The 63,562-nt window shown below is 40.1% G+C and overlaps 4 protein-coding genes and 1 pseudogene across 5 annotated transcripts; 1 reads left to right on the forward strand and 4 right to left on the reverse strand.

Annotated features, from left to right (window-relative positions):
- Nucleotides 1-11,304: 11,304 nt before the first annotated feature.
- Nucleotides 11,305-14,581, reverse strand: LOC137713678 (UDP-URONIC ACID TRANSPORTER 1-like). Its single transcript, XM_068453009.1, has 4 exons — nt 14,014-14,581; nt 13,221-13,324; nt 12,522-12,750; nt 11,305-11,822 (listed from the first exon to the last, which is right to left on the reverse strand). Exons 1-4 carry the CDS (start codon nt 14,455-14,457, stop codon nt 11,676-11,678), a joined length of 924 nt encoding a protein of 307 aa, XP_068309110.1. The 5' UTR covers nt 14,458-14,581; the 3' UTR covers nt 11,305-11,675.
- A 7,296-nt stretch (nt 14,582-21,877) lies between these two features.
- Nucleotides 21,878-23,896, reverse strand: LOC137713874 (B3 domain-containing protein At2g24670-like). Its single transcript, XM_068453227.1, has one exon. The coding sequence runs from the start codon at nt 23,840-23,842 to the stop codon at nt 22,697-22,699; it is 1,146 nt and encodes a 381-aa protein (XP_068309328.1). The 5' UTR covers nt 23,843-23,896; the 3' UTR covers nt 21,878-22,696.
- Nucleotides 23,897-25,327: 1,431 nt separating this feature from the next.
- LOC137712153 (increased DNA methylation 2-like) lies at nt 25,328-26,569 on the reverse strand (annotated as a pseudogene).
- A 7,042-nt stretch (nt 26,570-33,611) lies between these two features.
- Nucleotides 33,612-37,336, reverse strand: LOC137713186 (glycerol-3-phosphate dehydrogenase [NAD(+)] GPDHC1, cytosolic). Of its 2 annotated transcripts, none has more exons than XM_068452454.1 (6): nt 36,722-36,836; nt 35,923-36,580; nt 35,534-35,755; nt 34,609-34,856; nt 34,069-34,208; nt 33,612-33,944 (listed from the first exon to the last, which is right to left on the reverse strand). In XM_068452454.1, exons 2-6 carry the CDS (start codon nt 36,578-36,580, stop codon nt 33,785-33,787), a joined length of 1,428 nt encoding a protein of 475 aa, XP_068308555.1. In that variant the 5' UTR covers nt 36,722-36,836; the 3' UTR covers nt 33,612-33,784. The 2 variants fall into 2 exon arrangements, with proteins under 2 accessions (XP_068308555.1, XP_068308554.1); XM_068452453.1 differs by lacking the exon at nt 36,722-36,836 and adding an exon at nt 37,061-37,336 and having other exon boundaries at nt 33,613-33,944.
- A 9,775-nt stretch (nt 37,337-47,111) lies between these two features.
- Nucleotides 47,112-51,443, forward strand: LOC137712628 (S-formylglutathione hydrolase-like). The gene is made up of 7 exons (XM_068451740.1): nt 47,112-47,327; nt 48,065-48,182; nt 48,972-49,019; nt 49,921-50,117; nt 50,314-50,412; nt 50,497-50,565; nt 51,104-51,443. Exons 1-7 carry the CDS (start codon nt 47,181-47,183, stop codon nt 51,284-51,286), a joined length of 861 nt encoding a protein of 286 aa, XP_068307841.1. The 5' UTR covers nt 47,112-47,180; the 3' UTR covers nt 51,287-51,443.
- The last annotated feature ends 12,119 nt before the right edge of the window (nt 51,444-63,562 follow it).

A 63,562-nucleotide genomic window follows, 5' to 3' on the forward strand; every position in this document is an offset into this window, starting at 1 on the left:
TTAGTTCATACAATCTTTTTGTCCTTCGGGTCTTCAGTAAACCAATCCATCCATTCTGAGGTAAGTTATGCAAATTGTAAAAATGTTAATTCTTTATTAGGGACGGAAGAACACCTTAATATCGTTTTGGCCAATTCCAAATATTGGCATGCCTGATATTGATGGAGCTAAAGAAATTGGAGTTGAAGAGATTCTTGTGGAATCGCTATTGGCCAAAAAACAATCTAGGAGGCCAAAGCCTAAGAGGATGAAATCATTTGGCCAACAATCAAGGCTGATAACATTTGGAAGGTGTCATCGACTTGGTTGGCATAATTCCGTCACGTGTGAAATTCAAATTTGAAAGTTTATCTTTTCAATTCATCTTGACGCTAGCAATTTTTTTTTCTTTTTATTTTTTGTAATCTTAGGACTGGTTTGAGATTGCTTAAATTTTTCTAAAAGCAGCTTTTTAAAAAGTTGGACCATAAATTGTGTTCAATAAATAAAATAAAAAGCTTTTTTTTTTTCAAAATTATGGGTCAAAATAGCAAAAAGCAAAAGTGACACCCCGATCTAGATCAGGGCATGCTGGCCGTCACGTGGAAATGACGTAACCATGTGCACAGTGCGGAAGCTAATAAAATAATAATATAAGTAGTACGAATAAATAAAAACTAGTTTTACACAAAGTAATAACGAACAAGTGCAAGCGTAAGTGTGAACACTAAGTTCAGAGCATGAAAGCCTAATACAGTCCAAGAGAAAACGACGCAACAAAAGCACACCCGAAGGTGGTCCTACACTGGTGGTGGTCTGTCAGATATGCCAGGGAAATCCTCGGGGAAGCCACCAAACGTGCTAGCCAACTAGAACCTGGAGGGGCCAAAACAAAAGCGTGAGTGGACAAAAACAAAGCTTTTCGAAAACCATTTAATAAATAAGTTTTAACCCCTCACCGTAAAACCTGTATACTTCCCAGAAAATATAATATGAATATATATCAATCATGCTCGGAAAATATGATATGTCAAAACCTCAAAGTAAAATGCAAGTGCTCAGGTAATATCGCATCAATGTCATATAATCTGTCAGCTGGAGTCACCTAACGTGACCTGTACGGCTGAATCTAGAGCTCAAATCTCCATCTCACTAGCTAGACCTGCACACGAGTCGGAACCACCTAAAGTGGTCTGTACGACAAGCCTGGGTGTAATATATAAATACGCTCAAGTGCTATGATCACGTGAAGGCTAGACGAATAATCGCGGGTCACCTACAAGTCGAAACCACCTAAGTGGTCTGTACGACAGGACTGTGCACCTAACTTGGATCCAAGATGAGCGTGTGGTGCGGGAGGTGAACATCATGTGAAGGACTGTGCCCAACTCTGGGCGGGAGCACTAACACCGGGGGTGCAGGTTATGAGCTCTCTATGTATCTCAAATCACTACTGAATGTAAACATAAATCACAACTCACCTGGCACTTACCTGTGCGTTCGCAGCACCAAACATACATATATATATGCAACTAACAATGCATAAACAAACGGCAAACTATAGGCATGGCATATAAACGTATAATGTTTCAAATCAATTTCTGGGAAAAACATAAGTATATAGGTATATACGGAAAACCAAAAGCCCACTCACTGGTACGTGGAAGGGTCGTAACCCCCTTGCCTCGAGTGACCACGCTCGTCCTCGGGATAGGTATCACCTATATGCGAAACAACTATAAAAACGTTAATTCTAAAGCACATAACTAACCTTAAGAAATAACTTCTCATACAATGCTCAAATGGGGTGTATGAATACACCAACGTGATCTACTCAACCTCAGGAACATCCCCATATTTTTAAAAAAAAATTTCACCACCGCACGCGCCCCCACGCGCCGGCCATGCGCAGGCACGTGCCAGGTACGCTGACGGCGTCAGTAACGCCGTCAGGAATATTCCGTTAACTTTAACGGATTCTGTCAACGGCGTTAGGCATATTCCGTCCAAACTGACGGAATATTCTATCGTCTTCTCAGGCGAGGCTCCGGCGCCATTGCTGGCGCTGGAAAATCGGGAAAATTTCAAATCGTGATATCTTCTTCGTTTTTCAACCAAATTTCACAAAATTGGTACCAAATTGAAGCTTACAACGAGAGGAACAAAATCATACCACTTTCAAGTGCTAGAATCCACGAAATCTCACCGGGAAAATACCCCCAACTCCGGCCAACCTTGAAACTCGCGATCCCGACGTCCAAAACCTTCCAATGAACCACCCCGAGCCTCCTAAGGACCTCACCAAGCTTCCTACAAGCTTGAAATTCCCAAAAACATAAGAATTTATGTGTGCATGAACAGTGCCAAAAATCGGGTATCCCGAGTTCGACGTGAAAACGAAGGTATCCTTACCTGAAATGGGTATGGTTGAACTCCTACGGACCTCACGAGCATGGATATGTACTTTGTTTCTTCGATCTGTGAAGATTACAAGGGTTTTGGAGTGTGTCCGTACACATAGATATGAAAATGGGAAGGGAAATGGCACAGGCCAGGTGCAGGGATAGGGGGAAAGGGTGAGGGAAAATATGGGAAAGTGTGTGTGTGGTCCACAACCAGCCACACCAACTCAAAACAACCACACAACGTAAAAATCACACTAGGGGCTAAATCGTCTTTTCACGCGTACATTTTAAAATTTTCGGAACGGGTTGTCACAACCTACCCACCTTATTAGAATTTTGTTCCGAAATTCAAAACAACCATACAACAAATCCCTAGTGATCAAAGAACAACCGAGGATACAAATCTCTCATCTGATCTTCTGTTTCCCACGTAGCTTCCTTCACAGAATGATTTCTCCACAAAACTTTCACTAAGTTCACCGTCTTGTTCCTCAGAACCTTTTCCTTCCAATCTAGTATCGTCACTGGTTCTTCATCATAAGTCAAATCCGGATTGATTTCCAAGGGTTGATGAGGTATCACATGAGACGGATCAGCAACATAATATCGAAGCATAGACACGTGAAAAATGTTATGTACTCTAGCCAACTCCGGAGGCAACTCCAACCTGTAAGCTACCTCGCCAACTCGCTCAGTGACCATGTATGGTCCAATGTACCTGGGACTCAACTTACCTTTCTTTCCAAACCGTACAACGCCTCTCCATGGTGAAAGCTTCAGAAATACCCAATCGCCAACCTCACACACTCTGTCAGTAGCATGCCGATCTTCTAAACTCTTCTGCCTATCCTGGGCCGCCTTCAAGTTAGACTTAATCGCCTAAACATTTTCAGTAGTCTCCTCAACAATCTCCGGACCCACCAAAACTCTTTCTCCGACTTCCGACCAACACAACGGTGCGCGACAAGATCTGCCATACAATGCCTCAAATGGTGCCATGCCGATACTCGAGTAAAAGCTGTTGTTGTAGGCAAAGTCCATTAAATCCAACCGCTTGTGCCAAGCATCACCAAACTGTAGTACCGAAGCTTGCAACATATCCTCCCAAGTCTGAATGGTTCTCTCTGACTGTCCGTCATTCTGAGGATGATACGCCATACTATAAAGTAGTCTCGTACCCAAAGCTTCCTGAAACGCCACCCAAAATTTAGACGTAAATCGTGGATCACGATCCGAGACAATACTCACAGGGACACCATGGTACTTCACAATCTTCGAGATGAACAACTCAGCTAATCAGCCCAAAGAATACTTCTCCATCACTGGAATGAAATGTGCTGACTTAGTAAGCCGATCAACAATCACCCAAATATCATCAAAGCCATTATGTGTACGCGGAAGCTTGTACACAAAATCCATAGTAATATTTTCCCATTTCCACTCTGGGACGGGAAGCGGCTGCAATAACCCAAACGACTTCTTCCTTTCCGCCTTGACTTGCTGATAAACAGCACACCTACTCATATACTCAACTATCTCCCTCTTTATACCCGGTCAATAATAGAACGGTCGAATGGTATGATACATTTTAGTAGCTCCTGGATGCATGGCATAAGCCGAGATATGTGCTTCATCCAGAATTGCTTTCTTTAAATCCAAATTATTAGGCACAAACATCCTACCCTCCTGCATCAGCATGCCATCTGAATCACGAACTCTGAGGTCTCTCCTCCTTCCCCGATCTCAAGCTTGGATCAATTCTTAAGTTTCTCTATCAGCCACCTGAGCTTCAAGCACCCGATCAACAAAAATTGGCCTAACTTGAAAATTAGCAAGTAAAGCCACATCTCGATCTTCTGCTTCCAACCTCACTCCCGTAGAACGCAAGTCTGCCAAAAGAGGAATACGACTAGCGTACAACGCATTGATACGGCTCTGAGACTTCCTGCTAAGTGCATCAGCCACTACATTGGCACGACCAAGGTGATAATCAATCGTGCAATCATAATCACTGAGCAACTCCATCCACCTCCGCTGATGAAGATTCAGATCTTTCTGCGTAAAGAGATACTGAAGACTCTTGTGATTTGTAAAGATCTTACATTTCTCTCCATAAAGGTAGTGTCTCCACAACTTCAATGCAAAAATAATGGCGGCTAACTCCAAATCATGTGTAGGGTAATTCAACTCATGGGGTTTCAACTGTCGTGAAGCATAAGCAATCACCCTACCATGCTGCATCAACACACATCCCAGACCATTCAAATAAGCATCACTATAAACCTCGAAATCACCATTATCGTCTGGGAATGCCAAAACAGGTGCATGAGTGAGACAATACTTCAACTGCTGGAAACTCTGCTCACACTTATCATCCCACTCAAATTTAACGTCTTTCCTCGTTAATCTCGTCAGTGGTAAAGCAATCACAAAAAAATCCTTAACAAACCGTCAATAGTACCCTGCTAAACCAAGGAAACTCCTCACCTCAGTGACGGTTCGCGGTTGTTCCCATTTCTCCACAGCTGCCACCTTTTGAAGATCCACCAAAATACCCTGAGCTGAAATGATGTGTCCCAAAAACGCAACTTGGTCTAACCAAAACTGGCACTTGCGAAACTTAGCATACAATTGGTGTTCCCTCAACCTTTTCAACACCAAAGTAAGATGTCGAACATGCTCCGCTTTCGATTTAGAATTCACCAGAATGTCGTCAATGAAAACAATAACAAACTTATCCAAATATGGCTGGAACACTCGGTTCATCAAATCCATAAAAGCAGCTGGTGCATTCGTTAAACCAAATGGCATAACCAGAAACTCGTAATGACCATAACGAGTCCTGAAAGCCGTCTTAGGAACATTATCCCTACTGATCTTCAGCTGATAATATCCAGACCTCAAGTCGATCTTGGAGAATACACAAGCACCTCAAAGCTAATCAAACAAATCATCAATACGCGGCAACGGATAACGATTTTTAATCGTCACCCCATTCAATTGCCGGTAATCAATACATAGCCTCAAAGTTCCGTCTTTCTTCCTCACAAACAATATTGAAGCTCCCCAAGGTGAAGTACTAGGCTGAATAAAACCCTTATCCACTAATTCCTGTAACTGAACTTTCAATTCCCTTAACTCAGCGGGAGCCATACGATAAGGAGTCAAGGAAATAGGATTAGTACCTAGAAGCAACTCAATAGTGAACTCCATGTCTCGGTCTGGCGGTAACCCAAGTAAATCCTCAGGGAAAATATCGGGAAAATGTCTGACTACCCTCACATCCTCTACTCTACTAGGAGCAGCCTTATCCAACACCACATGAGCTAAGTACCCCTGGCAACCTTTAGATAACAATCTCTTCGCTCGCACGACTGAAATAACGCCATGTCTCACCCCACTCTGCTCGCCCACAAAAGTAACCACAAGTAGTCCAGGACGATGGAACGTAACTATTTTCTCGTAACAATCAATATTGGCACGATTGAAATGCAACCAATCCGTGCCCAGAATCACATCAAAGTCAACAATGTCTAACGGGATAAGATCAGCTGGCATAACAACATCCTCCACTATCACTGGACATCCTGGGTACACACGATCTACAATACATCTCTCCCCTCTAGGCATAGCGAACTCTAAATCATACCCTAGAGGTGTGGGGCGAGGTCGCGTCACTTGAGCAAATGTATGAGAAATCACAGAATGTGTAGCACCACAATTAATTAATACTCTAGCAAAATAACCAAGGATATTTAACGTACCCATGATCAAATCTGGATTGTTCTGAGCGTCTTGCAGAGAAATATTATGAATACGCCCATGGGTCTGCTATCGTCCACCTCGACCTCTGCTCGTCTGGCCACCACGACTCTGAGTGCCACACCCCTGACTGGGCTGACCAGACTGCCTCGAAGACCTCGCACTACTCATAGCAATCTCCCCCTGCTAAATCTGTCCTTCCTGAAACCACTGAGACCCATCTCCTGGAACTGGAGGATACGGTGTATAGTCGCCAGAATACGGAGGATAACCGCCCTGGGAATATGGGTCCTGAGGATACTGATACTGTCTCGGGGCATAAGGAACAACATCTCCCTGATAGTAGTAGGCACCACCTCGGCCTGTCTGCCCATAACTACCCGGACCCGGAATCTGCTGAATCGGTACAGGTGGTGACAAGAAAGTGTGCTGTGGCTTCTGCTGTTGACTCTGGGGACAATTTGCAGCCCGATGTCCCATCTGCCCACAAGTAAAGCAACCACCGCTGCCTCGCCTACACTCACCAAAATGCCGATTATTACACCTGCGACAAACTGGGGCCCTACCTCTACCAGCATCACCCTGTCTCTGGCCTCTAGCACCACCAGCAAACCTACCTCCACGTCCCTGACCAGTGGCGCTAAAACCACCGCTAGAAGAGCTAGAACTAGTGCCACCCCTCTTGAAGTTCTGTGTCTTACGAGGTCCAAACGACGTCTGACCTTTACCCTTATCATCCTTCCTCTGATTACCATCTTTCTCTTTTTCCTCACTCTCGCTCGGCATATTTTCTGAATCCTCAATTCTCAGCAGAATCTCATAAAACTCCTGGTAGGTATCACAATGGGTAATGGTCGCCATCGAACGCCACTTCTTCTTAGTGCCTAAACGGAAACGACGAACCATCTTCGCCGGATTGCTAGCAACCTCCGGATGATAGCGAGACAGATCAGTGAACCTCCGGTAGTACTCATTCGCTGTCAACTTCCCCTGTCTCAACTCAATGAATTCCTGCTTCTTGCGGTCGATATACTCGGGAGGCACAAACCTTCTCCTGAACAACTCTCGAAATATATCCCAATCAGTCTTCTCAGTTGGAGTCAAACGATGAAGTTCCTACTCTCACCAGGATGCAGAATCCTTACCCAAAAACCACGATGTCGTCTCTACCCACTTCTCGACAGGGAGATTCCCATGACTATGCAAAACACGAAAAGTCTTCTCAATATGCTCTAACCATCGCTCCGCACCCTCATGACCCTCGTTGCCTTCAAATTTATCCAACTTCAAATTATACATAGTCTCCAGAGGAGTCCTCTGGGGAGGGCGGATCGCCGAATAAATAGCTGTAGCAATAGCTTCTCCTAGCTGAGCAATATCGGGGAAACTAGGCTCAGCAGAGCGACGTGGTTCCCGACGAGGCCGCATAATTTTGACAGAGGACACCAAAACCATTAGAATACTTACAAAAGCACATGACTGCCAAACCTAGGCTCTGATAGCAAACTGACACACCCCGATCTAGATCAGGGCATGCTGGCCGTCACATGGAAGTGACGTAACCATGTGCACAGTGCGGAAGCTAATAAAATAATAATATAAGTAGTACGAATAAATAAAAACTAGCTTTACACAAAGTAATAACGAACAAGTGCAAGCGTAAGTGTGAACACTAAGTTCAGAGCATGAAAGCTTAATGCAGTCCAAGAGAAAACGAAGCAACAAAAGCACACCCGAAGGTGGTCCTACACTGATGGTGGTCTGTCAGATATGCCAGGGAAATCCTCGGGGAAGCCACCAAACGTGCTAGCCAACTAGAACTTGGAGGGGCGCAAAACAAAAGCGTGAGTGGGCAAAAACAAAGCTTTTCGAAAACCATTTAATAAATAAGTTCTAACCCCTCGCCGTAAAACCTGTATACTTCCCAAAAAATATAATATGAATATATATCAATCATGCTCGGAAAATATGTTATCCCAAAACCTCAAAGTAAAATGCAAGTGCTCAGGTAATATCGCATCAATATCATATAATCTGTCAGCCGAAGTCACCTAACGTGACCTGTACGGCTAAATCTAGAGCTCAAATCTCCATCTCACTAGCTAGACCTGCACACGAGTCAGAACCACCTAAAGTGGTCTGTACGACAAGCCTGGGTGTAATATATAAATACGCTCAAGTGCTACGATCACGTGAAGGCTGGGCGAATAATCGCGGGTCACCTACGAGTCGGAACCACCTAAGTGGTCTATACGACATGACTGTGCACCTAACTTGGATCCAAGATGAGCGTGTGGTGCGGGAGGTGAACATCACGTGAAGGACTGTGCCCAACTCTGGGCGGGAGCACTAACACCGGGGGTGCAGGTTATGAGCTCTCTATGTATCTCAAATCACTACTGAATGTAAACATAAATCACAACTCACCTGGCACTTACCTGTGCGTTCGCAGCACCAAACATACATATATATATATGCAACTAACAATGCATAAACAAACGGCAAACTATAGGCATGGCATATAAACGTATAATGTTTCAAATCAATTTCTGGGAAAAATATAAGTATATAGGTATATACAGAAAACCAAAAGCCCACTCACTGGTACGTGGAAGGGTCGTAACCCCCGTGCCTCGAGTGACCATGCTCGTCCTCGGGATAGGTATCACCTATATGCGAAACAACTATAAAAACGTTAATTCTAAAGCACATAACCAACCTTAAGAAATAACTTCTCATACAATGCTCAAATGGGGTGTATGAATACACCAACGTGATCTACTCAACCTCAGGAACATCCCCATATTTTTAGAAAAAAATTTCACCGCCGTACGCGCAGGCACGTGCTTGGCACGCTGACGGCGTCAGTTAACGCCGTCAGGAATATTTCGTTAACTTTAACAGATTCCATCAACGGCGTTAGGAATATTCTGTCCAAACTGACGGAATATTCCGTCGTCTTCTCCGGCGAGGCTCCGGCACCGTCGTCGGCGCCGGAAAATCGAGAAAATTTCAAATCGTGATATCTTATTCGTTTTTCAACCAAATTTCACAAAATTGGTACCAAATTGAAGCTTACAACGAGAGGAACAAAATCATACCACTTTCAAGTGCTAGAATCCATGAAATCTAGCCGGGAAAATACCCCCAACTCCGGCCAACCTCGAAACTCGCGATCCCGACGTCCAAAACCTTCAAACGAACCACCCCGAGCCTCCTAAAGACCTCACCAAGCTTCCTACAAGCTTGAAATTCCCAAAAACATAAGAATTTACGTGTGCATGAACAGTGCCAAAAATCGGGTATCCTGAGTTCGACGTGAAAACGAAGGTATCCTTACCTGAAATGGGTATGGTTGAACTCCTACGGACCTCACGAGCATGGATATATACTTTGTTTCTTCGATCTGTGAAGATTACAAGGGTTTTGGAGTGTGTCCGTACACATAAATATGAAAATGGGAAGGGAAATGGCACGGGACAGGTGTAGGGATAGGGGGAAAGGGTGAGGGAAAATATGGGAAAGTGTGTGTGTGGTCCACAACCAGCCACACAAACTCAAAACAACCACACAACGTAAAAGTCACACTAGGGGCTAAATCGTCTTTTCACGCGTACGTTTTAAAATTTTCAGAACGGGCTGTCACAAAAAGCAAGTTTACTACTCCTAGAACTATGTTTTCCTTTGGTTATATAAAAGAGTTTTGAATAAAGATTTAGTTTTCAATGAAATGGTGTTTCATTTTGGTCATCTAAACCTATTGAATTGTACCTACAAAAGTATAATATCAACTCATACCGAATTTATCGACCTAAACTATATAACGTATCTAATAGAAATCACAATCTAATTGATCGTACGAAACTAACATACCTAATTGAATACATACTTAATTGAAATTAGAGCCTAATTGAACGTACAAAACTAACATACTTAATTGAAGCCTAATTTACCGTATTAAAATTGACGGACATAAACTAATACAGGATACCTAATTGTTATTTACAACACATAACCAAACGTATTGAATCAACCGAGGCTAACTGACCGTACCTAAAAGTCAAAAGTGGTTCACCAACATATATTATGATGCAGAAAGTGAAAGGTGCCTAGAGATCTCAAGAATGATTATTATTATTTAGAGGTGTGCTATTTACACATTTTTTTTATTTTAGACACACCTTCTTAATTTGTAATCGTCGGATCAACTTAATTAAAGAATATCAAAATATAAAATTAACAAATGACGAGTGAGAAGTAAAAATAAATGTATAAAAAGCACACCCTATTATTTAATAAGAGGATTACTCAAGGAACGAAAATATGAAAATTATTTTTAGGAATTAATCAACTGAAAAGAAAAAAAAAAAGAATTTTCCAGAAACTGCGAAAATTTGAAAAAGAAAAAAGGGAAAGTTGATTAAGGTACAATCACATAATTGAATTCCCACTTTTACGTTCGCATGTTTTGAATTATGGGTGATAATAAATTTATCTTTACGTTTTTTTAATTTTGATGATAGAGGTTACATTGTAGAAAATAAAGATGACGTTTCTTATAAATAGTGATAAAATATGTGGTATTGTTACAAATGAAATGTCATAGTATATTAAAATAAAGAATTTTTCTAGATATGGAAAATCTTTCAGGTTATATTCTAAACATAATCTTATTTACATCATGATATCTAAAAGCCCCTTATTAATATTACATCAAGGGGTGTCCTATCCACACCCCTTGATAATTTCTGTTCGTTGATATTCTTCAATTCATCTGATCTGATGGTCGAAAATTAAAAAGGTGTGTGAAAAGTAAAATGGGATGGGTAGATATCACACCCCTACACCTAAAAGCATAAATTCGACGCCAACTGATATTGTAACGCATGAATTAGTAACGCTAAAATAAACACGTGAATTAGCAACGTCGTACCAAAATTTGTATCAACCTTTTAAAGCTCTCGTCCATGATCCTTCAAGCAAAATATAAACGTGAAAATAAAAATCGTTTAATCATCTAATTATAACAAAAACGTAAGGTAAAAAAATAAGTAAAGGGGGAAGGTAGACATTTCTCATTTATCAAATTTCACATTGGCTGTCACGGAGAAGTTTGTATAAAAATGCAAATCTTGCAAAGCACTTTCCACAGTACGGTTAACCTGATTTCATCAAACCTCAAATGAACTTCACTTTCAATCGACAATATCTGGACTAAACCGGTAATAACCACCGCGGTTCGAAGAGTTTTACTTCGAACGAACCGGATAGACCGGAAATACATTGGTTCTATGAATAATTACGATAGATTCTGGTACAAAGAAGTTGCTTGTATACATAATAATACACCACCACAATGGATTCTCTTTCTTTCTCTAATACAACACCACAATGAATTCTCTTTCTCTCTCTCCCTCTCTCTCTCCCCCCTAAAACAATAACAATATTCACTAAGAATCTATGCGCACATAATCTCACTAACTACTTGAGCCTTCAAAGACAAAGAATTTGGTAAATGCCAAGGATCACTTATCGGAACCTCCGTTTTGCTTCTCCATAAGCGACGACCCCCATAACAGTTACCATGTAACCGGCAATGCCGACAACAGTCACAGGGTTCTTGAACAAAAGAATTGAGATAACAACAGCCACAGCGCCTTTTGCATTGCCTAATACCTGGTTGTAACATAATTTCCATCAAAGAAATTATATGAAAGTCCAAGAACAAGAGCTAAAAATAAATAAACATGTTCACCTACAAAAAATTGATTCAACTGCATTTGGAGTGTGTTTGGACAGCATTTAAGGCTTGAATAGTTCAATGATTATGTGCAGACACAATTGCCATTCGACAGGCCCTTTATACTTTAGGCTTAAGAGTCATAACTAGCTTCGACCGACAGCAGTTTAATCAATGTTTTGATACTATTTCCAATAGAGTTGATACTTTAGCGGTGTACAATCACACTACGAGTTGGATTTGGGGTTCTGATTACTGGGGTTTGGGGTAGACAGTGTTTTCCTATAAGATGAAATATATAATTTCTAAATTAGCGGATTTTTGTGAAGATGTCCCTTGAAGGACCTATGATATAGACCGTTCTGGATTGTGGAGTAGCTTCTAGGGTGAATGTTTGCATTCTTTTCTAAAACGAGTAATCCGGTCACAATTCATATATCAAGCAACGTTCTTATGCTGCAAGATTGTCAATCTGGACCACACATTTTAAAGAAACGAAAAACCAACCTGATCAATGGGGTGTGTGTGTGTGTTGGGTTTTTATCCACTAAATTAGAACAATCAACACAGTAATTCGAGAAAGAATTAGCTAAGGCAATATGAATTAGGAAAATCAAGGTGAAAGAAGTCCAAACCTGAAGCGTTAACGCACTTGTATGTTTGGTAACCAAAAAATTTGACAAATTAGCAGAATATGCCATTACTGAATTAACCAAAAGAAGTAACCACATGAATTTATGCTCCCGTCCAAGTGACAGAGTGACATCTACGACATTGGGTTCCATTATAAGTGCAGCAGGCAACAACACTAGAATAGCAATCGGAGACATGTACAGCAGCAAATTCATTGAGTTCAACTTCTCCCTGTTAAGCAGCAGACAGAGAAACAGAAGTAGTAAGAAAACACCAGAGCCAGAACAGAGTAATTTAATTTGGCTTGAGATAAAATGGCATTGAGATGGAGAGACATACAAATTGAACATATATCACAACTATTTCAAAAATTATAGGTTTGACTGCAGAATGTCCATTGTTTTCCAATCAAATAAAGCAAGGGGAGCATATCTAAATGCATATCAAAGAAAAAGTTAAGAAACAAGAACAAGAAGAGCTGCCTTCAAACTTAAAGAGAATGTATGTAACACGTGTGTGTAGGCTCTAGTAACGAAACTAAATAAGCAATTAGGAATACAACACTTAATGGTCGATATTCAAACACCCATTGCTTTCTCTACCTAAGAAGAAAAATCCATGCTTGAAGTGGTTAGTCCCCAGTCCTAATTTTAAAAGCGTTCAGATGACAGACTATACAGTGAAAAGCTTTAAAATTTTACCCTTCGGAAGAAAGTAGAATGCCCTGAAGAACAGACTTAAAGGCCCTTGCAGCAGTTGCACTAATGCACATAACAAATCCAAAGAAGTGAAAACTTGGCTCGCCCTGCCACCAACCGAGAAATTTCCGTCATTCCACTAAGATTGGAATGAAAGCAAATTGCTTATAATAAAAATGAAAGCACAGAATACAATGTAGGCCATAGCAGTAAACTAGAAAAACAGGCTGTTGCATTCTTAAAATTCTTCAGAAACATATATCATATGCCAACACGAACTCAAACACCAGCTTCGCACATAACTACATTATATATCCATACGTGGTATTGATTTGTTGTTTCTCAAACTGTTTACTTCAGCCATGAAAGAGGTAGCATTATCCATTACCAATTACAAGTTACACTGTTTTAAACGAACGATGCTTCTCCGGTAATTGTAATCGTCTATATCAAATCTCGAGCCAAATGCATTTCTGATTTCAAGTATAAACCAGATAGAATATCTAGAACAAGCCATCACCGGTTAACCCTTGTAGCTGATTAAAGATCTGGATCAGTAAGTACCATATCTTAAATATATTTTCGACCGAAAACTATTGAAACCAGGTAAATCAATAAATCACATACCAAATTCAGCAAATTCACAGCAATATAAACCCGGAAATTAACAGCATTGTACAGATACCAAATCAAAATTATCCGAAAAACTAAACTCCTCAGAAGCAGATAAAAAACAATTTTAAACAATTAAATTGCGATTAAAATCCATGATCCAATGAACAAAAACAAGCATTACCCCACTAGCAATCACCACCCCAGCAACAACAGGCACAAGAGCAGCATAGGTAACCCAGGCCTCCCTCTTCAAGGTCGCCAGATACGCAAACAGGGCGGTGAAAAACGGCGTCGTCGCACCCACAGCCTGATTGAAAGACACAGCAAGGTACCTGAGAGAAATGTTGCCCCCCACAACCGACCCACAAAAGACAACGCTCAAAGTGGCAATCTTGACGAACTGGGACTTAGATTTGATGGTCTGGAGAGGCACAATCTTGAGGAAGACGATGGAGAAGTAGCTGAGAATTGCGCAGGCGGCCATGTGGCACATTGTGAGGAAGATTGGGAAACGGAAGCCATAGTTGGAGAGTAAGAACTTGTTGAGTAGGAGGACCCCGATGTTGGATGAGTACCAGAGGATTATGAGGGATGATATGAAAATGGCTTGCTTCTTTGACGACATTGTTCAAATGGGTTGGTGGAGGAGGACTGATTTTTGGTGGAACAGGTGCTTGGATTTGTTTGGAGAAGCTCTCGTCTGAGCTTCAATGGAAAATTATTATTATTTCTGCAACTCTTGCTCCTTGGGTTTTTGTTTTTTTTTAATTTTTTTATTTCTTTATAATTTGTGTACGTGGGTTTGTGTAGGGAACAATTATTGTGTCGACGCGTAGGTGGAAGGAACATGCAATCGTGGCAAGAAACAAAATCCACACCCAGTGTTTTGTTTTTTTTTTTTTTTTGGTATTTTGTTTGAGAATAATTTTGATCTCCACCTTAGTGATGCTTATCATTTTATTAAATATAGTTGAATATTTAAATTTCAAGATTTTTATAGTGAATAGACATAAATTTTCAAATTAAGCGTATTCAATGATAATAAGTAAGATGGTAGGCATTACCACCACTTGAGACTAGTGAGCAAAAATATAACCGCTTAGTCGAAACAACCACAAGGTTGGGCTGACAATTTGTGATCCACAAAAGAAATCATTTTATTTAAATAATTATCCATTGATTTAAGAAGTATGATTTTCTTTCCTCTTTTTTTTCCCTCCCTTCTCCCCTTCTATTTAAATGATTACGATTAAATCATGTCAATATCTTATATTAATTTTTTTTTTTGTGGAAAGAAAAAGACAAAATCGAAAGTATGAGAGGAGGGAAAAAAAAAGAGAGAGAATCTTGCTCCTTGATTTAAGGATTTAGATCCTCTCCGGATCCCTTCACGAGGAATTCCGGAAATCAATGCATAATAACCTCATCAAAGATCGTGCGGTCATATTTTTTTATATATATATTTTACGCAAAACGAAACTACTTTATTTTTAAAAATATAAAAAGTATTTAATTGTAACCACACGAGTTTTAATGAACGGTTATGATGCATTGATCCCCAGAATCCCCAATATGGGGATCCGAAGACCATCGTAAACAAGTGTCAGACGCTTGGGCGATCAAATAATATTATTCAGGACATTTGTTGCCTTTCAGCATGTATATATTTGATCTCCTGGAGTCTTGTTCTTTATAGAGGCAAATTTTCTTGATTACGATGTTAGCGTGACATTGTAGTTTAATAATGTAATAAACAATAATACAAATGTCATATCTTTATTACAAAGTCGCACGTCATATTAGTGACTTCATTTACTTCAGTACGTACACTCAAGAATAATTTTTGAAGTTTGAACTACATGTTCATTTATTTGCCCATTAATGAAGGGAAGTGCTATTGGCACTCCAAAAATCTCATTCTACACTCCTCACAAGTGTATTTTTCTTTACAAATATAGAAAATTTGGAGTATAGAATGAGATTTTTGAAGTGCCAATAATAATTCTCTTATGAATTGTTTGTAATTTCAATATTGGGAATGATGAAATTCGTTTGGGTTACGCATGGAAATAATGTGGCAAGAATGTAGACACATGAAAGGGTATTTGTCATGTCGTTTACTCTTGGGCCTACACATGGTGACATTATCTATTCTAAAATTGAGGAGGAATTGACTATTCATTCAGCTACAATCAATTGTTTGCCCCTTGATTTCATCTCATTTACAATAAAACCATGAGATTTGGGCTGGGTTTGAAGGGTATTTATTTGAACTCAGAAGGGTAATTTTGTTTGGAGGGTTTAGGACAGATTACCCCTTGATTTCACCTTATTTGCAAGAAACCCATCGGATTTGGGTTGGGTTGGAAGGGCAATTTTGTCCTCTTAGTTTTGAGCGAATTTAGGGGTTGCCGTGTAGGTTTTCATTTGTTGTCCTTCAATGAGGGTTTCGGGGGGATGGAAGCTCTGACAGAGAGAGGAGGGGAGAGAGAGAGAGAGATGGCGATGGAAAGAGAGCGAGGGGGAGGGGTATGGGTGATGGATTTCAGAAGTGGGAGAGTGGGGATGGTCAGAGAAAATCATACGGGTCATCCGGATCTGTCGCTGCATGCCTGGATTTCCAAAGATAAGTTCATTTTTTTACTGTTAGCTTAGATTGTCATCGTTTCTGCCTTTTTATTGTGGATTATTTTCGATTTTTTTAGTGTGTTAGGTCAGGTTTTGGGGGATTCATCAGAGATATTAATTTCCTTTATTTGTTTTGTTTTCTCTCATTTTAGACATTCATCTCTCTTTCTGTCTGTTTGTTCTCTGTTTTAAGGTTGGTTGCTTTTTTTTTATTGGGTTTTTTTGTGTGGCTTTTTATTTATTTTTCCAGGTTATAGGTCTGATGGTTTTTTGTATACCAATCTTGGTTTTGTTTTTCCTAGAAAATTGTTTTTATCTGATTGTGGGTTCGTGGGTTTTAATTTCTTTTGTTCGTTTCAGGTTGCAAAGCAGGAGATTTTGACCTAAGGGTTCAGTTCAAGGTACTGTTATTATTATTTTTAGTTCTTATAGTTTAATGTTTCGAACTGATATGATGACTTGGTTGTGAAATGTGGGATTTCTGTTCGGCTTATGTTGCCTATGTGATGTTCTCTGTTTTTTTATTGCTGGGTAGAGATTCCATATATTCTAGGTCTCTAGAAAACACCTCTTTAGTTCTACGAGAGGAACTAATTAACACATTTTTCCTGAAACTCATAAGCCTGCAAGAAGCAAAACAAGCTAAGAGTCATTTATACAATATAAATGCATGAACTCTGTTCGAATTCTTACTCTTATTCTCTCTATTTTTTGGCTGTTTAGTTGGACTCCCACGCAGCATCATCATTTTGGTATGCATATGTGGTTCTTGGTTTGAAGAACAAAAGTTACCTTTGTTTTGAAATTGCAATTTAGTTGCTATCTGTGTCTGTGTCTGGTTGCTCCTTAGGGAGTGAGTGAGGGCACACAATAAGTAATCATGGGACGCACTCCATGCTGTTCTAGGAGAAATGAGAAAAGGGTTTTATTTTCTTTGCCAATCTCTGCAAGAGTTCTCAACTTTATTAATTTTTCTACACTTTGTAGGTTTGAGGCGGTGCGGGAAGAGACCAGACATCAAACATGGAAGCTTCACTAAAGAGGAAGACAGCATTATCTGCAGCCTCTACAACCAGATAAGAAGCCGGCAAGTAAACAAATTTAAATGGTTATTTTTTTTAATTTCTTAATTTATAATCTGCAACATTTAATTCCTTTACATGATTTTGTCTAGAATTCATTTAAAGATTTAAAATTTCTCTCCACTCTGTTAATGGGTTTGATTTTTCCCCATCTGTTTTGCAGTTTGAGTCTACTGAGTTCTGCGGATTCACTCAATTGCAATCATCTCTTCTGCAATTAATCTCTACCTTCATTGTTAGATGTATTAATACTTGGAATGTGGTTGATCATATTGCCATCTGTTTTGCAGTTGGATGTATTAATACTTGGAATGTGTGTGATCATATTGCCAGTGTTTGCTTATTTTTTTTACACCACTTGCACTGTGAAGTCAATGAAATCGGGTTCCTTTTGTCCAGTTTATAAAATTTCATATCAGCGCAGAAGTATGAATCATGATAATTTTATGTTTGTGCTGAACTATTAGAGGCTACAATTGTTTTATGTGAAATCATTTACTTTCATCATAATGAGTTTACTTCTAGGACAGTGCAACCTTTAAAGGGAAAGGATACGTTCAGGCCGAAAAAAAAAAAAGGGAAGGGATACATCCATTCTTTTGTTTAAGATCAAAACTATTTATGAGTCATATTTATAAGCAAGTGTTTATATTAGGAGGTGGTATGTTGACTAAGCTTTTCAGTTAAAAGGTGGAGGTGTCTTTGAGGTTTAATACAATACATAGGTGGATTCTTTAATATTAGATTAGATTTTCAAATTTTTTAGTACGTTAGGTCCGATTTTGGGGGATTCATCTCTCTCTTTATTCCCTTATTTGTTTCATTTTCTCTTATTTTGAGGATTCGCTCTCTGTTTTGTCTATTTGTTCTTTGTTTTAAGGTCAGTTGTTTTTTTTTTTTTTGGGTTTTTTTTAGTGGGTTTTCAGTTCGTTAATTTGTTTAGTTGTTGTTAATTTTATAGTTTAATTGATTCCCCTAATTTGGATTGTTAAGTTTTGGACCTTTTTTTTTCCCAAAATCCACATGAACTGAGCTTTAGTGCTTAAAAGAGACCTGGGTTTTATTCTGTGCTAGAGTTTATAATGTATTTAGATTGGGAACACAATCTTTGTTGAATTCTAAGTTTTTATCCACTTTTGCATTTTTCCCCTTCAATGGTTTCAATTAATTGTTGTTTTAGTATAACTATTGCTCTCTAAGCTGCGAAATTAGGTGTAAGAAAATCTTTTGTGTACTTATGTGGAATTGTTGATTTCCATGGAAGCTAAGGATGTGTGTAATTGTATTGTGGGCTTTTGGATCTGTTGGCCTTTCTGTTTTGATCAAAATTGTTGATTTCTTTTGTGGAATTGAGTTTTAGCCTCGAATCGGAGACGTGGGTGCTTGAGAACGTTTAATTTTTACATGCATTATAAAGTGTTTGTAATTGTAAACATGTTTGAATCTTATACTTTCTATTTTTTTTTTCTTTTTTTGTTTGCATTTTTTAGGCAAGCAAAATGATGTAAACTGGCGATTTATGGTGGCTTTGAAAGGGTGACTTGCTCTTATAAAGTTATGGAAGATAAACTGCTTTGGAGCCAGAAGCACTCAGTAGCCAGAACAGCGCCCTTTCTCTCCCTTATCGGAAAATGGGTGCTTTCAAGGTGAGCCGCAATGCTCTTAATTTCAAGTAATGGGTTTGTGTTACTGTGCAGATCTGCCGAACTTCGCATTTAGTTTCTTGGAATTGTTATTTTTTTTTCAATTATATATTTTAGTGCTATTATGTTTGTCGTTCAGTGTTGGAAAATTGGAAAGCTCTAGAAACAATATAGTTTTTGAGCTAATGTGAAGATTTTGGGTTGAATACTTTGATTCTGTTTTTCTATTTGCACTTACAAAAATAGAGGATTGTGATTAATTATTGTGATGTGAAGATTATTCATGGTTTGAAACCCGCAGCAAAGCGCGGGCATTCTTGCTAATGGCTTCTAAAACGCTTGCATGGAAATGACATTCCTAATCGACATAAGAAATGGTAGACATGAACCTACCCATTTTCTCCAACTAGATAGGGTATGCATCTCCCTTTTTTTTGCTTTTTAGGATTATTAGGGTTTCCATATATATGCTTTTTTTGAATTATTATAGGATGTCAATTTAATACAATATTAACTAATTTGATGCTTATACAAATAGAATACCAACATGATGAGTTTCATACTCCATCTTCCAGTGATGCAAAGAACCAGTTGATTGTATACACTACTTAGATTTAGATTTTGAAACCTTAGAAGTCTTGGATCAGAATGATGCAAAATGAGATTTTACAAGCAAAGTTGGTGATATTTCACTGGGATAACTTTTGATAGTCAGAGAAAAATAGCAGGTTCTTCCAATCTGTTAGAGTAAGTTTCAACAAGAAGAATGAAAAACTCATAAGATTCGTGCGAGTTGTTTGTTTGTATTTAAAAAAAAAAAAAACATAGTTTTAAGAGTATTTCCAAATGAGATGTCAAAAGATAATAAATTTCAAATGTTAATTTGATGATTGACGCGGCAATGTCAGATTTCCTCTTTTTCCAACTGATGTGTTTTTTTGTTATAAATGTTATTTATAGGATCTATTTTAAAAAAAATCAATTAAAATAAATTTTCAAGGTCTATAACATTAATGGAACCCATACAATAAAATAACTAAAAATTATTTGACATCACATTTTTTTCATAGGGAGTTTTAACGAAACAATACTATTCACTTTTAACGAAAATGACATTTTTACTTTAAAAAGTCACTCCTGATATTATTTACTTACAACACTTTTTTGTCCTTTTGATTAAAACTCAAAGTTTTCAAGCCTTTTTTATTAATTTTTTTTTTCATATGTCAAATTTGACATATAAAAACTCGTATGTCAATCCGTTTGGAGCTTGCTCTTACCTTCAAATTTAATTACATGACATTCTACTTAGGATTTGAAATCTCCTTTGGAGATGGTCTAATAAAATATAAAAAGAAGAAAGAATAAATATGGAAGTAATTGAGTAAAAGTAGGATTCTCTCTCCTATTAATTAGAGCAGAAAAAAATTAAAAAAATTAGACTTAACTAGGGTTAGTGTGGATTACACGTGGCAAGCATTGGAAGGGGTGGTGAGCATACTCTTGCAATTCATGGCTGATTCTTGGGATTTTTGGAGTTCACCATATGTTTATTGGGATGTTTCGGGTTCATCAGCTCACCAAACCTCTCTTACACCATGCTGGCTAGCTAGTTTTTACAACCAACATTCAAAACTACATTGTTATAGATCTTATCAGAGATATTTGGTTGTAGAAATATTATCCTTATTCTACTGAACTGTAATTGGATACTTGCATTTCAGTTGCACCTGGGAGTTACGGCGTCGAATCAGGATGGCAGTGTGACTTCAACTTTGGTTATGGTCGTGGTGTAATACATCTCGTTTCTTCTTCATTCGAGTCATTGTTCCTCATCATGTCTGTTTGTACTTTAATATTCGCGCATTTTTTTTTCTTTTTTCTTTTTCTCATGGTTATACATAGATCTGTTAGAAGAAGCGGAAGATGAGAAATGGCGCGTACATGTGTTGAAGATATTGATAAAAAAAGGCAGATACTGAAATTGATGAACTTGAAAAGATTTGATGTCTCTTCAAAGTGAACTAGCCTGGGCTGAGCATGAAGAATGGTCCGAAATATGTTGTAGTGCATTGAGAGCAAAGATTGCTTGCATCGACACTTCAATAAGGAGTTTGAAAAGTAAAGATATGAACAATATCGCGGTTCAGTTACTTACGCGGAGAGAACCTGCAGAGAATATACAAGAGATACTGAAGGCTCTTATGCAAAAATATTTCCCAAAGAAATATGAGCAGGTGAAACTCATACAATGTAGCATGACTGCAGTAATATTTCGGAATGTGTGTGTATCTCCCTCTGTATCTCTCTATGTGACAAGAAAATACTCGACAGATGCTCTTGCAACTAACTTCACGCAAGATGTTTAAAATATTACTCCATTGTAAAACCCGGGAAATTCGGTGTCAGAAGCAAACGATTGGGAAGTAGTTTAAACACCGACCGATTGAGGCAATTTATTATATAGATGTATATGAATAATGTAAGTGTTACCTATTCTCCCTCACATTTATTGCATCAACATAAACACCCTCGGCGGCAATCATCGTCCATATTAGCCATCTGAACTGGCATAGCTGAATGTTCGATGCTAACATTCATATATCTTGTCTGAACAAAACCTCATCTGTTAAGTCTCTTTTGTGTCAAGTGTCTGAGCATAACACCTATTTGAACAAACATTATGCATCACATTCACAGGAGGAGAATTCCAGTTTTCGCATTGGTGAAAAATTTGAAATAATTTGATTGCACGAAAACAGAAGACCTACACCTGCACTGAAGAAGAACAAGGTGCTCTTCATATGACAATTGACATACATTGGATACAGTAGGCCTCCAACACCCATAGAACAAAGAAATTAACAAAGGGCCGCCACAGGCTTAAGTGATGAAACATGACGAGGATGCCAATATGTGAAAACAGAAAACTAGTGATACCTTTAACCTTCCTCCGCCGCCAGAACACCTAACATTTTGACAAATTCTTCTCATCTCTAGCAGCCGCAGAGCAGAGCAGTACATAAAACTGTCAGTCATGACCCAAAACCAAATAACCTAATAACAGGCAACAACTGCAGCATTGACCCTGCAGACCAGCATTTGCAAATAAGTATTAACTGATGTAGTTATTCTGAATCGGTTCATAAAATCAAGCTTAGAAATCAATATTATAAAACTGAGCAACAAAAGGAAAGATCATATTTATAACGATTTACAAAAATATGATTATATTTCATCAAAAAATTACATGCACAGAGTTTATGCACATGCTTGCAACATTGAACAGTTGACTCATCGACAACAAACATGGCTAAGGCTGATTAAGCATTTACAATTGCAAACAAATCAAGCCTGAACTATAAAAAAAGCTCGTAAAAATATAAACTCTACAAACTGAAATTGTGGAACGACCATAATTACAGTCGAGCCTTAAAACATCATCTTCACTCGTGTGACAAATGAACGATCACTGTAGGTGTCCACAACTTCATCAGTACTTGCACTTGTGCTACATTCCACCCCACTCAAATCCATGATCACCACAAAAAACATGGCTGCTCCCTCCACTCTGATTGCTGCATTCCGTCGCTCTTTGAACCAAAACAATTGCCAAGTGAAGTTGATTGCCATTAGCCCTGAATGACCAAACCTGGATTACATCACCAGCAACCAGCTTGTTCTTCTTAACAACCTTACCCCAACTAGTTTTCAACACATAGGATTTTCTGTTTGAGTTTGACAGCGTCCACAGGCTCAAGTTGATCCCTTTCTTTTCTTTAAGCTTGAGACTTGGATCGATAAATGGAATATTAAGGAAACCCAGATCACGACTTCTCCGACTGTGCTTCGGATTAAGGGTTTCAATCTCATTAGATGTGAGGAAGCTGCCGGACAAGACTTGAAGCGGAGGCAAAGACAACCTGTTATGGTTGGGGTTGACGTCAGTGGGGTACAACTTCTTCTGTACGAGCAGTGTCAACTCTGTCCCGTTCATCTTGCCGATGATCAATTTCTTGTATTCTTCCGGCAAATCAGGCGGAGGACAGAGATAACTAGTCTTGTTGTTCTTGGTGTACACCCTCTTCTTCGTCTTCGTCTTCTTCTCGGAAGCAGACCAATCTTCATCACCATCATATTTTCTTTTCAACTTCGAATCAATATTACTCTTCAGATCATCATATTCATGAGTAGCAGTAGCGGTAGCAGGGTTTTGCCCAAAACTAGATTTTGACCTTGGTTTCTTAGGGTTACCCTGCAGCGCCCAATTGGAATTGAAACTGGGCTGTCGGATCTCGTTCTTCAGTTGCTTCTTATGATCAAAACCCAGATTGAAATATTTGCCCTGCGGCAGTATGCCAGGGAGCTGAAAAGGGGCAGCATTTGAACAAGAAGAAGAAGCAACATCTGTTGGTGTTGAACTTGAGGGTTTGATCCTTTTTCCGGCAAAGCCATCCTTCAGTTGTTTCTCTTGCTCGTTTTTTCGAATACGAACGCAAAGAACCTCGCACAGACGATCGATGGAGGACAAAGAACGATGAAAATCGTCATTAAAGTCCATGCCTTTGAAGTCCTCCATCGTCAGAAACCCCACAATCATCTTCTCTTCTTCTGCTCTTTTTCTTGAGAGATTGAAAGAAGCGAGTGGAGAAGCCATCGACGTAACAAAATGACCAAGAACTGAAAAGGGGTTTCAGGGTTTTGGAACCCTTTTCCTTCTCTGTCTGAGCGCGATAGAGAGAGAGAGAGCTTGGGCTTCAAGCTAATTAGTTCCCAAAACTAGGGAATGAGTGCCGATTCGGGTCAAATATCTAATTGACCCGTTGAAAATGGCTCTCTGAATTTTGATGCACAGGATACCCACAGTGCCCCAAAAAATCGGGAGAGCATTTTTACTCACTATCATTTAGTATAGTGTATGCTAACCACAAAACCACAAAATCGGTAATTAATATGTAACAGTATTATAATTACCAAAAAGAACTTTGTAGTATTAAATTAAAACATCGTTAGATTTTTGCAAATAATCATACTTTTGTTTTTTTTTTTTTTTAATAAATGATTGGGCTACACTAAGATCATCTCTAATGGTTGGGCTAAAAGCTAAATTTTTTAGCCCGAAAAATTTAGCTTTTAGCCTAGAAACTATTTTTCTGCTCCAACCATTCTAGCCTAAAATGTTAGCCTGGAATTATTAAAGAATGAACTTAGGCTTTTTTTTTTGTTAAATTAAATTTAAAAAAAAAAAAAATATGTAGACTATTGTAAATTAATTTTATGAACATTTTAATCTAAAAAATTTAAATTCCGATAAATATTAGGTAGAGTCCACTCCGATTTCTAGACTAAATTTTGAGGGGAATTTGGCATTGGTTTAGCATTTAGCATTTAGACCAAAATTTCCCCTTAGGTTGGAGTGGGTTTGGGGGGAAATTTAGGGGGTAATTTGGCTTTTAACCCACCATTGGAGTTGGTCTAAAGGGAGAGAGGATGAGTTTAATCTCACAATAGGCTAGCAATAATGTGTTTCAAATTTACATTTGCCGAGAATCGAACCTAAGATCTCTTACTTACAAGTGAAAAGGAATATCACTAAACCGTAGTACTAAGTGACATAATCATACATATAAAAACAAGTATGAAGATAGCTCAACCGATGGGATAGTAGGTCGTGTATGGAGCTCAATTGGCATATACCCACCATAAGCGTACTTGTCGTTGGCAGCCATATGCCACGAAAAATTATTGTGCGTGATGGTAACACGGCATGGAACCGATAGTGACCAACGCTCAGATACCGATATGGTATTAATAGTTCACTCAATTATAACAAATTGGGTTTAGATTGATTACCACATCAGTCGATTGCACATCACAGACTTTGCTTAGCAGTATGTATATCCACCACCAGTAGCAGCAGCTGCAAGCTTTTTCTGCAGCAAATCAGTATCAAAAGTAACATTTTCCCTCCAACAGTAACATTTTCCAGGCATGCATGTGAAACGTTCATCTTGTAATTTGACCTTCACCATGCATCAATTCAACGACAATATCACGCAGTGGAATTTGGCAAGAATAGAACTTATGTCAGTGTTCCTAACAAATACACATTGGCTGACTAAATTTTAGCTAAGCCTACTTACTACTTGACATCATTTCGTTTCATCACAATTACCTCCAGAATTCCATCCGTCCCAAAATTACCAAAAAACTACTGAGGATTAACTGGACCAGGTAGCTGAAATGAGATAGAAAACTGCCCTGAAGGGCAAAGATTCTTTGTTTGCATTTCAAACATCTGAGAGTACCTGTAGACCATCTTCTCGCCCGTTACTGTCATTCCTCTTATCAATACTTGGCCCTCATTTTCAACAATTCACAGCTGAATTCCCCGGCGGTGGAAAACGAAATCATCAGTCTGCATCATTTGATTCTTATAAAGGGGTAGTATCAAGGGGCAATACAGGTGATTGTATAGAGAAACTTACTTTCATCTCTTCTCACTCCAGGAAGAGATACACGAAACAGGTAGGAGTCGTCACATTCTCCAATGTCAATGAGCCCTATTGTTGGTCTCACCTTCGCCATTGCCGCACTCCCAGTCAAGAAAAATCATAGCACGATCAAGTTTCTCCACAGGACCAGAGTCATTTTTATTCATCTGCGGGGATCTATAACAATGCAGCATAGGAGTACAACTATCTGGAACAGTACTGATAGGTGCCTTAACATGCATAGGTTTCAACTTTCAAAGGATCCTTCAATTCCATGAGATCCTCTAAATGGATTGGCAAGAACTAGCGGGAGGTGACTCACCATTGGACTTCGGCTCTTGCTTCGACACATTATGTTAAACACTTCCATCATGAACAGTATGCAGCCTTGCAGCATCTCTGTCCAGAAGAAAATCCTCCAGCCCAGTAAGCCTCTTAAATTGTTCAATATCCTTTGGCTTAACATAATATATTTCTGGGTTATGAATAAATACAATGTTCTCAAAGATATCATCTTTGTTATTGAACTGTAAATGGAGACAGAGTAGGAGAGGAAAGAGATTGGGAAACTGAGGGTGATTGGCTGTCGGGTCTTCTCTACGGGTAAGGAGGTTACCATGGAAGAACTGGCGTAACAAGGGTAATTTAACAATGACAGATTGGCCAGCCTTTCGAAGAACATAATAGTACACCTGCTCTACCTCCGCCAGTTCCAGGTGGGAGACACCTAGTTGCTCAATAGTATATGGTAGAAGTCGCTCAGCTCTTATCTGCAACACTGACTTTGGCGGCCGCTCACCTTTAAGATCGGGCCCAAAGTAGGTACCAATAATGAAGTACAAGAGAAAGCTCTGATCATCATTCGCCATCCTGCTTTGCAAGTTGTTAAATTATTGAAAGTCTTCTGGGTATATTGTATATTATCTGTGTAATAGGGTTTGTGTCAACCCTAGTAGTGCTTTATCTAGTTGTATAAGTGTCTTATCTGGTTGGCAGCTCCTTAATTCAAGGAGCTTAATTATGTATAAGAGTCTTATCTTGTTGGCAGCTGTTTGGCAGCTGGTTGGCAGCTCCTTAATTCAAGGAGCTTAATTATATTTCCTATGCCGACTTCTCAGCTTGATTCAAGGAAGTTCTAGGTTAGAGTCTTAAGTGTTGAGTGTAGTTTGCAACTCACTCAAACTCCTCTATATATTTGTATCATGTTTCTGTTCCTGGACAATAACAAAAATACAAAATACACAAACTTCAAAAGTTAACATGGTATCAGAGCCAGGGGACGGGCCCGTACTGCCACGTGATTGGGTAGGTCCCCATTGGCCCCGCGTGATTGGGTGAGTCCCGACATGGCTCCACGTGGTTGTCGATGTGTGGAAATTCACGTGTGACCCATAAGTGGGGTCTCACGTGCGGGGGAGTGTTGGAACCCCCAGTCCCACATCGGACAGAGGGAGAAGAGAAGAGTGTTTTAAATAGAAATACCCCTCTCTAATTAACATCGAGGCCTTTTGTGATAAAACCCCACACCTGAGGATTGTGCAGGTGGTTAAGTGGGGACAGTATCGGTGTTGTTGGAGTGGGCCCTCGGCCCGTCGACCTGAAAATTTCCACTAAATTACAAAAGTTAGGCTGCATGGAAAACTCGTGTATTACATCTCTTTTGTCCCACTTTCTCGAGTTTATCGAGTAAATCAAGAGCTGCCTCAAGCCTTCCTTAGTGAAAGTAGGACTTGGATATGAAGAACCACCTCCACAACTTAACTTGATAAATTTCATATCCGGAAAAATTACTATCAGCAAATGCCATTGTTAACTTTTGAAGTTTGTGTATTTTGTATTTTTGTTATTGTCCAAGAACAGAAACATGATACAAATATATAGAGGAGTTTGAGTGAGTTGCAAACTACACTCAACACTCAAGACTCTAACCTAGAACTTCCTTGAATCAAGCTGAGAAGTCGGCATAGGAAATATAATTAAGCTCCTTGAATTAAGAAGCTGCCAACCAATTGCCAACCAGCTGCCAACAAGATAAGACTCTTATACATAATTAAGCTCCTTGAATTAAGGAGCTGCCAACCAGATAAGACACTTATACAACTAGATAAAGCACTACTAGGGTTGACACAAACCCTATTACACAGATAATATACAATATACCCAGAGGACTTTCAATACTCCCCCTCAAGCTGGATCCAGGAGGTTGATGGATCCAAGCTTGCCGAGAAGCCGCTGAAACTGAGGTGATGCTAAAGGTTTAGTGAATAGGTCTGCGAGTTGATCGTAGCTCTTGACAAAATGAGTTTTGATGACCTGTGATTGTATCTGTGCACGGACATAGTGACAATCAACTTCGATGTGCTTGGTTCTCTCGTGGAAGACGGGGTTGGACGCAATGTGCATTGCCGCTTGGTTATCACAGAAAAGAGACATGGACTGAGTAGTAGAGACACCTAAGTCGCACAGCAAACCTTTCAGCCATATTAGTTCACAGGCAGTAGATGCCATGGCGCGATATTCAGCCTCAGTGCTGGATCGAGCAACTACAGCTTGCTTTTTACTTTTCCAGGTAACAAGATTGCCTCCCACAAATGTGCAATACCCCGTTGTAGACTTACGATCAATAGAGTTGCCAGCCCAATCAGCATCACAATAACCTGTGATCTCAGTGCTCTCATTCTTTTTCATGATGATGCCACGACCTATTGAACCTTTGAGATACCGAAGTAGTCTCTTGACAAGATTAAAATGCTCCATGGTGGGAGAGTGCATAAATTGGCTAGCAATGCTTACTGAATAGGCTATGTCAGGCCTTGTAATAGTCAAGTAGATCAGCTTACCCACAAGACGCTGATAATAGCTGATGTTGGGCAGTGGTTGCCCTTCCAAGCTAAGTTTGAGTTTCGTGTCAAGGGGTGTATTGACAGGTTTAGCATCACTCATGTTTGCTTCCTTGAGAAGGTCAAGAACATATTTCCGTTGGCTGAGAAAGAAACCCTTGGGAGAGGTAGCCATTTCGATGCCAAGAAAATATCTAAGTATGCCAAGATCTTTGATGGCAAAACGTTGTTGCAGTGAATGCTTGAGCTTAGTTATTTCATCCATGTTGTCTCCTGTGATGATTAAATCATCGACATAGACAAGAACGACCAGTTTCCCAGCAGTGCCCGTGCGTACGAACAATGAAGAGTCTGCATTGCTTCTTTTAAAACCAACCGTTGTGAGGACTGAACTTAGCTTGGCATACCAAGCTCTTGGTGACTGTTTAAGACCATAAATTGATTTGTGCAATTTGCACACAAGATCAGGTTCATGACTTTGAGGATGGCCTGGGGGTAACCTCATGAAGCCTTCTTCTTCAAGCTCACCATGTAAGAAGACGTTCTTTACGTCCATTTGAAACATAGGCCATCTTTTGTTAACAGCAACTGAAAGGAGTACTCTTACAGAGTTCATCTTTGCAACAGGGGCGAATGTTTCTTTGTAGTCCACATCAAATGTTTGAGTAAAGCCACGAGCCACTAATCTTGCCTTGTGTCTTTCTATGGATCCATCTGAGTTGAATTTAACCTTGTATATCCACCTGCAACCTACTGTCTTCTTTCCCTTAGGCAGTGTCTCAATGCTCCAGGTTTTGTGTTGATCAAGGGCATGCAGTTCATCTTGCATGGCTTGCTGCCAAACTGGTGATTGATTTGCTTCTTGGAATGACTGAGGCTCAACATGCTCAGATATAGTACACAGGAAAGCAGTGTGTTTAGGAGACATTTTGTGATAGGATACGTAGTGGGACAGTGGATGTCTTGGTTTGTAAGTGACAAAGTCTTGCAGTCTTGCTGGAGGATGTCTTTCACGAGTAGGACTGCGTCGAGGTGCAGTCGATCGCAACTCGTCGGATGATTCCTCAGGAGCAATACTGTGGATTGATTCAGAATTGTTGGTATCATTACTTGAGGCTTGGTTGTCATTTTCAGTAGGGATATTTGTGTGATGAACATGCCCTATTGCATCAGGTACTTCAGTGGCAAGGATTTCAGTTCTTGGCAATGGAAACAAATCCAAGTAATTCTCCCCCTCACTTGAACTATCCAGAGCTTGGCTGTAATAAGGGTTAGTTTCATGAAATCTGACATCCTTGGAAACAATTAACCTCTTAAGTTGTGGATTGTAACATTTGTATCCCTTTTGTGTGGATGAGTAACCAAGGAAAATGCATTTGGTTGCTCTCGGGTCAAGTTTGTCTCGATGTAAGGACTGAACATGGACAAAACAAATGCATCCAAAGACTTTAAGGTGTGACAGGTCTATTTTCCTGTTCTTTACAATTTCCATTGGTGATTTGAACCCCAAAACCCTGCTAGGTAACCTGTTGATCAGGTAAGTGGCTGCCATAACACTTTGAGACCAAAAACGTTTAGGTACATTCATTTGAAACATCAATGACCTAGTTTTTTCAAGGAGATCTCGATTTTTTCTCTCGGCAATACCATTTTGTTGAGGTGTGCCAACACAACTAGTTTGATGCATGATGCCATTGTTGCTCAAATATTGAGTCATGACTTGGGACATGTATTCGGTGCCATTATCAGACCTTAGAGTTTTGATTTGAGAGGAAAAATGATTTTTAACAAGACTATGAAAGTCTTTAAACACTTCCATCACTTCACTCTTTGATTTTAACAAATATAACCAAGTTGCTCTTGAATAGTCATCAACAAAGGTTATGAAATATTTGTAACCATCAAAAGACTCACTAGTTGGTCCCCATACATCCGAGTGTACAAGTTCAAAAAAATGAAAAACTCTAGACAAAGATGAATGAAGGGGTAGCTTTGTTGCCTTTGACATGAGGCAAGTTTCACAATGAATTTGTTCTTTGTCTAAATCTGGAAACAATGTGGACAAAACATGTTGAGATGGGTGTGCTAATCGCTGGTGCCACAAAAACTGGTCTTGAATGGAGACATGTACGGGTATAGACTTTGTTTGTAATCCACTGGGAGAGCTTTTCGAGATGTAATAGAGACCATCTAGGTAAAATCCCTCACCAATCTTCCTCTTGGTGACAAGATCCTGAAAAATGACATTTTCTGGTGAAAAAATGGCTAAGCAGTTTAAGGAATTTGTGATTTTTCCTACTGAGAGAAGTTGGAATGGAAACGAAGGCACGTATAAGGCCATGGACTCTATTTGATCAGATATCAAGTGAATTTTTCCCTTGCCTACAATCCTAGCACCTTCACCATTAGCTACAGACACATGTGATGGTTTATGAAGTTTCTCGAATTTATGCAATTTTGACACTTGATTAGTCATGTGATCTGTGGCACCTGAATCTACAACCCAAAAATCATGCAATTCATTCATTTTAAGAGCAGTTTTGAAAGCATTCATGATACCTTTCATGCCTTGTTGAGGTAAGCGATCAGCATCAGCCAGGAAACCAGCAAACTTGCCAAGCAATGCCGAGGTACTTCCATCTTCATGTTCAGCAGCACGATCTTCCCTACCCTTCTTTTGATGGAGATAGGCTGCGAACTCATTTATAAGAGTAGCAGGATTTGCAGTGAACTGTTTGTATGGATCAGAACTGTTGAAAGATGAAGATGATGAGGTGTTGGCACGAGGATGTGCTCGACTTGTCTTCTGCGTGGTTTTGTCCTTCATGAAATCTGGCTTAAGTTCTAGATGGAGAATCCAGCACTTATCTCTCACATGCCCGATGTTGTCACAGTGTAGGCACTTTAGATGGGGATTTTTTCCTTTGTATCTTTTTTCATTTGTCAGATACGCCCTAGCTTCAGTCACAATGGTTTTTGTACCATTGTTCATGACTTTTCTTCTTACTTCCTCACGTTGGATGGTTGCAAAAATGCTAGTGAAGGATGGTAGCTCAGGATTCATGAGGATATGGCTTCTCAAATCCTCATAGTCTGAGCTCAGACTAGACAGCAATTGAAATATCTTATCTTCTTCAGTTCTTTTAAGAAGCACCGTGGGATCAGTGGTGTGAGGTCTATAGACATCCAGCTCATTCCACATGCTTCTTAGAGAGCCAAGATGTTGAACAAAGGTTTTACCTTCTTGTTGAACGCTGGAGATATCCTTCTTGAGTTGAAAAATACGGGCAGAATTATTTTGATTACCATACATCTCCTTCACTGTTGTCCAGAGAGTGAGTGACGACTCAGAATAGCTGAAGATCTCAGCAATCTTCCTTTCCATGGAATTAAGCAGCCATGACATGACCAGCTGATCTTTGCAAAGCCACCCTCCATATTCAGGAGAAGTGACTCCAGGAGCAGGAAAGCTGCCATCGATGAAACCCAGTTTGGATCTTCCACCTAGTGCGAGACTAACCGCTCTTGCCCACGGTAAATAGTTGAACTCATTCAGTAACACTGAACTGAGTCGTTGATTTGGATTGATATCCATTTCAGAGATGTGAGTGGAAGGAGAAGCAATGACATGACCAGCTGATCTTTGCAAAGCCACCCTCCATATTCAGGAGAAGTGACTCCAGGAGCAGGAAAGCTGCCATCGATGAAACCCAGTTTGGATCTTCCACCTAGTGCGAGACTAACCGCTCTTGCCCACGGTAAATAGTTGAACTCATTCAGTAACACTGAACTGAGTCGTTGATTTGGATTGATATCCATTTCAGAGATGTGAGTGGAAGGAGAAGCAATGATGCTCTCTTCCTCCGAATGCTCATCAGCCATAGTTTTGCTGAAGAGAAATCACAACGTAAGATATTCAAAGACAGGCTTCAGAGGGATGCCTGCTCTGATACCAAGTGGAAATTTTCAGGTCGATGGGCCGAGGGCCCACTCCAACAACACCGATACTGTCCCCACTTAACCACTTGCACAATCCTCAGGTGTGGGGTTTTATCACAAAAGGCCTCGATGTTAATTAGAGAGGGGTATTTCTATTTAAAACACTCTTCTCTTCTCCCTCTGTCCGATGTGGGACTGGGGGTTCCAACATAAATTCTAACCCTGTGGCAGGATTCCCGTCACCTGAGATCAGCCATCCATCACTGCTGGAGATTAAAATTTAGAATTTTGCAACAAGTTCAAATGTATTAGGATCATATAAGCAAGCAATTACTCCGACAGTGAAAAAAATATTTTAAGTTTTATTTCTTTGTGAAACAAATGAATATGGTGGCATCCTTGTTCCACACCAACCAATCCTTCCACGCGTGGTTTGGCTCTCATTCTTTCTCTGCATAGCCCGCAACCAACCCACTTACACAGAAGAACGCTGTATGAGACATTTGAAAAGTTACTACAAGCAAGCAAATCCCTTTTTCTCAACTCACCATAAGCATACTCTTAACAAACAGTTGTTCTTGAAGATTCTCTCTATTTCTCACACACACAAAGCAGATGAAGCCCAAGAAATGACAATGTAGTAAGCATAGAAGACCATGATTAACAGAATTCACATATAGATTACATAGATTGTCTTCTAACCGCTAATATTGCGAGGGAAAAGGGAAATCTGATTGAGAAACGAAAGAAAGGAAACGATAAAAGGACACCGGATTCAACATGCATTTGTTTGAGTGGCTTCTGAAAAGCATCAGTGAAAAACCTGACAGTGAATTTCTACATCATATATAAAGAATGAAGAAACCTACATGCAGATCCCAAAGCAGCATTTCATTTCAGGCTAAGCCGGTGCAGGAAGAGCGGCAAGATATACAGAGTTGCATATACACAATTCATCAAACACTTATCATGTTTTCACATGCAAAACCATCACAACAATTTCCTTAACTTTTCACCGAACCGCAGCAAAAGCAACTTGTTTTTAACCAAGTAAACAAATTATCGAAATAAAACCCAGGAATTATTAAACCCAATTGGTCTCCAGCCATTCCGGAATCATGGAAATTGAATTAAATTGCTAGATCAGATCACCTAAAAATTGTGAAACAGGACAAATGATTGTTTGAACAGAATCGATAGGGTGTTTTATTACTAAGATTAACCAAATACAAGCGGTGCCAGATGGGTACATATTTCCTTTAATGACTAATTTCTCGATCCAAAGATAATGCACATTTCACACAAATCACAAATAGTTTTAAACCCTTATATCACCACTTTATCTTGCAGTCGGAAACTAGTCAAAGGCTGTCCGAGGAGGGAAGGCCTATAGAAGACATGGCTGTGTGCAATCTCAATGCGTTCCCTGGGATCGTTCAAGTTTTCATCCCTCAACGCTTGAAGAATAGCTTGCGATGATTGCTTCCTGGGGATAAAACAATACACATGGCAAAGAATTGATATACATTCCAATTATACAAAGTAATGCCAAACATGATTCAGGTCGTACTAAATATGATCTTTCGAATTATAAGTTTACGGGAAATTACCGTGTTATCAGTATTTTATATAGCGTCTTCAAGATGGGGCAGAGCTCTACAGGAGCAACAGGCTTGTTTTCTTCAGGATGCAACACATTTAGGCTCGACTGACTGAGAAGTTCATAAAATGCTTTAACTGCAGAGACACCCTAGAAGCAAAGGGGTCAGAGCATTATATATAGATGGGTAACAAGTTAGAAGAAATGGATTACAAGGGCACGTTTTAGCTGGACACCCCTAGAAACAAAAAAAATCCTCAATGGAATGACAAGGGCACGTTTTAGCGGGACCATATCCTTGCTAGTGCTGTTATGGAGGAGTAATCATATTCTTCACACATTCTTCTTACACTTATACAATGTCACACATCTTCAATCTTTATTTAGATGTGCCTTGTCTGATGATTGGATAACTAAAATGTTTACTTGATTGCACATACTTTTACCAGTCAATCATTTCTCTTTTAAATTAATTACTGAGGTATAATTGTGAATTGAAATGAATATATCTTGTAAGGGATTGAAAACCAAAGTAAATAACAACTAATACCTGAATCATTCCTTTGCCACTGATGTTTTCACCCATATCCCGGTTTAGTTCCCCTTTGGCTAACATTTGCCCATACCACGCATTGCGACCTTTCAACAGGGTTACATATGTGTCGGCCAACAAAGGCCCTGCAAGTTTCTCGGGCTCTTCCGTCAACAAATGAGTGATAAATATCATCTCTGAGGTACAATGTGCAAAGTATACGGATTTGCTGGTAGCACTCTCCTTTGTGAGGGCTGCTACCATCCCTGAGAAAATTAAAAGGAAAAATGGCCATTACATCATCCAATATTTATAGCTATAGAACTGAATTGGTTTTCCATTCTTCTGAGAAGCTTCCCTAAGCAATGCCGGGAAACTACAGTTCGTATACAACAAATTTCAAGTTTGTCCGGGCAGGAATTTTGTGACAGTTCTTGAACAGTCAGTTGTGAATTATTCCATTTGAAACAGTAATGTCAGCTCGTAAATAAGGGAACAGGATAGCCTCTGATTTTAATGAAAACGTATCCCTCTTAGCATGGTTCGGAGCTTCATACATCTGATACCTTGAGGACAGAATTAAAGAGTAGTGTCTTCGTAAAAACAGTACTCTAAATCATATAAAAGCATCAAATACTTCTCTTCAAATCTGTCCTCATTAACACGGTATCAGGTGCATGTAGCTTAGAAATTTAATGAAGCGGAACAAAAATTACTAGTACTTAAATGAAGGTGAACAACAACAACCAAGCAGAAAACTTGATTTCTCATTCACTGTATTCCTTTTTCATGTTTATGAAAAAGGACATCGGAAATCAAGATGATTGGTATCCGAAGTTGTTCCTTGTAATTAAATTCTTGAACACCTAAAAGTTCATTTCTTTTAACTGGAGTCCACCCTTATCATATGAGATATGTCTGTCAGAATGAACTTCAGATTTACCTGCTCCAATGGCATAGACATTCTTTAAGCCACCCATGACTTCATGTGTAACAAGATCACTATTGTCCCAGACAATAAAATGGGGTTGCCTTAAGAACTTCGCGAGAGGTTTTCTCCACTTTTCAGCTCCGCATATTCGAGCATTAGCATATTCTTTGTTGTAGATTTCTGAGGCAATGTTTGGGCCACCCAGATAAAGTATGTTCTCTATAGGTACACCGGCTGCGAGTCATATAGAAAAGAATGAACAGAAATTGAGATGTGGCAATAACAATAAACTACGGTTGCTTTAGCTTTACTCACTTCAGCAGCATGTTTCTAATTGAACTTTAAAGTTAAAACCCAACATACTGAAGGTTCACAGTAAAATTAAAAGAAGAGAAACATACTTGCTTGATGAATCATTTGCGTGGGAGTTATGATATGCGGGAGAGGCTCAAGTGCGGCCTCGATACCTTTTGCCAAAGAGATGATAATAGGATCTGTGATTCTTTCATTCCAATAATTACTAATCTCTTCAAACACATCTTTTGTTTCCGTTGATGGCAAGCCATTCACCACAATATCAGCATCCCAAACAGCCTCCTGCAAACTAGTCACAACCTTCAAGGGGCACAGCGGCGTCTCAACCATGTTCAAACAAAACCCATCTTTCAAAATCTCATCGGCATAAAGTGTTCGATCCCCAAGCCTTGCCTCCACATATTTCAAATATGCACATCGCCTGATCAACCTCCTCAACACATCTTCCCTCGAATTGATCACTTCAAAAATATGTTCAGCCGTGGCTCTATCAACAGCTCTTCCGGGTCTTCTCCATATCCTTATTTGAACCTTGTCTCGAAATTGACCATAGCTATCTTGCAACACAGCAGCAAAAACACTGCCCCAAGCACCCGCCCCGACACCAACAATTCTCAAAGGGTCACCATTAGCCTTTCCAAGGCGGCTCCGGAGCTCATCAAGCTTCTCCTCCAATGCATTAAAGTTGTGAACAGACCCGTTCGAGTACAAATTACGATCCATAGCTTCAATGCTCCCCACCATCTAAATCCAAGCAAAATAAGACCATCAACAATAACACACAAAACTGAAAAAATTCGCAAACTACTTGCTTATGCAGGTTTTTCTATAATTCCAACTGATCTTGAAAGTTTCTAACCAAGTCAGAATTTAAGAACAATTCACCTTTTATATTTATATGATCGCTCTCCCAATACACAATATTGAAATGTATGATATTTTTAATCAGATTTTACGACCCACCAATCAAGATTTGTTGGTAAACAAATCCGGTACAAACAAGAAAAAGGACAGGATTTCATCCTATGCATGCAATGCAAGTCTCTTCCTTTTTATTTAAGAGTTCCAAAGAGTATGCCAAAAAAAAAAAACCCAACTATTCAAATTATATTGTTATCTCCGCCTGAAGTTGTTCATCTACCAACCATAAACTTGAAAAACACTTTGTGAAAGCTCAGAAATTAAACAACAAGAAAAAGAAAAAATCAACAAAAAAATACCAACCTTGCCGGAAATTACAAAGCTTTCTTGGTCAAAGTTGTGTTGGGTTGTTCACTCAAATTCCTGTCAGCTCAGAGACCCGCCCACACTGGCGGTGGATATAATGCTGGAAAATTGAAGCCGGACGGAAAGACACCAAAAAGTGCGATGGAGGTGACAAAAATGTAACTAACATGAAGAAGCTCTGAATCATTGAAGGGAGAAAGCGTGACAACAGAGAAGGAAGGCTGAGGAGGAACAAAAAAAGCCATAAAAGGCATTAATGGGTGCAGTTGAGGTTGAGTTGGGTGCCAAAGTCATTAATGGGTTTTAGATTCTGCCAACTTCCCCAACGGGCATTAATATTGGATAATTTTGGTCGGTGTTTGTTCACAGGTGCTAAAACCCCTTTGTAACATATAATATTAGGAATTGTTATTAATACTTCAAAAATCTCATTTTGAACTCCAAATTTTCTATAATTAGTAAGAAAACTACATTTGTGAAGAACGTAGAATGAGACTTTTAAAGTGTTAATAATAGTTCCCATAATATTTGTAGCAAAAGATGAACTAAACTCAAGTGTGAAAATAAGAGTCCAGATTATTTAACCAATACACATAAAATCCACATGCTGACACTTCCCTTTTTTTCTTTTTTCTTTTTCTTTTCTTTTAAACAAACGATATAATCTACATTAGGGGAGTGGAAAGTAGAGAGTGGGCTAAGCCTCACAATGTGCTAGTAATAATGTGGTTCAAATTCGCCTTTTACGAGAATCGGACTTACGACCTTACTTACAAATGAAGAGAAATATTTGGGAATTTATCGTCAAAGACCTCTGATAGAGAGAAAATTTAGAGAAAAGAAATAGTACTCATGACTCATCTTAGTAGAGAAGTTTTTTTTCTTGGAAAGAAAATAGTTATACATTCAAGATAGAGAAAACAAAATGCTACAACCACCAGTTGTAACTGTGAATCTGCTTGATGGCGATCATGGGTAAGGTGCTATTCTTATTAGCCTTCTTCGAGTCAACAAAAAATGAATAACTGTGATTTACCACCACTTGTCCCTTTTTCATAAAAGAGAAAAAAAAAACATTACAACCACCACCTTACACTTGCTCTCTTCCTACACTCACCCAAAGCCAAGAATGTGTCAAAACTTTGAGGGCTTTTTCATTGAGTCTAAGAGGAGGAGCTATACAAGGTGGTTTCAAGCTTTGAAAGGAGTTGGTGTTGTTACATTGGATTTAAAGCACGCTCCAAGGATAAGTAACATTCAGATTTCTTCTACTTTCATCATTGAGACAAATAAGTACAATGACCCTAGGATTAAAGATCTTAAAGGGGGTTTATTTGGAAAAATAGTTGAAGTTCCACCATACAACTATTTGGCAATATAAAAAGTAGCTCAATTACTTAGAGCATCTCCAATAGAGACCATAAATGAAGTTCATACAACCGTATAATTCCTAAATATAAGGACATAAGGATTCCAATGAGCCAGAATTGAAGTCCTCAAAGTATCTCTATTTATAGAGACTCGCCGGATACTTTAAAGAAATTCTCAAATATAGAGACTATATATAGGAACTCAAAGAATGGACTCCATATTAATTTTTATTTTTTAGTGGGAATGGTGCCGCTTTTTGTTTTTTTTGAACCCACCCACATGAGACAACTCCTCATTTTTTTTTTTTAACTTCTCGTTTGAATTATGTGAATTTGATATTTGCCATGAATTGCATCAAATATATGTACATGCATTAAAATATTACTAAATTGAATATGCAATTAAATAAATGAATTGAAAAAAAAAAAGAGAAAAAATTGGAATTGAGAAAACTAGGGTTCTTCGAACCATCGCCCTACACTACTCCATCCATGGCGATGGGCCATATCGTGCAAGCCACCAGCACCAGGCTAGTAGCCTGCGACGACTTGCCAAGCCAGCCCAAAAATTGAATCCCAGCTGCAAGTTTGAACCAAAATGGTGCGTTTGAAGCACCCTGTCCCGACCCACGGCCTAAAAGCCCATGTCTTCCCGTCGACTTTTCTGACAAAACACGACCGGTAGTCGTGTAAATTGGACAAAACCCATCGTTTTCACCAACGATTTCTAGAAATTCTAGAAGAATTTCATGGGTTTTTTTGTTCGAATTGGATTGAATTCCATCGGTTCTTTCTCCCCCGACGTTGAGATCTCATCTCCGTTGACAAACACTCGGTTCTCTGAAGAACCATGGCTTGCCCTGATTTGGAAACGTCGTCTGACATGGCGCCGTCAACTAATTCTAGCGTTCTTCCCTGGTAAAGCACACCCAGCACGCTTGAAGCGGCCCATGCAAAAAAAAAAAAAAGAAATTTTTTTGGCTCGCCTAAAGCGGGCCGTGTGCAATTTTTTGGAAGGCTCGCTTTCAATGGCCCGACCCCTTTTTCCTCGTTGTTTGGGCTTGCAGCCCCACCCCGAGACCAAACCCAGCCCACCCTAGGGCCTAGGATCCACGACACCATTTTCGGCCCTGAATTTTATTTGCCTAATTATTTTAGGCCTAATAGGTTTTATATTTTTTCACCCACACTTTAATTTGGCCCGAAGTCCAAATAATTAATTCAATTATAATTATAGACCTAAAATTATATTTTGCATATGCTTGTTGCATGTTTCTGTACATATTTGTGTTTGCCTACAGGAATATATGAACCTGAAGTTTATAATTATTTTGAAACCTGAAGTTTCTTATAAACATGCCTTGTTTGAAAACCTGAAGTTTTTCAGGCAAAATTAAACCAATTCATGTCTATTAGAACCTGTATGTTCTACTCATATGTGAATGAATTGATTTTTCTCCATTACACTAACCACATATTGTCCATCTATTTTGTGATAGAAACATGTTGAATTTAAACAAACTCGACTTCACTGCTTTAGAGGTATCTGGAAAGAACTACCTTAAGTGGGTCCAAGATGTGAACCTTCACCTCACTACAAAGAACTTGCATCCCGCTATTGAAGAAAAAACAGACAACCCTATTGGCGAAGTTGAAAAAGCCACCGCTATGATCTTCATCTAAAGGCATATCCATGACGATTTGCAAACTGAGTATCTTGATGAGGAGGATCCACGTGCACTATGGGTCGCTTTGGCTGATCATTTTGATCACCAAAAGGACATATTCTTGCCTGAAGCAAGACATGACTGGCAGCATTTGCGTTTCCAAGAATTTAAGTTTGTGAATGAATATAATTATGAAGTTTGTTGAATTCGATCAATTCTCAAGTTTTGTATCGAAACTTTGACCGAAGAAGATCTCCTAGAGAATGCCTATTCGACCTTCTTTGCTTCTAATATTGTCATGCAGCAACAATATAGAGCTCAGAAGTTCACTAAGTTCTCAGATTGATCTCTGTTTTACTTCTTGATGAAAAACAGAACTAGATGTTGATGAAGAGTCATCAAGCTCGACCTACTGGGGTGACTGTTGTGCCTGAAACACATTATAGAATAAACCAACACCTAAAACGCTAAAAAAGGCGTGGTAGGGACGGTCAGAAGCCACCCCACCAAGGTCAACAGAGTCAAGGCTTATCCAAGGGAGGAAACAAAGCCCAGAAGCGCCCAAACCTCGCTCCCAAGGCCCCGAACTTCAAGAATAAGGGCAAAGCACCTAAAACCATAGATGCGGACATGTGCTATCATTATGGTTCAAAGGACTATTGGTCCCGTGTTTGCCGAGCTCCTAAGAAGGTTGTAGATGAATATCATTCTCGTCGTAAGAAGTTTGAATCAAACTTCGTGCAAGTGGATGAACTGGAGACTACAAAGATGGAGGTTTCTGGCTTTCAAAAAGATACCACCCTTATGGAAGATTAGAATCTTAGACAGACTTATTTTTTAGATGAAATAAGACAATGGGGCTGAATTCCACCTAGTGGCCGAACCCCTCCTTTGTTTTTGGTTGATTTTTGAACAATTTTCCTTTATGTTTGGATTATTTGTTGGTGATTTGTTTTTGGATATTAAGTTTTAATTCGTTACCATCCTTGAATAAATGAAATTATTTTGAATTGATATTTGTTTTTAGAACTGTTATGCATGTGACCAATTCAAATTAATTTTTCATTCTAGGTATGACTAGTGGGAAAGTTAGTTGTCTAGCAGATAGTGCAACCACACACACAGTTTTGCATGAACGCATCTATTTCACTAACTTTATACCTAAGAATGCACCTCTGACAACCTTCTCAGGCTCATCCAACCGATAAAAGGATACGGTACGGCACGTATAATGTTGTCCAATGGTACAATCTTGACCATTGCTAAAGCACTCTATTCTCCACATTCCGGAAGAACGTTGTTGAATTTCAAGGACATTAAAGATAACAATTACCACGCTGAAACCCACGTAGAAAACAGAGTTGAATTTCTGTGCATAACTTCCTACGAATATGGCCAGAAGCATATTCTAGAAATGATGGAGCGTATCTCGAGTGGTCTGTATACTACGACCATATGCCTCATAGAATGCCAATATATGGCCGACCCTACTACTGGGATCGCACACGAAATTACAGTTTGGCGTAATCGTTTGGGGCATCCTGGACAAATAGCAATGCGCCGTATCCTCAAATCTTCACATGGGCATCTACTAACCCGAAGTTTAGGTTCGATCCAAGGAATCGTATGTCAAACATGTTCAATAGGAAAACTTATTACTAAGCCTTCTAATGACAAGATTCGTTCGAAACCTCCCATTTTTCTACAACAGATTCAGGGGGACATTTGTGGACCAATTCACTCTCCCTGCGGGCCCTTTAGATACTTTATGGCTTTGGTTAACACTTCCACACGTTGGTCACACATGTGCTTGTTGTCCACAAGGAACGTTGAATTCTCCAAACTGTTAGCTCAGGTTATCAAGCTCAAGGCTCACCACCCTGATTATCCAATCAAATATATTTGATTGGATAATGCTGGCGAATTCACATCTAAAACTTTTGATGACTATTGCATGTCGTTGGGGTTAAAGTTGAACATCCTATACCCCATGTTCACGCGCAGAATGGCCAAGCAGAGGCTTTCATTAAGCGCTTACAAATGATTACTTGATCGTTGGTCATACGTACCAAGCTCCCAATCCCTGCTTAGGGCAATGCAATATTGCATGCAACAAAGTTGGTCTGCCTGAGGCCTGTTGTGACACAACCATTTAGTGTTTTTCAGTTGGTTACCGGATACGAACCCGACATATCGCATTTGCGCGCTTTTGGTTGTGCGGTATATGTGCCAATTTCATCACCCTTACGTACAAAAATGGGGCCTCAGTAAAGGATGAGAATCTATGTCGGATATGATTCTCCTTCGATTATTCGTTACTTAGAATCTTTGACAGGCAATCTATTTATCGCTCGTTTAGCGGATTGTCACTTCTACAAGACAGTCTTCTCATCATTAGGGGGAGATAAGAACATCACCATTCCTGAAGAACGACACAAATTATCGTGGACAACTCCCACTTTATCTCATGTAAATCCCCGCACTACTCAGTTTGAAACTGAAGTGTAGCACATATTTGATCTTCAGAGGATAGCTCAGAGCATGCTAGATGCTTTCACCGATCTAGCGTGCGTGACAAGGTCACATATTCTAGCTGCAAATACGCCTGCAAAGATGGATGTACCAAATGTACGACAGACTTCCCTCCTAGAGGCCCAAGACGCCAATATTGGTGATCCACGTACATTAGTGGCTAGCCAATCCTGCTTCTACACAAAAGTGTGGCAGACCTCTTGGTTCAAAGGATTCACACCCCCGGAAGAGGAAACCTACGACACAAGGTCCTGAAGAACCTACCGTGAATCTGACTATCGTTTACTCATTCTATCCAACTCATGAGGAAATTCTGGATTATGGAAGTGTCCTTAAACAGATGAATCTTCCTCTTGAGAATCGTGAGACTTCGGTCTATTATGCTAGCTTAGATGATGTGTGGCGTAGAAATGAGATGATTGTCGACGATGCATTAGCATATGCAGTAGCTATTGAGATTATGTTGAGCGATGACAATGAACAACGTTCCATTGATGAATGTCGATGTAGAACTGATTGGTTAAACTGGAAACAAGCAATCCAAGTTGAACTCGATTCACTTGCAAAACGTAAAGTGTTTGGACCTGTAGCTCCTACTCCTCCACATGTAAAGCCCGTTGGCTACAAATGGGTTTTCGTTCTAAATTGTAATGAGAAGAATGAAATTGTGCGTTACAAAGCTCGTCTTGTTGCACAAGTCTTCTCACAACGCCTCGGGATTGACTATGACGAAACTTATTCACCCGTTATGGATGTGATTACTTTTTGCTACCTTATCAGTTTGGTAGTTTCCGAAAAACTGAGTATGCAGCTGATGGACGTAGTAATTGCGTATATCTATGGGGATCTTGATATGGAAATCTATATGAAAGTTCTTGAAGGACTTACTCTCAATTAGGCTGTGACGTTCAATTATGTTGAGCGATGACATTGAATCGCGTTCCATTGATGAATGTCGATGTATAACTGATTGGTTAAACTGAAAACAAGCAATCCAAGTCGAACTCGATTCACTTGCAAAACGTAAGGTGTTTGGACTTGTAGCTCCTACTCCTCCACATGTGAAGCCCGTTGGCTACAAATGGGTTTTCGTTCTGAATCGTAATGAGAATAATGAAATTGTGCGTTACAAAGCTCGTCTTGTTGCACAAGTCTTCTCACAACGCCCTGGGATTGACTATGACGAAACTTATTCACCCATTATGGATGTGATTACTTTTCGCTACCTTATCAGTTTGTTAATTTCCGAAAAACTGAGTATGTAGCTGATAGACGTAGTAATTGCATATATCTATGGGGATCTTGATACAGAAATCTATATGAAAGTTCCTGAATGACTCACTCTCAATTAAGCTGTGGTGTTCAATTATGTTGAGCGATGACATTGAACCGCGTTCCATTGATGAATGTCGATGTAGAACTGATTGGTTAAACTGAAAACAAGCAATCTCAGTCGAACTCGATTCACTTGCAAAACGTAAGGTGTTTGGACCTGTAGTTTCTACTCCTCCACATGTGAAGCCCATTAGCTACAAATGGGTTTTCGTTCTGAATCGTAATGAGAAGAATGAAATTGTGCGTCACAAAGCTCGTCTTGTTGCGCAAGTCTTCTCACAACGCCCCGGGATTGACTATGACGAAACTTATTCACCCGTTATGGATGTGATTACTTTTCATTACCTTATCAGTTTGGTAGTTTCCGAAAAACTGAGTATGCAGCTGATGGACGTAGTAATTGCGTATATTTGTGGGGATCTTGATACTAAAATCTATATGAAAGTTCCTCAAGGACTTACATTGACTGGTTCAAATATTTCCAAACCCTAGAACACGCTCTCAATTAGGCTGTGGTGTTCATTATATGATTTGAAGCAATCTGGAAGAATGTCGTATAATCGTCTGAGTAAATATTTGACAAGTCAGGGATATGTGAACCACAAACTATGCCCTTGTGTGTTCATTAAGAAGTCACATTCCGAATTTGCGATTGTTGCAGTATATGTCGATGACATGAACCTTATCGGAACTCCTAAAGAGCTCGCGAGAATTGCCGCACACCTGGAGTAGGAATTTGAGATGAAAGATCTAGGTAAGACTCGATACTGTCTTGGTTTTGAGATAGAGCATTGTTTGGATGGAATCCAAGTACATCAATCGAACTACACCCAGAAGATGTTGCGCCGCTTTAATGAGGATAAAGCGAAGCCTTCGAGTACTCCTCTGGTCATTCGATCGCTAGATGCAAAACTAGATCCCTTCTGTCCAAAGGAGGATGATGAAGAGATTTTGGAGCCTGAAGTTCCTTATCTAAGTGCGATACACGCTTTATTGTACTTAGCTCAATGCACTAAACCTGACATCTCCTTCGCTGTTAATCTTTTGGCAAGATACAGTAATGCACCTACACACATACACTGGACTGGCATGAAAGACATCTTCCGTTACCTTAAGGGTACTACGGATTTGGGCTTGTTCTATCCCTACAGATCCTCGAGTGATGCCGCACCCTTCACTTCTCAAGTCGATTCTCGCCTTGTTGGTTATGCTAACGCATGATACTTATATGATCCGCACAATTAGCATTCTCAAGCGGGTTATGTCTTTAACGTTGAAGGCATCGTAATCTCTTGGAGGTCAACTAAACAGACCTTAGTTGCCACTTCATCTAACCATGCTGAAATTCTTGCCTTACATGAAGCAACTCGGGAATGCTTTTGGTTGAAAGCAGTAGTGGGCCATATTTGAAACTCCTGAGATCTTTACCCCGCAGTTGATGTGTCGATGACAATCTTTGAAGACAACGCAGCATGCATCGAACAACTCAAGAAGGGTTACATCAAATGAGACAACACCAAGCACATTGCACTGAAGTTTTTCTTTTCACATCAACAACAAGAGCATCAGAAGATTGAAGTCATGCAAATCCGTTCATAAGACAATCTGGCCGACCTCTTCACCAAATCACTGTCGAAGACAACGTTTCAGAAACTTGTACATGGAATTGGCATGCGTAAACTTTATGAATTGTAACTTTGCTATTTCTATTTGGAACTGTGTCAAACTCAGGGGGAGTATTTTGAAGATATTTGCTTGATCTTAATGTACTTTTTTTCCCTACGATTAGGAGTATTTTTCCCATTGGGTTTTTGCTACCTAATTGAGTTTTAACGAGGCATCCACCTTGGGCTAGTTATATCCCTGATGACGTCTTATAGAGGTTTCTTTTGAATTTGCATTTCTCACATATTTTTCCTTAGACTATGGATTTTGTCCTTACTCGAATTTTTGCCATAGCCTTAGGGTTTTTTTAGTGAGACTCATTTACTTATGCAAGTTCCTACCTTATTGAGAATAAGCGTTGTTTCTTAGAATAAGTGTCGACGAGTCAACTTCCTCAACTTCTGCATGACGCTGAAGAATCTACCTTGAGTATTTACACACTCAAGGGGGTGTGTTGTAAACATTCCTAGTTTAAGTGTGATTGTGTAAATCCTAAATTAGATTAGATTCTAATTATCCTTTCCTGTTACAATTTGTATTACTTGGGTAAGAAGGAATATCTTATCTCCTTTTACTACTATAAATAAAGGCACAATGTAGGAGGGATAACAACACACATTCCCCTACAATTCTACAAACACATCTCTCTCAACCTCTCTCCCTCTACCGCTGGCCCCTTTTAACCTTGTTAGATAAAATATACCACAACACCAACGAAATGAATAATGATTTTTAATTTTTTTCAGTCCCTATATTTATGGATTATAATTAAGGATTTTCTTTTATAGTCAATAATTTTTTTAGAGACTCAAATATTAATTTAAAGCCCTTAAATGAGTCATCAAAGTTAGTGGTGGGAGTCCCTAACTAGGGACTCTCATTGGAGATGCTCTTATAAGCCCATGTAATGTCCATCCTCATTAATGTGAGATTTATTCTCAATATGTTCCGTGACAATTTTCAAACCTAATACGTGAAAAACATAAATAGAATGACGTATAACATGTATAGTCGTTGAGTTTCTAGGGTATAATTCCAATAGTTTTTCACTAAAGTCAATTAATGAGTATATTGACTTAAACCCATACACTACAGGTGTCGATGGAGAATGCTTTTGTGTCATCGACTTGGTAAATGGATCCACATTTTTGGCAAAGTTAATGCCTCCTTGCTACCACTATACAACAATACTAGTAACTAAATGGTTATTTTTAAAAGTTGCTATTTCAAGGTCATTGTTTTAAAATAAGCAGAATATTTTATTTTTATTATATGCCTTTTTACTGCTTAACATTAAAGTGAAAACTTTAGGTGAAGAAAGCAATATCAAAGTTTATGCCATAATACTTTGTGACTTTAGGTACTAAAATACAAATTTTTAAAAGACACGGACCCAATAGTTACATAGACAAAAACATAAGGGTGTAAAATGCAATTATCAAAACAACAAAATTGACACTCGGAGCTTCGAGACCGAACAAAAACTTCACTCACTGCTGAGGAGCAAAGAAGCTAGAGAGAGAGAGAGAGAAGAGAGAAGAGAGAGAGATGGAGACGAAGCCGAGTGAGGTGAGCAGCTCGAAGATGTTCGGAGGGTACAACAAGAGGTACAAGCATTTCAGCCCTACGCTCGGCTGCTCCATGACCTTCCACATCTACTTCCCTCCTTCTCCTTCCCCTTCCCACCGATTCCCTGTAACTCCTCTCTCTCTCTCTCTCTCTTACCTATTTGCAACTTCTTTTGAAATTTCATTTCCCAGTGAAATTGCTATCTGGGTTTTATCTGATTTTGGACATCCTAGGGATATGTGGCTGAAATCTGTTGCTTTTTGTGAATATATGGCGTTAATTGATAAGGGTTTTGCTATACTTGCTTGAGAAATTTGGAATTTAGTTTCCCTCAATTCAGTGTGCTGATCGGCCCGACAGCCCGGATCTTGATAGAATTAGTTATATGGTACTCACATACACCATTATAGTTGCAAACTCAGTCATCTCCTAGTACTATCATAGACAAAGAATTTAAGTTGGGGAAAAGGAAGCTTCCTCGATTTATTTTTTGAACCGATTGTTTTGCATAAATGTCTTAAAATCTATGAACAGAGAGAATGAGGAGATTTTTGCCTTGCTGAGAATTAAAAGTAGGTACAATGATTGATGTTTGCAGTAGTACTTGAGTTAGTTTTACATCATCATTCGCCCTGGGCTCAAATAATTGTAAGCTCAAAAGTTTTCATAACATTTTGGCTGGAACCTTGTATAGTTGAAAGGATTCACATAACTTTTCTCGTGGCATTGTTTATTAAGCATTTTGAAACTACTTTCCCGTGCTTCTTCTTGTTGAGTTTGATTTTCTAATTTTCTTTTGTCCATACGATGCTATAAAAGTTTGTATTTTGCAGTGTGTGATAATCAATTTTTTTGATGAGAAGGTACTTTACTGGCTCTCTGGCCTGACCTGCACAGATGAAAATTTTATAACCAAGTCAGGAGCTCAACGTGTTGCCTCAAGTGAGGGTGTTGCTCTGATCGCCCCTGATACCTCTCCAAGTTAGTGGGCAGCCCTTGTTGCTTTTAATTTCGAAGTGATTATTGTGTCTCCGATGCTAGCTTTAATTGCTTTTTGTGAAGTAGGACTGATGTTAGTTGGTAACCTTTCCAACAACTTGTCTAGTGACCAATGTCGGCAGCTGTTTGGGTCATGTATTCAAATATTGTAGAATGTGACATAACCAAGTAATCTATCTAATATCTATGGCATTTTGCCATTCTTACCGGTTGACGTCCAAAAATAACATGAGTTGTTAGCTTATAATGTGAATTGATTGGAGCTGTGAGTTTAATGGCACTTTTTGTTGTTAGTTTTCCATGGATAGTAACGACCGTTAAACTTTTTTATATCATAAATGTTCACCTTTTGTTGCAGATATAGTAGGGCTGGACCTTGTTTCATGTTGTTTGTTCTGACAAGTAGCCAAAGTTCCTCCAAACGTCATCCAACTTTGTCTAATCACTATACGTTAATTACAGCCATTTCCCACAGACACAGAAACACAAAGGATAAACAAAATAAAAAATGACATCAACAACTGCCACTACCAGTGAAATGCAAAAAACTGGGGGTGATATTGTAGGTTATTTGTAAATATAAAAAATTTCAGTAAGGAGTAACATCTACATCTGCTGTTAGTAGCTAACCCATTATTTCTTTATGGTTACTCATGCATTTTCTTATGATAGGCTGTCCTTTTAATTATATGTTCCATTCTATACCACCATATATCTTGTGTTATTATGCTCTTATTGTGCTCACTACTTGTTCATGTAAACTCTTAATAGGAGGCTTGTCTATAGAAGGAGAGGCGGATAGCTGGGATTTTGGTGTAGGTATGCAACATTGGACTTTTATATTTCATTTTATGATATTTCATTTTATGAAGTATTACAGCAAAATTTGCCTTACATTGTATGGAATTTGCGAATCTATCACTTTATTCAAGACAGATAACCTTAACCTTGCAATTGTATTTTAAATTGTTAAGACAGAGTCACTAATAGTTTTATAATTCGGAAAGGGAAAATAAAATGGTCAACTGTATTTTAAAGGTGGAGAGAGAGTAAACAGGGATCCCTTTTAGGTGTATAAGCAGTAATATTGGAAAAGTATGTGGTGGTCGTTACAAGATAGAGTATTCTCAATTGAGGATAAGATAGGTTTCATCAAAACAACAAAAAATTGGGAACTTTAACGAAAAGCTTCCGGTATTGTTCACTTTAATGAAAAACCACATTTTTACACTAAGAAATCAATCCTGATACTATTCACTTTACCTTTTATTTTGTCCTTATCGTTAAAACTCAAAGTTTTCAAGCTCTTTTCATTAGTTTTCCTTAAAAAATATTAGAGGATAAGATTGGGTAGGATCTTTAAGATGGTTTGTTCATGTACAAGGTGGATATAAAAATTATAGGTTCTGAAGGGGGAGAACTTCGAGTTCTGTTCCTGCAAATTTTCTGATTTCTTGAGAGTTTCCGTGCAAAAGGTTTTATATATATATATGTGTGTGTGTGTGTGTGGTTTTTATTACAAAATGGTCTTTGAAGTTGATCCCACCCCAGCAGAATGGTATCTGAAATTGAAAGTCAATCAACATAGTCCGTGAATAGGGAGCAGCAAATCAATGTGGTCTGCTGTCAGAGCTTCGTAAAAAAAATTGTTATGTTCTGATGTGTTACATATGTGGGTTCACAAGTCTAACTAAATATTGCTATTTATCTCCTCAAACAGGTGCTGGGTTTTATCTCAATGCTACTGAAGAGAAATGGAAGAACTGGCGCATGTATGATTATGTTGTCAAGGAGCTGCCACAACTTCTGAATGAAAACTTTTCACAGCTTGATACATCACGGGCATCTATATCTGGTCATTCTATGGGTGGGCACGGTGCTTTGACAATCTACCTGAAAAACCTGGATAAATATAAGGTATGTAAATATTCAACCACACTTTAGCTTTTTTTTAAGAAGTTGACTTTTATTTAACAACTATGGAAAGTTCGGTTTTTCTATAAAAGTTACTGGGTTGCAGGGGGAGCTTTATGCAATTATTGGATTAGATCTTCTTAGGAGAAATTATGTTGAATCTAACTCCTTTTATGTAATGTTTTCACTTATTTTCCAGTCAGTATCTGCCTTTGCACCCATTGTGAATCCTACTAACTGTCCATGGGGCCAGAAAGCTTTCTCAAATTATCTAGGTGGCAATAAAACCGATTGGGAAGTAAGATCAGAAATCTAATTGTTTCAGTTCTTATCCATACTCTTTTGGTTCCTAGTTTGTAACAAATTGAATGCAAAAATGCAGGAATATGATGCCACTTCCCTAATTAAGAAGTTTAACGATGTGTCAGCAGCTACCATTTTAATTGATCAGGTAAGATTTGATGTCATCAAATCTTTATCTTTGTTGTTGTAACAATTGTTAAGGTTTTGTTGTTTACCACTGTTTTGGAAAGCTTGAGTTGTTACTTGTTAGGAATCGGATGTGCCCCAACTATTTTATTTTTTAATAGGCCACTCTCTTTTTGGTCCTCTCTCCATGACTGGTTTGCCCGACACATGGAATTCATCATAAATTGAGAGGTTTCAGCGTCATTGTTGATTGGAAATGATTTCTGCTAACTCCCTCGGCCCGTGTTTATTTATGGCCTTTGGTTAGAATAAATCAAAGGAAGAAAGAATCAAGGGGCAAAAATGAATAGGGGTGTGCAGAAAATCCTTGTTGATTTAGTGTGAAGAAACTTGTGGAGAATGAACTGTAATATGGGTTGCATGTTAATCTTTAAACATGCATTTTTTCAATAATTTTAGTCCAGTGCCCCCATCAGTGAATATTTATAACATGTTCGCTCACGTACACTTTAACTGCCTTTGTTTGCATTCGGTAGTTAATTACTGCTGCTGTTGTGTAGGGGGAAGATGATAAATTCTTGCATGATCAGTTGATGCCACACAAGTTTGAAGAGGCATGTCGGAGTGCTAAAGTTCCACTCCTTTTGCGACTGCAGCCCGGTTATGATCACTCATACTTTTTCATTTCCACCTTCATCGACGATCACATCCATCACCATGCTCAAGCTCTTAATCTACCGTGAATATTCTGTTGCTTGTGAATCCAGAACTTTAGAATCCTTAATGCACGTTGTATGAACTTGGCATCATATCTGGTCCCATGTGCTCTCAATTTCGGTTTTTCGTGTTATGACACAGTAAACATGTTGATCCTAGGATATATAAAATAAACTTCTATGACATGATCTGTGTTTGTGCAAGTTTCCAGTGATCCAACTAGTAACCGATGTTGCACTTCAGGTAACTTGTTTCTAAACTCTCTGCAGTAGGACTGTTAAACACTTGATTCTGAAATTTGTCATGTTTTATATGAGATAACAATAGCCTTCCATAGAATAGGGCTCACATGCAGGAGAGCAACTTACATAGAATGAATTCACCGTCACCTTAACATTTTAGTTCAATAATGCATTGTTGTGTGAGTAAAAAGAAGAAACTTATGGTTCGTGAAAATTAATGCTCTAATTAGAGGCCTAGTAAAATTTAGCTGAGAGCGAATTTAACCCATTTGTTTTTAGATTCACACTACGGATGGTGGGATTTGGATTAAACCACACAATGGGCTTTTGAACTCGCCATCCATGATATTTGAGTCTAAAATTTTTCATTTACAAGTGGAGAGATACTAAACGGTAGTACTGATATTAACCCAAAATTAAACATCAAATAATATTAAAACTCGCTTTTTGCACTCTTTTCCCTACATGCCATGTTAAAAAATAACAATAAAACGTTCGCGGTTATTTAGTGTGGTTGGAGATGCTAAATCGAAAGGAATTAACAAAATTATAGCTATTGTTCTTGCAATTGCTCTAACAATTTACTTTTTTCTACACGCAAGAACCTTTTATTTTATTTTTATAACAAACGATATTATTTACACTAAAGGGGTGTGGGAGTGGGCTAACCCTTATAATGAGCTTGCCATAATAATGTGGTTCAACCTTACTTTTGACGAGAATTGAATCTAAAACCTATTACTTACATGTGCATATAAATTACTTCCTTAATGTGTATCTGGCTGCCTAAACTAAGATGTGGTTCCATTGGAACTCAACAAATGAGTTCACCGTAGAAAGTCCAACAATGTATTGGGCTAGTTTTGTATTGTTGTACTGTTAAGATTTTTTTTTTTTTTGGTTCCATTGTGAGAATATATGGCCATGAAATATGGTGAACTATCACGCATGTGCTAAACGTCAAGTTTAGGGTTGATTTTTTTAGATGGATAGGATCGGAAACAAGGTTTCCAATTTCCATTTCAAAAATTTCTAATTGAATCAAAATTTCACATTCAGAATTTTTGAGATTGGAATAATCTCAGAATTTTTAAAAATAATTCGAAGAGTCATATATTTTACAAGTTTTTTTGGAAAGAGAATTGTTATTGACACTCCAAAAATCACATTTTGCATTTTGAACATTTTATAATTAGAAAGAAAAATATACTTGTGAGGAGTGTAGATAGAGATTTTTGCAGTGCTAATAACAATTCCCATTTAGAAAATTTTGAACTTTTTTATATATGTAATTTAGAGTTTTTTTTTGGGGTACTATTTGGTATATGGTTGTGTATAAATATAATTATTTTTGGTGATCTTTTAGTTTAAATATCATTTCTACGAAGCTTTTAGCTAAAATACCTTATTTTTAGTATAGGTGGCAATGAAAAATTCAACAATTATTATTATTTTTTATATAGATGCTACTATAATTCAAAATAATTATATGATTGACACTCAATCATACAACGTTTTGCGGCCGGGCAACTTTTTTTGGCAACTAGCGGATCAAACTTTTCAGTGTCAATGTCATTGGGCAACATCGACTATTAAAAATAGAATTAATTACATTTTACCATCTCAAATTTGAGATCTATTATAATTTCATACAATATTTTCAAAACATTTCACTTTCATACTTCAAATACTATTTTATTTCAATATAATACATTCGTTACATTTTCCATCTATTAGTCCATTAAAAGTTGACGTGGTTATCATGTTTGTGCTGATGTACCTACTAAATTGTGCCACGTCACAAAAAAATAATTTTTTTATGCATTTAAAATATTATAATAATTTACCCTATTAAAAAAAAAAAAAAAAACCCAAATGCATGCCCAGATCCTCTTCCTTCCCCCTCACCTCTCTGCAACTCCTCCCTCTCTTCCTCCATCTCCACCTCCCTCCTATGGTGCTCCTCCCCCTCCCCCTCCTACACACCCATCACCCTTTCTCCCTTCTCCATCCAAACCATCTTCTCCGTCCACCTTCCCCATATGATATCCTCACACATCTTCCTTGTCCATCGCCGTCACGGTCTTCCTCCTGGTGTGCTTAGTGTAGGTCAAGGCATCACGGATCACATTCTCCAAGAAGATCTTGGGCACTCCACGTGACACACCCCGACCGAGATCAGGGCGTGCTGGCCGTCACACGAAGGTGACGTAACCATGTGCACGTGCGGAAGCTAATAGAGTAGTAATATGAAAAGTACGAATAATTTAAAACTAGCATACAAAGTAATAAAAACAAGTGCTAGCGCAAGTGAGACGCTAAATTCAGAGCATGCCTACAACAGTCCAAAAGAAAAGATGCGACAATAGTACACCCGAAGGTGACCCTACGCTGGTGAGTGTTTGTCAGAAAAGCCGGGAGAACCCTCTGGGAAACCACCGAAACTGCTAAGCAACTAGAACCTGGAGGGGCGCAAAACAAAAGCGTGAGTGGGCAAAACAAAACTTTTCTAAAACCATTTAGTAAAACACAATCTAACCCCTCGCCGTAAAACCTGTATACTTCCCAGAAAATAACATATGTACGTATGTATAGATATGCCAATCATGCTCAAGAATATGCCATGTCAGAATCTCATAATGGAAATGCAAGTGTTCAGGTATAAATCATATCAATAATATATAATCTGGCAGCCGGAGTCACCTAACGTGACCTGTACGGCTGCATGTAGAGCTCAAATCTCAAAACTCAATAACTGAACCTGCCCACGAGTCGGAACCACCTAAAGTGGTCTGTACGACAGGCCTGGGTGTAATACATATGTACGCTCTAGTGCTACGATCACGTGAAGGCTGTGCGAATAATCGCGGGTCACCTACGAGTCGGAACCACCTAATGTGGTCTGTACGACAGGACTGTGCACCTAACTTGGATCCAAGCTGAGCGTGTGGTGCGGGAGGTGAACATCACGTGAAGGACTGTGCCCTACTCTAGGCGGGAGCACTAACACCGGGGGTGCAGGTTATGAGCTCTCTAAGCATCTCAAACCACTACTGAAATATAAACATGAATACCACTTACCTGGCACTTACCTGTGCGTCCACAGCACCAAATATGCATATGTATATATGTATGCCACTACTAATGCATGTAATGATGCATAAACGATAATAATATGGTGCATGGCATAAAACAAATAACCCTTTTAATCAATTTCTGGGAATATAAATGTATATAGGTATATACGGAAAACCAAAAGCCCACTCACTGGTAAGTGGAAGGGTCGTAGCCCCCCTGCCTCGAGTGACCACGCTCGTCCTCGGGGTACGTATCACCTATACGCGAAACAACTATAAAAACGTTAATTTTAAAGCACATAACCAACTTCTCGTAATAACTTCTCATACATTGCTCAAATTGGACAAATGAATATACCAACGTGCTCTACACAACCTCAGGATCACAACCATATTTTTAGAAAAAAATTTCTCCGCCGCACGCGCCGGCCACACGCGCCAGCCACGCGCAGGCACGTGCCTGGCACGCTGACAGCGTCAACTGACGCCGTGAGGAATATTCCATTAGTTCTAACGGATTCCGTCAATGGCGTCAGGAATATTCCGTCAGATTTGACGAAATATTCCGTCACCTTCCCCGGCGAACCTCCGGCGACGTCGCCGGCGCCGGAAACTGGAAAAACCTGCAACCTACATTTTCTCACTCGTTTCACCACCATTTTTCACGTTTCTTGAACCAAATTGAAGCCCTAGACTAGTAGAACAACGTTAGACCACTTTTAAAGCCTAAAAATCACGGGATCATACCTGTCTCCAAACTCAAAAACCGGCCAACTTCAAACCAGGTGATTCCGACGTCCACTTCCGTCAAACGAAGCACTGCGAGGCTCCTTGGGACTCCACCAAGCTACCCACGAGCTTCAAAATCCCAAAAACGTGATGAATAATTTTTGCATGAATAGTACCCCAAATTGTCTTCGTGAAAACGACGTGAAAATGGTGAAGTTCTTACCTGAAAATGGTACGACTGTGTTCCTCTCAGCCTCACGAGTTCGAAGGTGTAGTTGGTTCCCTCGATCTGTTAAGGTTTGATGGTTCTTGGTGTGTGTCCGTACGTTTTCAGAAGGAAGAGGAAGGAAAGAGGACTCGGGAGAGAGAGAGAGACAGGAAAAAGACAGAGGGAGAGGGAGAGTGACAGTGTGTGTGTGTGTGGCCCAACACTTGCCAACACCACACAAACCACCAAACAACATAACGAACACAAGCTAGGGGTAAAAGGGTCATTTCACACGTGCGTTTTAAATAATTTCGGGACGAGATGTCACAACCTACCCACCTTAATAGAATTTCGTCCCGAAATTCAAAACAACCAAATAACAACCCCTAGTGGTCAAAGAACAATCTAGGATACAAATCCCTCATCCGATCTTCTGTCTCCCACGTAGCTTCCTCGACTGAATGATTCCTCCACAAAACTTTTACTAAGTTCACCGTCTTGTTCCTCAGAACCTTCTCCTTCCAGTCGATGATCGTCACCGGTTCCTCGTCATACGTCAAGTCTGGATTAATCTCTAACGGTTGAGGAGGTATCACGTGAGATGGATCAGCAACATAGTGTCGGAGCATAGACACGTGAAAAACGTTATGCACTCTAGCTAACTCCGGAGGCAACTCCAACCTGTAAGCTACCTCACCAACTCGTTCTGTGACCATGTATGGTCCGATGTACCTGGGACTCAACTTCCCCTTCTTTCCAAACCGCACGACACCTCTCCACGGTGAAAGCTTCAGATATACCCAGTCTTCGACCTCATACACTCTGTCCGTAGCATGCCGATCTGCTAAACTCTTCTGCCTGTCCTGAGCTGCTTTCAGGTTAGACCTAATTACCTGAACATTCTGAGTAGTCTCCTCAACAATCTCCGGACCCACTAGAACTCTCTCGCCAACCTCTGACCAACACAACGGTGTGCGACAAGATCTACCATACAATGCCTCAAATGGCGCCATGCCGATACTCGAATGGAAACTGTTGTTGTAAGCAAATTCCATCAAATCTAACCGCTGGTGCCAAGCATCGCCAAACTGCAACACCGAAGCTCGCAACATATCTTCTAAGGTCTGAATAGTTCTCTCTGACTGTCCGTCCGTCTGTGGATGATACGCTGTACTGTAAAGTAGTCTCGTGCCCAAAGCTTCCTGAAAAGCCACCCAAAACTTCGATGTGAATCGTGGATCACGATCTGAGACAATACTCACAGGGACACCATGATACTTCACAACCTTCGAGATAAACAACTTCGCTAACCGGCCCAAAGAATACTTCTCTCTCACTGGAATAAAATGTGCCGATTTAGTGAGCCGATCAACGATTACCCAAATGCCGTCAAAACCATTATGTGTACGCGGGAGCTTGTACAAAAAATCCATAGTGATATTTTCCCATTTCCACTCTGGAACGGGAAGCGGCTGCAACAACCCAAACAGCTTCTTCCTTTCTGCTTTAACCTGCTGACAAACAGCACACCTGCTCACATACTCGGCTATTTCCCTCTTCATACCCGGCCAATAATAAAATGGTCGAATGATATGATACATTTTAGTAGCTCCTGGATGCATGGCGTAAGCCGAGATATGTGCTTCATCGAGAATTTCTTTCTTCAAATCCACATTATTAGGCACGAATATTCTACCCTCTAACATCAACATGCCATCCGAATCACGAACTCTGAGGTCTCTCCTCCTTCCTTGATCTCGAGCTTGAATTAATTTTTGAGTCTCCCGATCAGCTACCTGAGCTTCAAGCACCCGATCAACAAGAATTGGTCTAACTTGGAAATTAGCAAGTAACGCCACTTCTGGATCTTCTGCCTCTAACCTCACACCCGTAGCACGCAAGTCCACCAAAAGAGGAACACGACAAGCGTACAACGCATTAATATGGCCCTGTGACTTCCTGCTAAGTGCATCAGCCACTACGTTCGCACGACCAGGGTGATAATCAATCGTGCAATCGTAATCGCTGAGCAACTCCAACCACCTCCGTTGACGAAGATTAAGTTCCTTCTGAGTAAAAAGATACTGAAGACTCTTGTGATCTGTAAAGATCCTGCATTTCTCTCCATAGAGATAGTGTCTCCACAACTTCAACGCAAAGATGATAGCGGCCAACTCCAAATCATGTGTAGGGTAATTCAACTCATGGGGTTTCAACTGTCGTGAATCATAAGCAATCACCCTACCATGCTGCATCAATACACATCCCAGACCATTCAAGGAAGCATCGCTATAAACCTCGAAATCACCACTATCGTCTGGGAGTGCCAAAACAGGTTCATGAGTGAGACAATGCTTCAGCTGCTGGAAACTCTGCTCACACTTATCATCCCACTCAAATTTAACATCCTTCCTTGTTAACCTCGTTAGTGGCAAGGCAATCACCGAAAAATCCTTAACGAATCTCCGATAATACCCCGCCAAACCAAGGAAACTTCTCACCTCAGTGACGGTTCACGGTTGCTCCCAACTCTCCACAGCTGCAACCTTCTGAGGGTCTACCAAAATACCCTGAGCAGAAATGATGTGCCCCAAAAACGCAACTTGATCTAACCAGAACTGGCACTTGCTAAACTTAGCATACAATTGGTGTTCCCTCAACCTCTTCAACACCAAAGTAAGATGTCGAACATGCTCCGCTTTGGACTTAGAATACACCAGAATATCGTCAATGAAGACAATAACAAATCTATCCAAATAAGGCTGGAACACCCGATTCTTAAATCCATGAAGGCAGCTGGTGCATTCGTCAACCCAAATGGCATAACCAGAAACTCGTAATGACCGTAACGAGTCCTGAACGTCGTCTTAGGAACGTCATCCCTACTAATCTTCAGCTGATTGTACCCAGACCTCAAGTCAATCTTGGAGAACACACAGGCACCTCGAAGCTGATCAAACAAATCATCGATACGAGGCAATGGATAACGATTTTTAATCGTCACCCGATTCAATTGCCTGTAGTCGATACACAGCCTCAAAGTTCCATCTTTCTTCCTCACAAACAATACTGGAGCGCCCCAAGGCGAAGTACTAGGCTGAACGAATCCCTTATCCACTAAGGAGTTAAAGAAATAGGATTAGTACCTGGAAGCAGCTCAATAGTGAACTCCACGTCTCGATCTGGGGGTAAACCAGGTAAATCCTCGGGAAAAACATCAGGGAAGTGTCTGACCACTCTCACATCCTCAACTCTGCTAGGAACAGCCTCATCTAGCACCACATGAGCTAGGTACCCCTGGCAACCCTTAGACAACAACTTTTTCCCTCGCAACGCCGAAATAACGTCGTGTCTCACCCTACTCTGCTCACCCACAAAAGTAACCACAGGTAGTCTAGGACGATGAAATGTAACCAGTTTCCCGTAACAGTCAATGTTGACACGATAGAAATGTAACCAATCTGTGCCCAGAATCACATCAAAGTCAACAATATCTAACGGGATAAGATCGGATGACAAAACAACACCCTCTACAATCACTGGACATCCTGGGTACACACAATCTACAACACATCTCTCTCCTCTAGGCATAGCGAACTCTAAATCGTACCCTAGAGGTGTGGGGCGATGTTGCGTCACTTGAGCAAATGTATGAGAAATCACGGAATGTGTAGCTCCATAATCAATTAAGACTTTAGCAAAACAACCAAGAATGTTTAACGTACCCATAATCAGATCCAGGTTGTTCTGAGCGTCCTGCAGGGAAATATTGTGAAGACGCCCCTGGCCCTGCTGATGTCCGCCGCGACCTCTGCTCGCCTGAACACCACGACCCTGAGCACCACGCCCCTGACTGGGCTGACCCGACTGTCTCGAAGACCCTGCACTGCTGATAGCAATCTCTCCCTGCTGATACTGTCCTCCCTGGTACCACTGAGAACCGCTTGCTGGAGTTGGAGGATACGACCTATAGCCGCCAGAATACTGAGGATAGCCATCCTGATAATAGGGATCCTGGGGATATTGATACGGTCCCGGAGCATAAGGGACAACATCACCCTGATAGTGGTAGGCACCACCTCTACCTGCCTGGCCGTAGCTACTCGGACCCTGGATCTGCTGGATCGGTGCAGGTGGTGGCATAAAAGTCTGCTTCGGTTTCTGCTGCTGACTCTGGGGACAATTCGCAGCTCTATGTCCCACCTGTCCACACGTGAAGCAACCACTGCTGCCACGCCTACACTTGCCGAAATGCCGGTTGTTACACCTGCGGCAAACTGGGGTTCTGCCTCGACCACCATCACCCTGCCTCTGGCCTCTAGCACCACCAGAAAATCTACCTCCATGACCCTGTCCAGTGGCACTGAAGCCACCACTAGAAGAACTCGAACTAGCACCACCCCTCTTGAAGTTCAGCGTCTGACGGGGCCCGAGCGACGCTTGACCTTTACCCTTGTCATCTTTCTTCTGATTGCCGTCTTTCTCTTCATCACTGTCGCTCGACATATTCTCAGAGTCCTCAATCTTCAACAATATCTCGTAGAAATCCTGGTAGGATTCACAGTGTGTAGTAGTCGCCATAGAACGCCACCTCTTCCTGGTGCCCAAACGGAAACGACGGAGCATCTCTGCTGGATTACCAGCGACGTCAGGATGGTAACGAGACAAATCAGTGAACTTGCGATAGTACTCATTAGCCGTCATCTTCCGCTGTTTTAGCTCGGTGAACTCCTGCTTTTTACGATCAATGTACTCAGGGGGCACAAACCTCCTCTTGAACACATCCTTGAAACGTTCCAATCAGTCCTCTGAGCTGGAGTCAACCGACGAAGCTCCTGCTCCCACCAGGCTGCAGACTCCTTCTCCAGAAATCATGAGGTCGTCTCGACCCACCTCTCCATAGGAAGGTTCCCTTGATTGTGCAACACACGGAAAGTCTTCTCAATGTGCTCTAACCATCGCTTTGCGCCCTCGTGACCCTCATTACCTTTGAACTTATCCAATCTCAGATTGTACATAGTCCCCAGAGGAGTCCTCTGGGGAGGGCGGATAGCTGTCTGAATAGCGGTGACAATAGCTTCCCCCATCTGGGTAAAATCGGGGAAACTAGACTCATCAGAGCGACGTGGTTCCCGACGAGGCGGTATAATTCTGACAGAAGACACCAAAACCATTAGAATACTCACACAAAAGCACAGGACTGCCAAACCTAGGCTCTGATACCAAACTGACACACCCCGACCGAGATCAGGGCGTGTTGGCCGTCACACGAAGGTGACGTAACCATGTGCACGTGCGGAAGCTAATAGAGTAGTAATATGAAAAGTACGAATAATTTAAAACTAGCATACAAAGTAATAAAAACAAGTGCTAGCGCAAGTGAGACGCTAAATTCAGAGCATGCCTACAGCAGTCCAAAAGAAAAGATGCGACAATAGTACACCCGAAGGTGACCCTACGCTGGTGAGTGTCTGTCAGAAAAGCCGGGAGAACCCTCTGGGAAACCACCGAAACTGCTAAGCAACTAGAACCTGGAGGGGCGCAAAACAAAAGCGTGAGTGGGCAAAACAAAACTTTTCTAAAACCATTTAGTAAAACACAATCTAACCCCTCGCCGTAAAACCTGTATACTTCCCAGAAAATAACATATGTACGTATGTATAGATATGCCAATCATGCTCAAGAATATGCCATGTCAGAATCTCATAATGGAAATGCAAGTGCTCAGGTATAAATCATATCAATAATATATAATCTGGCAGCCGGAGTCACCTAACGTGACCTGTACAGCTGCATGTAGAGCTCAAATCTCAAAACTCAATAACTGAACCTGCCTACGAGTCGGAACCACCTAAAGTGGTCTGTACGACAGGCCTGGGTATAATACATATGTACGCTCTAGTGCTACGATCACGTGAAGGCTGTGCGAATAATCGCGGGTCACCTATAAGTCGGAACCACCTAATGTGGTCTGTACGACAGGACTGTGCACCTAACTTGGATCCAAGCTGAGCGTGTGGTGCGGGAGGTGAACATCACGTGAAGGACTGTGCCCTACTCTGGGTGGGAGCACTAACACCGGGGGTGCAGGTTATGAGCTCTCTAAGCATCTCAAACCACTACTGAAATATAAACATGAATACCACTTACCTGGCACTTACCTGTGCGTCCACAGCACCAAATATGCATATGTATATATGTATGCCACTACTAATGCATGTAATGATGCATAAACGATAATAATATGGTGCATGGCATAAAACAAATAACCATTTTAATCAATTTCTGGGAATATAAATGTATATAGGTATATACGGAAAACCAAAAGCCCACTCACTGGTAAGTGGAAGGGTCGTAGCCCCCCTGCCTCGAGTGACCACGCTCGTCCTCGGGGTACGTATCACCTATACGCGAAACAACTATAAAAACGTTAATTTTAAAGCACATAACCAACTTCTCGTAATAACTTCTCATACATTGCTCAAATTGGACAAATGAATATACAACCGTGCTCTACACAACCTCAGGATCACAACCATATTTTTAGAAAAAAATTTCTCCGCTGCACGCGCCCCCACGCGCCGGCCAAGGCACGGCCACACGTGCTGGCCACGCGCAGGCACGTGCCTGGCACGCTGACGGCGTCAACTGACGCCGTGAGGAATATTCTGTTAGTTCTAACGGATTCCATCAACGGCGTCAGGAATATTCCGTCGGATTTGACGGAATATTCCGTCACCTTCCCCGGCGAACCTCGGGCGACGTCGCCGGCGCCGGAAACTGGAAAAACCTGCAACATACGTTTGCTCACTCGTTTCTCCACCATTTTTCACGTTTTTTGAACCAAATTGAAGCCCTAGACTAGTAGAACAACGTTAGACCACTTTTAAAGCCTAAAAATCACGGGATCATACCTGTCTCCAAACTCAAAAACCGGCCAACTTCAAACCAGGTGATTCCGACGTCCACTTCCGTCAAACGAAGCACTCCGAGGCTCCTTGGGACTCCACCAAGCTACCCACGAGCTTCAAAATCCCAAAAACGTGATGAATAATTTTTGCATAAATAGTACCCCAAACTGTCTTCGTGAAAACGACGTGAAAACGGTGAAGTTCTTACCTGAAAATGGTACGACTGTGTTCCTCTCAGCCTCACGAGTTCGAAGGTGTAGTTGGTTCCCTCTATCTGTTAAGGTTTGATGGTTCTTGGTGTGTGTCCGTACGTTTTCAGAAGGAAGAGGAAGGAAAGAGGACTCGGGAGAGAAAGAGAGACAGGGAAAAGACAGAGGGAGAGGGAGAGTGACAGTGTGTGTGTGTGTGGCCCAACACTTGCCAACACCACACAAACCACCAAACAACATAACGAACAGCAAGATGATTGCCCAGATCTCGTCGGCCAGGGGTAAAAGGGTCATTTCACACGTGCGTTTTAAATAATTTCGGGACGGGATGTCACACCACGGGTCTACAAGGAAACCCAGATCTCGTTGAACTGCAAGATGATTGCCCAGATCTCATCGGCCAGGTTCGAGATGGCGTGAGAGGTTGCGGGGGCATCGGTTGTAGAGAGAGAAAGGAGGAAGGGTTGTTTGGGGTTGCGGGTGGCGAGAAGGGGTGTGCTCGGGTGGGGAGAAGGGGTGGGGAAGATGAACTGGGTTTTGGCTTTCTTTTTTTTTCTTTTTTTCATTAATTATTTAAAATTTTAAAATTTTTTATTAAGTGTTTAGCCACGTAGCATAACTGTGGCAGCCACGTCAACACAAATGGGGACCCCTTATTTGCCAAGTCATCACTTACTGGTTTACTTAACAGATTTTCTAACGGATGTATGAAATTGAAATAAAATGATAAGTAAATGTATGAGATTGAAATGTTTTAAAGATGTTGTATGGAATTGAAATCGATCCCAAACCTGAAGGGGTAAAATGTAATTTACCCTAAAAAATATGTAAAGTGGACTTTCTCATAAGTTCTCTACTTTTAGAAATTGACCACAATACTTAACATATATTTAATACAATCATCATTTCGACAATCAAATATGGTC

This window comes from Pyrus communis, chromosome 13 (genome assembly GCF_963583255.1).
Source record: "Pyrus communis chromosome 13, drPyrComm1.1, whole genome shotgun sequence".
Classification (NCBI taxonomy): Eukaryota; Viridiplantae; Streptophyta; class Magnoliopsida; order Rosales; family Rosaceae; genus Pyrus; species Pyrus communis.

Bases quoted from the DNA above. Each gene is read 5' to 3' on its own strand.
- LOC137713186 (XM_068452454.1), bottom strand. From the start codon at position 36,580: ATGGTGGGGAGCATTGAAGCTATGGATCGTAATTTGTACTCGAACGGG. The intron at 34,857-35,533 runs GTAAATCTGAAG...TAATTTTCTCAG, and splicing joins TGTCTATGCCATTGGAGCAG to GGATGGTAGCAGCCCTCACA. The intron at 33,945-34,068 runs GTAATTTCCCGT...TTTTATCCCCAG, and splicing joins TATAAAATACTGATAACACG to GAAGCAATCATCGCAAGCTA.
- LOC137713678 (XM_068453009.1), bottom strand. From the start codon at position 14,457: ATGTCGTCAAAGAAGCAAGCCATTTTCATATCATCCCTCATAATCCTC. The intron at 13,325-14,013 runs GTAATGCTTGTT...GGTTGGTGGCAG, and splicing joins GGGTGGTGATTGCTAGTGGG to GGCGAGCCAAGTTTTCACTT. The intron at 11,823-12,521 runs GTTTGGACTTCT...TGTTACAACCAG, and splicing joins CAAGTGCGTTAACGCTTCAG to GTATTAGGCAATGCAAAAGG.
- LOC137713874 (XM_068453227.1), bottom strand. From the start codon at position 23,842: ATGGCTTCTCCACTCGCTTCTTTCAATCTCTCAAGAAAAAGAGCAGAA.
- LOC137712628 (XM_068451740.1), top strand. From the start codon at position 47,181: ATGGAGACGAAGCCGAGTGAGGTGAGCAGCTCGAAGATGTTCGGAGGG. The intron at 47,328-48,064 runs GTAACTCCTCTC...TTTGATGAGAAG, and splicing joins CCCCTTCCCACCGATTCCCT to GTACTTTACTGGCTCTCTGG. The intron at 50,118-50,313 runs GTATGTAAATAT...CTTATTTTCCAG, and splicing joins AAAACCTGGATAAATATAAG to TCAGTATCTGCCTTTGCACC.